At 39.1% G+C, this 72,089-nt stretch overlaps 1 protein-coding gene across 1 annotated transcript; it reads right to left on the bottom strand.

The window, feature by feature from the left end:
- Positions 1-19,519: 19,519 nt before the first annotated feature.
- COL9A2 (collagen type IX alpha 2 chain) lies at positions 19,520-70,753 on the bottom strand. The gene is made up of 32 exons (XM_075850494.1): positions 70,553-70,753; positions 67,389-67,463; positions 61,821-61,853; positions 59,958-60,020; positions 54,105-54,158; positions 52,548-52,583; positions 52,432-52,455; positions 52,300-52,353; positions 50,962-51,015; positions 49,244-49,291; positions 47,431-47,487; positions 46,481-46,534; positions 45,882-45,935; positions 45,004-45,057; positions 43,907-43,960; positions 43,509-43,562; positions 38,051-38,104; positions 37,895-37,948; positions 37,743-37,796; positions 36,699-36,743; positions 31,352-31,405; positions 31,017-31,070; positions 30,389-30,442; positions 26,198-26,269; positions 25,932-25,967; positions 25,726-25,770; positions 24,308-24,340; positions 24,074-24,220; positions 23,840-23,894; positions 21,725-21,913; positions 21,231-21,308; positions 19,520-21,144 (listed from the first exon to the last, which is right to left on the bottom strand). The coding sequence occupies exons 1-32, from the start codon at positions 70,622-70,624 to the stop codon at positions 20,948-20,950; spliced, it is 2,061 nt and encodes a 686-aa protein (XP_075706609.1). The 5' UTR covers positions 70,625-70,753; the 3' UTR covers positions 19,520-20,947.
- Between the last annotated feature and the right edge of the window lie 1,336 nt (positions 70,754-72,089).

Below are 72,089 nucleotides of genomic sequence, written 5' to 3'. Positions count from 1 at the left end.
AGGACACTTTCCTGTCAGGTGGACACTTGACACCTCATTTGCATATGGCATGTGAGCGATTAAAAATAACTTTTCTTAAATAGGCTTGGAGTATGATCAGCATCTTGTAGGTGGTAGGTTTGGGGGGAATGTGGTTAACAAAACTTTAATAAGTATGTAAGACAAATAAGAAATTAGGGCGTTATTGTGAAGATCAGTAAGTAACAGAAAATAACACTTGTATTAGATTCGTTTAGTAACATGCATTACAAAATTTTAAAATGATGAGAAAACACAAAAAAAAAGAGAACGTTTATGCTGAAGGTAATCCTACAGATCCTGCATTCTATACATAGAGTAAACTCCTAAGTTTTGGTGGGGTCAGTTGTCACAAAGATGCTTTGCCTATGACAGGTGATCCCAGCTGCCTCTCCAATCTTCTAAAAGTGACGTCCCATGAGATGGCCCCACAGACTCCCTCTGTGTCAGGCTCTATAAACCTTAGTGCCTGTCATATAGAGGACACTTCATTACTGGGAGCTGACCAGTCATTACTCTTAATTAAAGAGGCGATGAGGCGAGGTGCCAGCTGGGAAAAGGTCTCAGATGTCCTGAAGAAAAAAATACCTGTGTTAAGGGATTAGTACAGAGTTAACCTTTCCATTTCTGAAAAATATAAATGATTCCTGCACATATTTAAAAAACAAATTTGCTTTCTAGAAGTGATCCATTCCTCTACTGCTGCTAATTAAAAAATGTTCACGTAGTTCTACAACTCTATGGCAACTGCAATATCAATGTCAAGGATGGTGTAGTCATAATGCTTTTGGAAATCTGAACTTTTCAAAAAGTCTAAAAATACGAAACTCTAATTTGGGTAAAACTAGAAATATATAATCTATGACAATTGGCGCTGTAGACAGACAAAAAGGTGAGAGTTTAGGATTATAGTGAATCAATTTCAATCTCACTATTCCAAGGTTCACATCCTTCATGTGATGAGAAGCTATTTGTACCTCCAAGCATGTAAAATGGTATCCAATGTCACCACTAATAAACAGTCATATGCCATTAACCCAGAGCTGTGAACCTGAACATCAGTAAAATGAGGACACTTATAATGGGAATATAAGCTTCTGTAGAATTTTCTAGTGACTTTACCGTTTTGCTTTAGATAGGGCTACATTCTAATCTAAGAAACATGCTATAATCCACAGTCCACGTTTTAAACATTGGTCTATCTTGCTTATCTTTCCACATACTGTATGCAGCCAGTCATAATACTCACTTGTAGCACTGCATAACTAAGCACATTTGCCTTTTTGAACCCTAGTAAAGCTGAGTTACTACAAATATGGTCTACATTACATTCCCCAAATATTTGTCTACTAGCTTTTCCAGATTTCTAAATTCATAATTTGCTTTGTTATACAGCAGTATGGGAGCTGGAAAAGTAATTTCCTAATTAACTGCTAAACTGAGCAATCAAGCAGCCAAATGTCAGGTGCCCAGCAGTCCGAGACTGACGGGGAACCTGGAGAGAAGATGGAAGCAGTTTTCTGCCCTAACACAACAATAGTCGCTATAACAAGGATGATGTCCTATGTAACTGAAGCTGCTGTATAGTGTTAAAATGAAATAATAAAATCCCCCAATGGCCTTTTCTGACCTTTTAGGAACCGACCATAAAAATAGTAATAGTAATAAAAGTTAAAAAAACAAAAATTAATGAAATTAATGGTACACATAAAATAACCCAACCCCCCAAAAAATGCTTCACCCACCAATCGCTGTCGTATCGCTAGTCAAGACCTAATTACCCTAAATTGGACATGTAATGCTTCTAAATTTATGTTAGACATGATAAACACTAATAAAAAGTCTATTTTAGAGTAACACTATATTATTACCAAAAAAAAATGCGTAAAAAGTAAAAAGGTATATTTTTTTTACGATTGTTTTCAAACTAAAAGACAAAAAATTCTAAAAAATTACATGTATAAAAGTAAGAAGAAAGGAAAACTGAATTTTTCATGAAAAAAATGCCACAAAAATCACATTGCAAGCCCAACAAATAAAAATGTTATAGCTGTTAACGAATGCAAAATATGGCTAAACGGTATCTGGTCTTGAAGACTCAAAAAAGCCTGGGCCTGAAGCAGTTAACTAAGTACTCTCACAAACTGTGGGAGTTTCAATGGAGGTTATATTGGTTGTCCTCTACTCTTTCAAGACTTTTTTAGAAAGTGGGGCGCAAGAAATTTATATTTACTCCTGTTATTTTTTGTTTGTTATTTGGCTGCGCTTATGAGTGGCCAAGATTTTTCAGAAAATTCCTAACAAAGTATGGTACAATACATGCGATAGACATTTTACAAAACCACATTCACAAGTTGTAGAAAAAATATCAGTGCAGATTTTAGGATATGTTGTGTATTTTCAAATCTGGAGCATGCCCTATACAGATTTCTTCGGAGTATTTCCATTTTCCACCCCACATGAACCTTGTCTTTTCGGGGAAATGCTCTGTGAGTTTATCAGTGCCTGATCCCAGTTCATTTTGTACTTGGAGAATGTCTTGGGGCCTTCACAGTACATATTTCCAGTAACAGTCTTTGCATCTGCTGTAAATTGAGTGTTAAATAAAGTACACCATAAAAAAAAGTGCAGCTGTACAACAGAAAAAATTACTCATAAAGACAATCTGTAGTTGTTCCGCCCAACGCTTCTTTCCAAACTATAAAAAAGAAAAAAATATATCTGGCTATCTTATTCGCAAGCAATTGTAGAGGACTACAATATATTCCCAATTGCTGTGGCCTTCATTAAACATTTCCTGTTGTTCAAAAAGAGACATCTACTTACTCTTTGGAAATATCTTCATTCCTCCTCCATCATCTCCTACTAATTAAGATCATAAAGCATCTTGCAAGCAGAGGTCTAGGCAGGCAGACAGTGCTCTTAATCATGTGCTAATGGCGTGCTCCTGGCGATAATTACAAGATAACAGTGTTTGCAGTCTGTAATCAGAACAATTCTGCTAATTAAATCAGGCAAACCATATATTTTCACAATCCATATACAGTCAGTCTATGGACATTAGAGTCCAAAAAGTTCCACTAATGTCATATACAGAAAATTCGAAACTATTGCAGAGAGTGCTATAGTTGTGACTTGTGATGTCAGCACAAGTTACAGTACAGACAATCATTTTTCTAGCTCGTTTTATATGACAATCAATATTTGTTCCACCAGTTATTTTAGACGGGTGAATTTGTAAGTGACAAGCTTTTAATGAAGAGAGGCATTGTATTGGGTTAATTGGCACAAAAACATGGAGCTCTTTGGATACTTTCAACAATTGGGATATCGGTAAACTTTGCATACACTGCTCACTTCTGTAAGAAATTGCAAAATGCCTTAAATGCAACACAATTGGACTTCAACTAATGATATTAGAGGTTTACTTATGTCAAAAAAGACCATGCCAGTTCATTAAATATTAAACCTGCATAACTGAAGATTACAGTGAGTCTAAAAAAACACTTTTCTACTTAAGAAATATCTACATATCTGACTTCAAGATACACATGGCACATAGTACAGTTTACCATATTGTCTATTATATTATCTATCAGTGATTATAGGCTATTTTCGAAATAACCCAAAAAATGGATAAGTCCCTACAACAATTGAGCTCCTCTACTGTTGGCCCTGCTTAGTTGTTTTATGTCAAGACCCTATTATCATATCAGTGCCAGGACCCACTCTTTTTTGGACAGTCTCCGACTCTGACCATTAAGAGTTGCTGGATCAATAATTATTAGCTTGCTTCTTAGTATCATTCTCTTGTTGACTTTTTGTATTCGTTCAGCTCCTGGTCCATAACGATTTCTCTTGGTCATGTTTCCTCCAGTTATTCTGTTTGCCAAAGTGTTTATCCAGTGCTACCTATAGATGGCTACCCTGTAAGTCAATGTCCGAACCTCTAAATAGTGTTGTAACATGACTCCGTTATCAGACAAACCCTCTGCATGGAGAATCAGTACTTTCCAAGAAACATTGTGAGAGGTGATCCTTCACTGCTCCTATCAGGAATATCAGTAGTCAGTTTAAGACTTTGGCCGTAGTTAATGTACCAAGGGTTTTGGTTTCATCAGGATCATGAGATTGACCTGTACTACTTTTTTCAGGATTCCAAAACCATTTTGCTAAATATTAAAAATTCCATAAAACATAAATCTGTCCCTCAGTAATTATTTAAGAAAAATCATTTCAAGCGTTAGCAACTCCATGAGCAAAGAAAACTTTGATATAATACAATTACTTATTGCTGAATATTGCAGAAAACTGCGTTCATATGTTTATATCGTGGGCAGGAGACTGTAGAATGGTGCACTTAATTAACAGAAGTTTAGTAATTATCAAGCTGTCCTAAGGAGAGGAGGATTATATGCTTAATATTCTGCGCCCCCACTCATTCAGCTATAAAATTTCTATGACTGGAGATAAAATGAATGCAGAGGAATGATGTACATTTTATTGTTAATAAAATGTTATGTATCAATTTACATTACACTAGCAAATTATACAATAATAGTAGTAATATTCTTAATGGACGAAAATTCAATACACAAAATGTTGTTACGTTTTTAAAGAAGATGGAAATAGAAAGTTGTGTGAAACACAAATGAGTATATTCCGGAAATAGCTTCCAGTATAACTTCAAGTAAGAAAAGTGTAGGATGGGTATAGTATAGAACTTGGTTTGAGTTAATAAAATGCATTTGTGGTAAAAGAAAAGCATTTCTTTTTCTACAGGCTCTGCACTTAAACATTAAAAAAATGCTTTAACTGGGGCCTAGGGCACTGTCCTAATTCTTGAATGGTCAGTCGATGGCACTACCTTTCTTCTTTATTTTTAAGTATTATTAATAATAGCAACAATTTAGCAATTGATAATTGTTTAATATTTTGATTTTATACAATTATTTTGATATTTGTGGTTCCTGTTACATATGTATATTCTTATACAAAAATGTAACCAGTCGATATCACAGGGAAGTAGGAAAATCTTTTCTGATGGAATTTGCTCCCTTTCTTTTACATATAGAAAAAGACAAATTTAACACGGTCTCAAAATAGGATTGTTTGACCATTGTGACTGCTGCATGCACCAATATGGAACTTGATTACAATAGGACTTAATCTACAACATTACGACCACCTTGTAACACAATTTTATAGTTACATTTAGAATGATTCTACAAATAAAAATTGAATAACTTTTTTAATACATTGCATTATTTATCTTATACAGATCATAAGCTCTGTTCACAACACTGTTTTTACCTATGCTCCCCATACACATCGGAAAAAGTCGAATGTAAAGCGCCAACATAGGAAACTGTACAGTTGGATACTTTGCCCATAGACTTCAGTGTTAAAAAAAAACAAAAACATGACCATAGAGCATGCTCTATAATGAGCTTTTGGAGAGCAAGGGGGCCCATGTGCTGTTCTTGCACAAGGGCTAACTGCTGTCTGTGTCCACCCATGCCCGGTATATGTTTCTTTGCTAGATGCCTCTGTAGTTAAAAGCGAAGTCAACTACACTTGCATGCAGAAAGATAAGTCTGGTACTGTACAATAATCTGATAATTCTCTACTGCATTATAGAATGATGTCTTCAGGATTGTCAACTGTCTACAATTGCAATGTATATATATATATATATATATATATATATATATATATATAGATAGATATATAGATATATATATATATATATATATATATATATATATATATATACACTACTGTTCAAAAGTTTGGGGTCACCCAGACAATTTTGTGTTTTCCATGAAAACTCACACTTATATTTATCAAATGAGTTGCAAAATGACTAGAAAATATAGTCAAGACATTGACAAGGTTAGAAATAATGATTTTCATTTGAAATAATAATTTTCTCCTTCAAACTTTGCTTTTGTCAAAGAATGCTCCATTTGCAGCAATTACAGCATTGCAGACCTTTGGCATTCTAGCTGTTAATTTGCTGGGGTAATCGGGAGAAATTTCACCCCATGCTTCCAGAAGCCCCTCCCACAAGTTGGATTGGCTTGATGGACACTTCTTGCGTACCATACGGTCAAGCTGCTCCCACAACAGCGCTATGGGGTTGAGATCTGGTGACTGCACTGGCCACTCCATTACAGATAGAATACCAGCTGCCTGCTTCTTCCCTAAATAGTTCTTGCATAATTTGGAGGTGTGCTTTGGGTCATTGTCCTGTTGTAGGAGGAAATTGGCTCAAATCAAGAGCTGTCCACAGGGTATGGCATGGCGTTGCAAAATAGTGTGATAGCCTTCCTTATTCAAAATCCCTTTTACCTTGTACAAATCTCCCACTTTACCAGCACAAAGAAACCCCAGACCATCACATTACCTCCACCATGCTTGACAGATGGCGTCAGGCACTCTTCCAGCATCTTTTCAGTTGTTCTGCGTTTCACAAATGTTCTTCTGTGTGATCCAAACACCTCAAACTTCGATTCGTCTGTCCATAACACTTTTTTCCAATCTTCCTCTGTCCAATGTCTGTGTGCTTTTGCCCATATTAATCTTTTCCTTTTATTAGCCAGTCTCAGATATGGCTTTTTCTTTGCTACTCTGCACTGAAGGCCAGCATCCCGGAGTCGCCTCTTCACTGTAGATGTTGACACTGGCGTTTTGCGGGTACTATTTAATGAAGCTGCCAGTTGAGGACCTGTGAGGCGTCTATTTCTCAAATTACTTAATGTACTTATCTTGTTGCTCAGTTGTGCAGCGGGGCCTCCCACTTCTCTTTCTACTCTGGTTAGAGCCTGTGTGTGCTGTCCTCTGAAGGGAGTAGTACACACCGTTGTAGGAAATCTTCAGTTTCTTGGAAATTTCTCGCATGGAATAGCCTTCATTTCTAAGAACAAGAATAGACTGTCGAGTTTCACATGAAAGCTCTCCTTTTCTAGCCATTTTGAGAGTTTAATCAAACCCACAAATGTAATGCTCCAGATTCTCAACTAGCTCAAAGGAAGGTCAGTTTTATAGCTCCTCTAAACAGCAAAACTGTTTACAGCGGTGCTAACATAATTGCACAAGAGTTTTCAAGTGTTTTCTAATCATCCATTAGCCTTCTAACACAGTTAGCAAACACAATGTACCATTAGAACACTGGAGTGATGGTTTCTGGAAATGGGCCTCTATACACCTATGTAGATATTGCATTAACCCCTTAACGCTCAGTGACGTACTATTACGTCATGGAATGCGCCCTGTTCGCGCTCCATGACGGAATAGTACGTCACGGGAGTAACGGCCGTTTCGGCCGTCCTCCCGACACATACAGGAGCTGTGACAGCTGCTGTCTCGTACAGCAGCTGTCACAGATCCTACAGCGGGGACCGATCACTGTGTCCCCGCTGATTAACCCCTGAAAAGCCGTGTTCAATAGCGATCACGGCTTTTTAGGGGTTAAGCTGCCATCGCCGGCCTGCTACACGATAGCGGCCGGCGATGGTAACTATGGCAACCGGACACCATACAATGGCGTCCGGCTATGACCACTATGCTTGCTGTCAGTGAGTAGCTGACAGCTCTAATACACTGCACTACGCATGTAGTGCAGTGTATTAGAATAGCGATCAGGGCCTCCTGCCCTCAAGTCCCCTAGTGGGACAAAGTAAAAAAGTTAAAAAAAAGTTAAAAAAAAGATGTGTAAAAATAAGAAAATAAAAGATTTAAAAGGAATAAAAGTAAAAATCCCCCCTTTTCCCTTATCAGTCCTTTATTATTAATAAAAATATATAAACAAACAAATAAACTATACATAATTGGTATCGCCGCGTCCGTAACAGCCTGAACTACAAAATTATTTTATTATTTATCCCGCGCGGTGAACGCCGTAAAAGAAAATAATAATAAACCGTACCACAATCACAATTCTTTGGTCACTTCACCTCGCAAAAAATAGAATAAAAAGAGATCAAAAAGTCGCATGTACCTAAAAATGGTATTGATGGAAACTACAGTTCGTTACGCAAAAAATAAGTCCTCGCACGGCTTTATTGATGGAAAAATAAAAACGTTATAGCTCTTAGAATATGGTAACACAAAAAGTAAATGATTTTTTACAAAACGTATTTTATTGTGCAAACGCCATAAGACATAAAAAAAAACTATAAACATCTGGTATCGCCGTTATCGTATCGCCCCGCAGAAAAAAGTGAATGTCATTTATAGCGCACGGTGAACGCTGTAAAAAAAATAGAATAAAAAAACAATAGTAGAATTGCTGTTTTTTAGTCACCGCGCCACCTAAAAATAGAATAAAAACTGATCATAAAGCCGCATGCACCCCAAGAAAACTACAATGGATTCCTCAAGGGGTCTAGTTTCCAAAATGCTGTCACTTTTGGGGGGTTTCCACTGTTTTGGCACCACAAGACCTCTTCAAACCGGACATGGTGCCTAATAAAAAGGTGGGCTCAAAATCCGCTAGGTGCTCCTTTGCTTCGGAGGCCGGTGCTTCAGTCCATTACCGCACTAGGGCCACATGTGGGATATTTCTCAAAACTGCAGAATCTGGGCAATAAATATAGAGTTGCGTGTCTCTGGTAAAACCTTTTGTGTTATAAAAAAAAAGTGGTATAAAAAGGATTTTCTGACAAAAAAAAAAGTAGATTTCACCTCTACTTTGCTCTAAATTCCTGCGAAACACCTAATGGGTTCATAAACTTTCTAAATGCTGTTGTGAATACTTTGAGGGGTCTAGTTTCTAAAATGGGGTGTTTGATAGGGGTTTCTAATATATGGGCCCCTCAAAGCAACTTCATAACTGAAGTGGAACCTAAAAAAATAAATAAATGAGGCAATACTTCGCTTCTTACATTATACTGATAATGAGCCGTGCCCACCCCGAGATGACCCCAGTTTTGACCGTTTGTATAAACGGAGACCCCTATTAGGCCATTTCAGTGACCGATTTGCCCAAGCATACACCCCCGAGAAGTGTATTTCTATTGATGAGTCCTTGGTACATTTTAAAGGGAGGGTTCAATTCCGCCAGTACCTGCCGGGTAAGAGGGCAAGGTATGGTGTGAAGATGTATAAGCTGTGCGAGAGTGCATCAGGGTAAACCTACAAATGTAGGATATATGAAGGGAAGGACAGCAGTATTCAGCCCCCAGAATGCCCCCCCCCCCTTACTGGGCGTTAATACCAAAAATTGTGTGGGATTTGGTGCACCCACTGCTGGACCAGGGTTACCACCTCTACCTGGATAATTTTTATACCAGCGTCCCACTCTTCAACTGCCTCACTCCCAGAAGTCCTGCGGCATGCAGCACTGCTAGAAGAAATCTGAGAGACCTCCCTAAGACTCTGGCAAACACTCAGAAGGGGTGAGAGCAGGGCACAATCTAGCAGCAACATATTGTGTGTCAAGTACAAGGACAAGAGAGATGCCACACCAGTACCCATGAACCTGTACGAGGTACCAGTACAGAGACCCCCAAACCAGACTGCATCCTGGGCTACAATAGGTACATGGGAGGGGTGCACTTGTCAGATCAAGTCCTGAAACCCTACAGCGCCATGCGGTGTGGTATAAGAAGCTGGCCGGGCACATCATACAGATGGCATTGTACAACGCGTACGTGCTACGACGATGTACAGGCCAGACGGGAACTTTCCTGGAATTTCAAGAGGTGGTTATCAAGAAACTAATTTTTATGGACCAAGAAGGGGGGGGGGGCACCCAGTACTTCTGGAGGCGAGGCCACACGCATCGTACCAGGGCAACACTTTCCAGGAGAAGTTCCCCAAACTGGCAAGAAAGGAAAAAGTCAAAAGAGGTACAAAGTCTGCTATAAGAGGGGGATAAGGGAGGACACAATATACCAATGTGACACGTGTCCCGAAAAACTAAGGCTCCGTATGAAAGAGTGCTTCAAAATTTATCATAGATCCCTTGATTTTTAATCTACCCCAGTTTTACTTATCCTGATGCACTCCGCACAGCTTATCCCCCCTCGTCTTTCCCCTCTGAGCCCTGCTGCGTTCCCAGGCAGCTGATAACAGCCACATGTAGGGTATTGACGTACCCGTGAGAACCCACATTACAGTTTATGGGGTGTATGTCTCCGGTCAAAATGCTCACTACACCTCTAGATGAATGCCTCAAGGGTGTAGTTTTTAAAACGAGGTCACTTCTTGGGGGTTTCAACTGTACTGGTACCTCAGGGGCTTCTGCATACATGACTTCGCACTAGAAAATCCCCAGTAGGCCAAATGGTGGTCCTTTCCTTCTGAGCCCTCCCATGGGCCCAAACGGCAGTTTATCACCACAAATGGGGTATTGCGGCACTCAGAACAAATTCCTCAACAGAATGGGGTATTTTATTTCTTGTGAAAATTAGAAATTTTCAGCCAAAACTACATATTATTGGAAAAAATAATTTTGTTTTAATTCCCAGCCCAATTCAAATAAGGTCTGTGAAAAAACTATGGGGTCAAAATGGTCACAATACCCATAAATGAATTCCTTGAGGGGTGTAGTTTCCAAAATGGGGTCACTTCTGGTGGGTTTCCATTGCTTTGATACCTCTGGGGCTCTGCAAATGCGACATGGCACCCGAAAACCAATCCAGCAAAATCTGGACTCCAACAAACACATAGCACTCCTTTGCTTCTGAGCCCTCCCATGGGCCCAAATGGCAGTTTATCACCACAAATGGGGTATTGCCGCACTAAGGACAAATTGGGCAACAAAATGGGGTATTTTGTTCCCTGTGAGAATAAGACATTTTGATAAAAAATTACATCTTATTGGAATAAATTTCATTTTTTTTATTTCACAGACCAATTAAAATAGGTGCTGTGGAAAAACTGTGTTGTCAAAATGATAACCACAACCATAAATGAATTCCTTGAGGGGTGTAGTTTCCAAAATGGGGTCACTTCTGGTGGGTTTCCATTGCTTTGATACCTCTGGGACACTGCATTTTTATTTTTTTTTGGCGAAAATTTAGCTACGCTTTAATAGTTTTTTTTATCAATTAACAAAATACAAAGTGAATGAACAGTAGAGAAATCTAAATCAAATCAATATTTGTAGTGACCAGTGACCACCATTTGCCTTCAAAACAGCATAATTTCTTCTAAGTAAGCTTGCACACAGTTTTTGAAGGAACTCGGCAGGGAGGTTGTTCCAAACATCTTGGAGAACTAACCAAAGATCTTCTGTGGATGTAGGCTTCATCAAATCCTTCTGTCTAATCCAAGACAGACTTGATAATGTTGTGATCAGGGTTCTGTGGGGGGCATATCATCACTTCCAGGGCTCCTTGTTCTTCTTTACGCTGAAGATAGTTCTTAACGACATTGGATGTATGTTTGGGGTCGTTGTCCTGCTGCAGAATAAATTTGGAGCCAATAAGATACCTCCCTGATGGTATTGCATGATGGATACGTTTTTGATGTATTTCTCAGCATTGAGGACATTAATCCTGACCAATTCCCCAACTCCATTTGCTGAAATGCAGCCCCAAACTTGCAAGGAACCCCCACCATGCTTCAATGTTGCCTACATACACTCATTATTGTACAGCTTTCCAGCCCTCCGGCAAACAAACTTCTTTCTGTTACAGCCAAATGGTCATGGCTGTGGGGAATGTGGATCCACTGGGCTGCTCTGCCATAGTGGAGTAGCAGCTGGTAAAACAAAAGTCAATAATAGTCTCTTAGGATGAGAGTACCGTACTTGCTGGGTAGATGACTGGTGCCGGATTATCAGAAGCTGGCTTGTGCTGGACAAGGAAGTTGGCTTGTCTCAGATACAGGACACAGATACTGAAGTTGTCTCAACACTGGACTTGGTACGAACACCGGACAATGGACTTGGCACTGACACCGGACACAGGACTTGGCATCAACACCAGACACTGGACATGGCACCGACACCGGACTTGGCACCAACACAGGACACTGGCCTTGGCACCGACACCAGACGCTGGACTTGGCACCAACACCGGACAGGAGTAGAACAGTCGCCCCGGACACTCAACTTCGCTAGGACACCAGGCAGGAGTAGTGCACAGGCACCTGACACAGATGGTGAAGTCATGATGGATACTCGACTTGGCACAGGCACTGGACACAGATACTGGATTCAGGATGCGGGATACAGGATACAGCTAGGAACCATTTGTAAGACAAACACTGGGAAGACACAACATTGCTCAGGCACAGGGGTAGAGGGCAGGTCAGACTATATAGCACAGAATGTACAGGGATAGGCTGGGGAAACTTTTAGTGGTGCATTCTCTGGCCCTTTAAGAGACCACCAGAGCACATCCTACTGGAGCTGGAGCCAGGAGGTAGTACGTGCCAGCGCCCCCGGGGAAGAGGAGGGAGAAGCCGGCATTGAGAAATGGTAAGCTGAGGCCGCTGGGGGAGGGGAGATGGTGGTGGTCTGCGGCCGTCAGTGCTACACAAATATTTCAAATTTTACTATAAAAAAATACTGGAAGCGGGCTTGTGCTGGATAGCTGGAAGCAGGCTTGTGCCGGATAGCTGGAAGCAGGCTGGTGCCGGACTACTGAAAGCAGGCTGGTGCCGGATTACTGGAAGCAAGCTGGTGCTGGATTGCTGGAAGCAGGCTTGTGCTGGATTACTGGAAGCAGGCTGGTGCTGGATAGCTGGAAGCAGGCTTGTGCCGGATAGCTGGAAGCAGGCTTGTGCCGGGTTGCTTGAAGCAGACAGGTGGCAGATTACTGGAAGCAGGCTTGAGCTAGATAGCTGGAAGCAGGTTGGTGTCAGATTACTGGACTCAAGATAAAATACTGGACACAGATACAGGACTGGTCACGAACACTGGACTCAGGATACAGGACTGGACACGGATAAAGGATAGTCACAGACACAGGTTTCAGGGAACAGGCTATGGAGCCTTCGCAGACTAACACTGGATTAGAAATAACATTGCTCATGTACTGAGGAAGTGGGCAGAGTTCTTTAAGTAGTCCAGGGTGTGCTGGGATAGGCTAGGAGCAATATTCCTGGTGCGCGTGCTGGAACTTTAAGAACTGGGACGAACGCACGTACCCTACGGGCACAGGCCGGGGAGAAGAGAGCAGAGCGCGATGGTGTCTCTGGTCAGGGAGACGCCAGCGATGTGGATAAGCAAGATGGTGGTCGCTAGGGTGAGTGAGACCCGCGTCGGCACTACACTCTGGACACCATTCACAGTTCTACTACTAGCAGCAGCGTAGGGGCTGAAAGCCATACTGGCTGAGCCATCCCTTTGACATGATTGTAAATAGGAGGAGGTAATTGCCCCATTATAACATGGGATGTCAAATTGACTTCTACATTTTGCTTGCAAATACACTATATAGACAAAATTATTGGGACACACCTCTTAATCATTGAATTCAGGTGTTTCATTCAGTTCCATTGCCACAGGTGTATAAAATCCAGCACCTAGCCATGTAGTCTGTCTTTACTAACATTTGTGAAAGAATGAGTCGTTCTAAAGAGCTCACTGAAGTTCCAGCGTGGCACTGTAATAGGATGCCACCATTGTAACAAGTCAGCTCCTGAAATTTCTTCTTTCCTAGTTATTCCACGATCAAACAGAGCATATAGGAATCCTGTTCCCCTAATAGGATGGTGGGTCCCAGAGGTTTCAGACATTTATGGCATAGAGAATGAAAATTCCTATTGGAGGCTATAGATAGGGTACAATGGGGGGGAGATTTATTAAGACCGGCATTTCAGACGCCAGTCTTAAACTAATGTGTATTGAAGTAAAATTTGGCAAACGTATTAAGAGGAGCACGCTTAATAAATTTGCCCATCTTGGCCTGTTCTAACGACAGAAACTGAAATATAGGCCTTCTCTGAGCAGGCGTAGATTTGTGCTATAATTTCTGTAAATTTATGGCGCAATTAATAATAAGTGGCTGTGTAGATCAAAAAAGCTTGTTGCTTCTAAAGTCCCAGAGCATGTCATGTGATCTTCTTCGAAGCTGCTGATTGGCCAAAAGGGTTTGGATGTGAGCACATATGCACATTAACTATGGGTGAAACATACCTGCCAACAGTTCTGTATTTCCCAGGACTGTTCAGTGAACCGGACTTAGCAAGAGGTGGGACTTATGCAAATCTAGGGGTGTCCTTGACAGAGCAAGGGTGAGTCTTGCTATTCGAGAGGTATAGGTGACATGTCTCATCCTTCTCAATGTGATTTTGTGGGCCCATAGAGTGAATGTCAACTGCAAATGCATCCACAGTCGTGGTGATAGATTTTCTTTTAAACTTTTTTAACCTTGAGAAACTATTCATTTGTTTCTTACTTTTAGAATGAGATGTATTAAAGGTAATAATTCAAAAACTGTTTGCCTTTGATTTAATGAGTATATTAATGACATTACATCAGAGTTCACTTTGCCTCCTCCTTAACAAAATATCAAAAACTTTATAGTTCAGATAATAAATCTCTAAATCACATCACACAATGTAATGTTGGGAAGTGATCCAGATTTCATATATCACAAGAACTGAATATAGTTGGACCATGCTTTTGCTTGTACTGCGTACTTTTTATTTGTGCCACGGATATTAGGGAAAGTGTTTAACACAAGCTCTCCATGCAGATGACTGGGTCAGAGCATCTCCAAAACCGCAGGTCTTGTGGGGTGTATATACACACTAATGAAAATTCTGACTTCAACACAGTGTATGGGTATGTTCACACAGGTCGTATACGCTGCGTAAAAGTATACAGCATGTCCGACCTAGAACCAAAGGAAATTACAGCCAAAAAAATACACCAAATTGTGGTGCAAATTTTCGGCAGGAATTGCAACTGCGGAAAGAAGAAGTTCAGGAAAAAAAAAACAATACTGACCTTCACTGGCATTGCCGTAGCGATGAGTCACTCTGTTCTCCGTGCTACCTGGCCTCCTGTGATGACATTGCAGCCCATGTGACCGCTACAGCCTGTGATTGGCTGCAGCGGTCACATAGGATGAAGCATCATTCCAGCAGGCCAGATGCATGGAGAACAGCCAGGGAAACAAGTAGCCGTCGCTATTACAACTCCAGGTGTTAAGTATAGACTGTTTTTTGTTAAATTTAAAGTATTAACAGTTTTTTTTTTATTGCAGATTTGCAATTCTTGCGGTGGACGTGCATCCTTTACGCTATTTGTTGTGGCATTTACCTCTTTGAATTCAATGGGGGAGGGGGAAATGCAAAAGCGCATTTCAATTTATGCTGCAGATTAGAAAACGCACCACAGGCTAATTTCCAACAGATTTTTTTCTGCAGCGTGTGGATGGGATTTGTTCAAATCTCATCAACTTTGCTGATACAGTACTTTGAGGTGGACTTTCCGCAATTAAATCTGCTGTGGAAAATCCACAGCTAATCCACCCAGTGTGAACATACCCTTAGGCCCATGCACACAAACGTGCTTTTGCGGCCGCAATTCCCCCGAAAATCCATGGGAGAATTGCAGCCCCATTCATTTCTGTGTGGCCATGCACACGACCGTGTTGTCCAAACTCATAGAAAATAATGGACGCAGCCATGTGCACAGCCCGCGATTTGCGGGCGGCTCACGGGCGACGCTCCGCCGCCATCCGCCCTGAGAATCACGGCCATGCACATGGCTACGGTCGTGTGTATGAGGCCTTAGGTTTAAAACTGGCCGCAATCAGCTTTATTATCTTCAAAAACAGCTAAATAGTTTTGAAACAAAGTGCAAAATAAACAATTGGCCGTCCAGCCTCTATGCATAGTGTCCCTCATTATGAGACCCTGAGCCTACTACCCAGTACCTCAAAATAAACACAGTTCATATCATCGTTTTGACTCCCAAATTATTTATTGAGCTCACCCAGATGACACCTAAACAGAAAGCCCAAAGCATGGACAGTGTTCTGCATGGAGTGGGAGCCCACCCATCTCTACCTCAATTCCAGCAAACCAGGTTTCTTCTGGGTTTCGGAATTAACAGGGTTTTCCCATCAGAGACATTTATGACATATCCACAGCATATCTTCAGAAAAAGCGTGGTAAACAGCAGCACACGTCTCCCAAGTTTCAATCAATATGTTCTTTTATTGGTCAAACATCCAGTAAAAAAATGGCAACGTTTCGACCCGTGCCAAGTGGAGGGTCTTTCTCAAGCCTAACAATAATCACGGGTCGAAACGTTGCCATTTTTTTACTGGATGTTTTACCAATAAAAGAACATATTGATTGAAACTTGGGAGACGTGTGCTGCTGTTCGCCATGCTTTTTCTGAAGATTACATTACGTCAGACTGGGTTTGTCTGATTTTACAGCGTGACACCGCTCCTGATAACGGGATTTGTGCTGCTTCAAATATTGTATTTTTTGGATTATATCCACAACATATATCATACATATCAGATAGATACGGGTCTCACCTCTGGGACCCGCACCTATCTCTAGAACGGGGCCCGCTAAACCCCGTTCTACTGCTTTGTGTTGTGGCTGAGGCGTGTGATTTCCAACCATGAATTACGGAAACATCGTAGCCTGTAACTCCCATAGTAGTGAATGGCATTTATGGAAGCACCGGAGAATTCTTTGAACGCTCGTTTGCCCGATAATTGGCCAGTGTAAAAGGGCCTTTACAGTCAGTTCACTGATTCTTCTGCCATTCTTGAATTCAAAGCAGATCTCCAGGATTCCTTATTGATTCTCATTTGGCTCAGTATATGTATCTGTTACATGATAAATCTTCTTTTAGACGTTTAGTTGTTTTTAAATCTTGATGATTCAGTTTTTGCTGTAACGTAAATTAGCTTAACATGCAGGGGGTTCCAGGCGAGCCTGTGTGGGCTCGTCCTTACACACAGCAGCCAATCTGAACAAGAAGAGCTGCAGAATAAAGCATAAGGGAGCAATATCGCAGAAAAATTTGCTCCCATTACACAATGCAGCTAAGCTCTTCATGGATGTGTCCTAATGAAGCATCCACTTGAAATATTCAAATATTAACTAGTTATACACTGAAAAACGCAACTCACAGCAATCGCAGAAAAAACTACACCCCAAATTGCTTTATTTTTTGTTTACGCAAAAATTATTCTTTCAGTTATTTATAAAATAATCATTTACATAGATTTACATTTAGAGGAACATTAAAATAAGACCTTGGTGGAATAGCATAGCACAACCAGCTACGGATAGTTTTTAAGTATTGTGTATTGGAAATAAAACACGAACACACTTAAATTACAGTTTAACAAACATGAACTTTGTCAGAAGGGCCTTACCTACAATTTCATTGGGCAAACTAGTAAAGGAATGGGTGAGGTAAATTTGCAGAAAGTGCAAAGTGTAGAAGAAAAACAGACATTATATTAAAATAGGTTTCAATGACAATGTGGCCTAATTTATCTTTGACCTCCTAAAACACAGACTTCAGTATACTAACCTCCTAATACACACTTAAGGACATATCGTTTTCATCTATTTCTAATACACAGACACCAGGTCACTGAGCAACTCTCTCTCGTCTACAGAATGGCATCCCTCCCCATTTGGGTTTTCCAATAAATGAGTGATATCTACTACTTATCTTTTTATGGCTTGCACTGTATATAGAAAAATTAATTCCTAGGCCTGAGCATAGCGATTGTTATAATATAAAATGTGAAACATAAGCGGGGGGCCATATATTTCACAATGACAGTATGAATTTGCCTACATTAGTATTATGCCATAAGTACAACACAAAGATACAAGATGGACATTTAACAAAACAATGGACAGGTAGTGTACTAACAAAGGAAAGATAACAAGCAGAATGTATAAAGACATAAGCGCCCTACGTAGCCTAGTACAGAAAAACTGCAAGACAAAAAGTGAAGAGCGGCAGAAGATTTCAAGCACCTTTATATACTAAATACAGTACATGCTCAATGTTTCCCACATGGCATACAAACAACAAAGACATGTAATTGTGACAAATACGCATAAACACATTAAACATATGAAGACAAAAAGCAAAAGGTACATTGATTGTTTGGCTTAGAAGAAGCAGGAACAACACCTAGAAGCAAACTGAAGCCCATGAAATTCACCAAGACATGGCCTACAGATCGGAAGCAGATCCAATAGGTTACACACATGGACAACATACACACAATAACAAAAACAGTTGCAAACAGAGGCGTCACTTGAAGATCATGGCCCCGATGAAAATTCTCTAACAGTGGCCCCCACCTACCATGTTCCATTAATAATATTGGTAACGTCTTATGTGGCCTTTGAGCCTCCACAGGCACCAAGGCCCCGGGCTCTTGCAAGAAACATGTAGCACAGGAAACATGTAGCCACTGTAACACATAGCTCTACATACACAAAGACAAGACAAGAATGACGTCACAAGGATACAAGATGAACACATGGTACTTTCTTGATCCCGCAGCACTCCGTGTTTCAAGGGTTGCGTGAGTAGGCTTCCACGCCAACATACAAAAAATGGGAACTCAGAACTCCAAGGTATTATGCAATAAGTGATATTTTATTTCACATATAGCGAAAAGTAGTAATCCTAGTTCCCATTTTTTAAGATGAACACATACCATTGACAACAGATATTGACATATCACACATAACACAAACAGTAAAGATAGATACGCAGCAAACACAACAAAACAGAACATAACAAAAGTCAGGCTACATTCACACGAGCGTATCAGATTCACGTGCGTAAAAAACGTGTGTGAATCTGGTCCGTGTGTGTTGCGTTATGCATCAGTGTGCTTTGCGAGTGGCATGCATTATTCACGCACTCGCAAAGCACATCTTGTTTTTTAATTATTATTTTCAATTGAATTGATGTGCAAATCACGCACCACACACAGATGTGCATCCGTGTGCGGTGCGTGGTTTTCACGCACCCATTGACTTCAATGGGCGCGTAGGTGCGTGAAAACGCACCAATATAGGACATGTAGTGAGTTTCACGCAACGGACTCTCGCTGCGTGAAAACTCCTGCATGTGTGAACAGACCCATTGAAATCAATGGGCCCGTGTGCTGCGCGTGATTTCCATTCACAGCACACGAACATTATTCACGTTCGTCTGAATGAGCCCTAACAGACACTCGTAAGGCTTCATTTACATCTGCGTCAGGGCTCCGTTCTGGCATTCCATCGGAGCTTTCCGTCAGAACGGAACCCTGACTGAAACAAACGGTAACCATAGGTTTCCGTTTGCATCACCAATGATTTCAATGGTCATGGTTCCGATGCAAATGGTTTCCATTTGTCTCCATTGTGCTAGGGTTCCTACGGTATTGCTTCCATCAAAACGACGGAACCTTTGCACAACGGAGATAAACGGACACCATTTGCACCGGATCCGTCACCATTGAAATCAATGGTGATGCAAATGGAAACCTATGGTTTCCGTTTGTTTCAGTCAGGGTTCCGTTCTGACGTAAAGCTCAAACAGAACGCCAGAACGGAGCCCTGACACCGATGTGAACGAAACCTAAGAAACACACACACAAGGGACAACATGGTGACAGACATGACAAATCATACACAAATGCAATCTACACACTACCAAGAGATTGAAGAAAGATGCTGTTGTTTCAGAACTGATTTATATAGTAAGAGAAAAGCACAAAAGAACATATATTCCACAATACACATGACACAATCATGAAGGAAGGGCGAACCTCACCAAAAGTCACATAAGATCTATTACATTCAGGCAATGCGCAATTCACAGTTCAGCAAATATAAAGCTTCTTTACAACGCTTCCTCTCCACAACTGGTGCACAGATGGTGTGGTTAGCCACAGTAACCAATAAAACTTCACGTGATAGAATGTAACCACTGTGGGTATAGCACCATTTTCTTTTGCAGCAGTTTTCATAAATGCTTCACTGTGGGTTATATATTAATTTTAGGATTTTCTCAATCACTTGTATATTAGACGGAATAAGTACTAAGTTTGTGCAGATGATGTCCAATACTGTCGATTTAAGTCCTGCAATGTGTATTTACTCATAGTTTACACTTTCAATTCTGGTTGGGCCTGAATGTTGTCCAGAGTCTAATACTAGAACACTTTGTGGATATGTGTATATATTTACCTCAGAGCTGATCTCTACCATAACCGGTTTCTAGACTTTGAAGGCAGCTGTAATCCCTTCTGGAATAGACCTTATTTTACTCTATTAAAATACTCTGTTAAGTCTATTAAGCCCCTGATTAAATGGGGGTGCCTGTGACCTGTCTGTCTGTGTCAAATCATTTACATTGCATACGACAAAATGAAAACCATAGAAATAAAGTAAAACTAATCATGACACTGTATTTAAATAATTTTTTTTCAAAACAGAATTGAAACCCCATAACCATTTGCAACACAGACAATTGGCATTTTTAATCTCCCCTTTGCTTTAGAACAGTGGGCAAATATGTGAGTGCACTATGGCTTCATTGAGGTCTGCCGTATCAGACACAAATATACATTGCTTTATATGTCCGGAGGTGGGTATGATTTGGAGACTAGACATCCTCAAAAGCCATCTTTGAAGTCAGAAACATTCTCAATTATCCAAAGAATTTGGAAAAGAAAGGATAGTGTTGAGGTCAGTGTTTAGGAGGAAAGTGGTTGATAGTACATGTTCACTGATTTAAGAAAATACAATGAATTCTTGAATTCTAGAAATTCTCTCTTGTTCCTCCCAAAGTTAATGGTTCTGCTGCTGACAATAACCTCCTCTCTGCTGTAAGGACCCATTGGGATGGTTTATTTGGGGTGTGGGTCCATCCATCAGGAAATTGGCTCCATTTGATGTTACTCTGAAATTTTCAGTTCATCTCTTTTGTCCTGGGGAATATTTGACAAGAACAGTATGATCATTAACCTTTGATGGTGCCAGGTTCAGTCAGAGAGGCTGGGGCATATGCAGATGCTGCCAAACATGCTGCTGCTTCACAAAATCCTGGCAGACCTGCTGGTCCAGGCAAGCCAGGTCTACCAGGTTGTCCTGCAGCACCCTCTGGGCCTCTTTCCCCATCTTTTCCTTCAATGGCCTGACCAGGAATGCCAGGGATACCTGAGGAAGAGAAAATTCTCAATTAATATCTAATGCAACCTTTACCGTGTCTTTGTTCCAAAGAATTGTTGTTGTACCAGTCTCACCTGGAATTCCAGCCGGTCCAGGAAGACCTTGGTGTCCACGTCCCTGTTCTCCCCGGTCTCCCTTCTCTCCATGTTTGCCTGGTAGTATCCAATAAAGTTTAGAACTTTAAGCAAATATTGAAACGTATCCTGTCTATAGTACATAGCAGTATAGTATTTTCTGAACTGTAACTGATGAGGTTTTCCTGTGTGATTTCCTATTAGTAGCTCTGATACAAATGCACATGAAAGAAGTAAAAGTGGAAAACTGTCTTTTTATCATGCCAAACTAATCATACTATGAAAATAACGTATGTAGCTTCTCTGGGATGCATCTGCTCACTCAGCTTTCTCCTGTACTCCTATCTGTTAGCATCAGGGACATAGATAGAAATTCAGGCAGATTTATTAATTTCTATCAATTTACTGCAATTCATTTAATTATTATACTTATGATAAAAATGTATTTTATATTAATTGTTCATTTCTAATTCTATGTACACAACTTTACAAACCTTTAGGTCCTGTATTTCCAATTTGGCCCATAACCCCCACAATGCCAGGGATCCCCCGAGGCCCATGTGTTCCATGTTGTCCCTGTTCACCAGGTGAGCCTGGTGGTCCCGGAGGTCCAGGTGGTCCCATGACGCCAGCTCCGCCAAGGGCTGCTCTCTTAGCACTGACAGCTACAGCTGATAGTTGCTCTGTGAACAATAAAAGTTTTTTAAAACTTACACAAAAAAATATTTGGTTCCCTGGGTCGACTCCATCCTTGACATTTTAACATTAAACTACTAGATATTAATACTACATACAAGACAAAATCTATACAGATGAATGTAAATGTATAGGTGACCATGGATAAATACTATCAAAGAGTGATGAGGTCATTAAGAATTCTGAAGGGCCCATCAGTAGATAGGGAATTCTAGACAAACATTATTTGCATAGTTGCCAGGAGTCAAAAATGACAAGTCATATTGCGATAATAAACTAAATTACAACGTACATCCAAAAATGTGGTCATAATCTCTGGATTTGCTTTGTTGAAAGTGGCGAGTTGGCAATATAGACGTTCAAGCATATTTATTCGTATAAGGCAGCTTTATAACTGGGGTAGAAGAGGCCTGAAAACTGTTGCAGGTGGCATGTACACATTTATACAACTTTTGGGAAGTTGTCTAAAAAGAATTTGGGAGGGCTTGACTTGTTAGTCACTATTGGTGCCACAATTTTATGAATTTCACAATTATATCTTACAAACATAAACCAGATTTACTCCAGATTTACACTCGTTGAACAGCTTGTGCCTGTTTTATAGCAAATCTGTGGTACTAAAGACATTTATCATGAGTTATTTTAAACAAGTGCATAATACAGCGCCAAATCATCAACATTATTGATAAATCTGCCTTAGGCTGGGTTCACACGTGGCGGAATTTCACTTAAATTCCGCTGCGGACACTCCGCAGCGTTAATCCGCAGCGGAGCCGTTTCTGCATTGACTTCCACTTCTATTTAGAAGTGTTAGTTTAGACGATGCGTAACATTCCGCTGCGGAGCATAGGCTGCGGAGCGGAATTTGGTGTCCGCAGCATGCTCTGTCTGTTGCGGAGCAGTGGCGGACTCATGGCGGAATTTCTCCATTGACTTCAATGGAGATTCTAAGTTCCGCAATGAAGTCCGCAGCTGTCATGCACATGTTATGTGTGCTGCGGATGCGTCTTGCTTTTTTGCCATGACATTTCTTCATTCTGGCTGGACCTATGTATTTCTAGGTCTACAGCCAGACTGAGGAAGTCAATGGGGCTCCCGTAATGACGGGAGCGTTGCTAGGAGACGTCTGTAAATAGTCACTGTCCAGGGTGCTGAAAGAGTTAAGCGATCGGCAGTAACTGTTTCTGCACCCTGGACAGTGACTACCGATCACAATATACAGCAACCTGTAAAAAAATATAAGTTCATACTTACCGAGAACTCCCTGCTTCTGTCTCCAGTCCGGCCTCCCAGGATGACGTTTCAGTCTAAGTGACGGCTGCAGCCAATCACAGGCCAAGCACAGGCTGCAGCGGTCACATGGACTGGCGCGTCATCCAGGGAGGTCGGGCTGGATGCCGAAAGAGGGACGCGTCACCAAGACAACGGCCGGTAAGTATGAAATTCGTTTACTTTCACTAGGGAAAGTGCTGTCCCTTCTCTCTATCCTGCACTGATAGGGAGAAGGGAAGCACTTTTCCCGCAGTCCGCAGCAGCTAGTCCGCATCAATTTTCTGCACATTTTGTGCAGATCCGCAGCCGTAATCCGCAACCCGGATTAGGTGCGGCATTGATGCGGACAGTTGCGGAGGAAATCCGCCACGTGTGGTCATGCCCTTATAACGTGTTCTAGGAATTAAGGGCATGGGTGACCTTTGCTATAATGCAGATACATTTTTACTGTATTACATTGATCAGGATGGCCACATATGTTTTTTTCCTGTATGGTAAATCATATGACACCAGAATTTGTGCAGAAAAGTCACTTGCGGCGGGTCTTTCAATAGTAGATCTGACAATGGTAACAGTGGCCTTTTTACCATCTGAACAGTCTTAATTGTCTCTTTGGTATCTGGCTTATCTTCTAGACTTACCTTGCAACATTTTTAGAACAACTTCAATTATGTGTTGATCTCCTGCATCTCTTCCCTGAAAGACAAAATATTACTGAAACCTTATCAAGCAGAATCATGTGAAATTCAAGATGTCACTTAGGGATTTGCTTGTCCTAGACATGAATGTTTGGCTTCCTAACAGTCCAATTATTATGAATAATCACTTTGATTGATGTTGTCCTAATCATTTAAGAATATTTTGATATTACTCACTGGAACTCCTGGTCGTCCAGGCATCCCAGGGACACCCCTCTCTCCATTAAGTCCTCTTGGCCCTGGTAGCCCTGCAAGACCTTGTATTCCAGGCTGGCCAGGATCTCCAGTGGGACCTGTGTAGCCCAGTTCTCCATGTACACCTTGCTGTAAGGAGGCATAAGAAAGCATTGAACCCACAAGCTTTTAGCAACTGTCAATAAAACAAATAATTACATATCTAGACAAACTTACCTGCCCTTTGGGACCTGGTTCGCCAGAGTCACCCTGAAAAACAGATAAATACTTTAGCCATTCTTGTGAACATTGAACATAATTGGCTATGTATTATATACTGTGCATTATGCAAGTTGGAAAAGTTGATCTGGCCCCTCCACCTAAAACATATACATAATACGGGATACATTGTAAACCAATAAACATTAAACAGATATAAAAATATTAATTTATTTAGTGAGATAACCCTATATAGCATGATTTGTCAACAAATCTACACCTACTTATGTGGATAGGGAAACTTTTGACCCCTTATTGCACTTGCTAAAAAAAAATAACATTCTCTAAAATTAAAATGTACATCCACAAATTATTAAAATTATTAGAATCATTGTGTACTCTTATCACATGAGAAAAAACTATACATAGTTATTATTGACTATTATTGTACTGTATATTCTCCTGCTTTGACAGTAGGAGGACTAGGTAGTTTGTATACTGAATGGGATACTGAACTGATCTCATGGATATAGATATATAGTTTAGGATATTGTAATCTACTTACAGTTTTTGTTAAGCTACACATGTTTGTACAATGTATACTCTCAAAAACAGCTCTGTGAATGGTTGCTCAATCTAAGATATGGCCTACACAGCTTTCGTTGTCATGGGGCAATATTTATATCATATACATTGTCCATAAGGTGATAGATTAGCCTAAACATATATATTTTTCTTTTTTTTTTTATCATCTGAATGTTGTGTATTGTCAGTCAGTCAAAGATGTTATTTCCACCTAAACACTTTCTCTATTGCTTGGTAGTTTATCCAAAGTTCATAGGTTAACCATTGCATTTATTATTTATTTTGATTAAACATTCAGGACATCTACCAAGCCGACACATAAATTATATTGAGTTGTGCTGTTTAGTATCTCATCTTTATGACAAGGACTGAGAGTCTGTCAGCTATACTGGCAAGACTGAATAGTGATACATGTTGTATACAGTATACAACATAGCAGAGCTGAATTTGTCAGATTTCACAGAGCTAAGATAGATGAATGCAGTAGACTTGACTTTGTCGCAAACACATAGTATTATCGCAATGAATTGTCTGTGGTCTTACACAAGGCTGCAGTTAAAACTACTGAGCTGTCTTATATAGCAATTTCCAAATATATTATTATTACCTTGTGGCCCCCTTCCTGTTACCAAAAATGGCCTCAGCTTAAGAAAGGTAACAGGTAATAGGAGTATTTTAGGAAAGGCTGCTTACGCAGTTATGTAACCAAAGTCGAATCTATACTTATAACTAGAGATTTATCAGGATACACAAATCATGCAAAAAAATAATAGAGCTCTGCTGCACCCACAAGTTAAAAGAAAAACTAAATGTAAAAGTTTCTCTAACCACTATGCAGTAAGTTAACTCACCTTTTCTCCATTCTCCCCAGCTAAACCTTCAACTCCTGGATCACCCTAAAAGCAGAGTACATTTTAGCATTATGTACGACAACCGTACAAACTATTAACAGAAGAAAATAATGCTTGACTGCAGTGTGTATGTTCCTCAAATTTTCCTTTATACAGATCACCAAGCTTATGGTTACTTATTTTTAAAAAAATCTGAAAATACAAACCTCTTCGCCCTTTGCTCCAACCTTTCCTGGAAAACCCTGTGGAATTAAAGAAGCCATAAGTGGGTTTGTGGAAACCTGACATTAGTAGGTAAAATATATGCACATATTGGGTATTTAATACTATAAACGATTAACCCTCCTCAATTTTGCATCTGTTAAAATCCTGGAATCAGGCTACAATGATTTGGATTTAATGAGTAGAGGAGTAAATTAAATAAAATAAGATTGTTTGTATTCCGAATAATCCCAAATTACCATGTGTTTACCTTGTCTGCTTTTACTCCAGGAATACCCTGTGGTCCTGGTATGCCGGGAGGACCCTGTTCACCCTTTGCTCCCTAAGAAAATAAGAAAAACAAACAATTTGACTCTAAATTGTTGAATTCACTGCAAAACTAACATTTTACTAATACTCTTACCCACTGTAATGCTGGACACATATGGAGATATAAAAAAATATACTACATATTAGCCCAAATTAAAAGATCCTTTTCCAGTCTGATTTAAGCGGACATTAACATTTCAAACAATTTATGCTAATCTAATATTATACCATATATAGATCAACTTTGTAATTTACTGTTAAAATTCAGTTGTTTTATCTATGCAAATTCTGTGTGAAGTTACTGCCACTAGATGTCTCCCTTCCTGTAATCTGCTGTTCTTCCCCTGTTGTCAAGAAAAATCCGTCCCTTGTTACAGAGCAGAATTGATAGGCTGCAGAAGGTGGGGGTACGTCTCTTCACTTCCTGCCTATAAAAGTTTATGGAGAAGGGAGGGGGAGCAAAAGGAAGGACCAATAGAATGGAGCAGAGAGAGAGCGTGAGTCACACAAACAAGATGCAAACAAGTCTATGGAGTAGGGAGGGATGAGCAGGGGGAGGAAACAGGAGCAGAGTGAGATAGAAATCTTACCAGCAGCCTATGTCTATGTCACCCCAGTTCTGGATTCTAAACTACACTACGCAGTACTGCTGTATAATGTCCTCCATGCTGCTGTAGCTTTTATATAAGAGATAAGGGGGCGAGATTCTTATACACCCCTGGTATCCTCACTCTTTGGAATATTCTTAAATTATACTGGAAAACATGGATCTTCAGCTTTTGTACAAACATATGGAATGGAGTCAATGCCAGCTCTATGTTTTGTTTCATTGTTTTATTCGATCTAAATAAACTGTCAAATTTCTTTAATTCATCATTAATAATGGGGCTGAATTATGAGATAATCTGTGTTATTAGACAGACATTGAAAAGTCTGTGACATGTATTTGTTAGGGTAAAGAACTTCCAGCAAAACAGTCCAAATAGACTTATACAACTAATGCTACTATCACTTTGCTTCTTATTCAAAGTAGTCTCCTAATCTCTCTGCTCTATCTTCCGTTCCTAGATTTGTTAAAATTCAACATTATAATCCAGTTTTCTGTTGGAAACAGGTGCCAGAGTATAGAAATTTCGGGATTATTGGAAACTGAATTACAATAACGTATATTTATTTCCATCCTAGATGACCACTAAAACAGATGTGTAATTGTATGTCTCCTACCTCTTTTTTTTTTTTTTTTTTTTTATTGACTTACATTCACTTTCTGTACCCTGTGTAACTACAACTAGAATGGCATTGCTAGGGCAGAAATCAACTTCCTCCATCATCTACATCATCCATAAAATAGTGACAGTCTCCTGCATTGCTAGGGGCCCATGTGTTTCTTATCAATGCAGGTGCTCTTATGAACACTAGGTTTTGCAGGTACAGGTAGTGAGCTACCTTTAATAGTTGACAGCCAATACAGTTCCCTATAGGAATGTAAACTGTCATCATACTCTGGAAGACAATACCCCATATTCCAAAAACAGTCCTCATTAATATCAACCAGGTAAAGTTTCCTCTTTTAAGGAAATGTTTAAATGAATTCTAACTTCATCTGTACATACGTGTACCTAATACGTAAGGGCCATTGTATTTGACAATTATTCATAGACTGTGTAGAAACTACACTGCCTGTTTTATAGCTCCTGCGACATGGTGCTTCATTTGCTCTCCTAGGTGTAATAATCTTGTATTTGACATTAGAGGTGATCTAGTCTATAAATTCTTATCATACCAAGTTGTCAAAAGATTTTGCCAAGAGTCCTGTATACAGATGAAATCAAAATATATTATCCTGCTCTGTGGTCGAATGAGTATGTGTTGTGCCTTAGGTCCATAAGAAAAGATCCTTACAATTTATAAATTTTCATGTACTAAAACGCAGGACGACACTGGAAATGCATTGCTTTAGTTGCTGACTATGATATTAGTAGATAGCAGAGATAGAGCTTTTTGAACAATTGGATTGTTTTTTTTATCTAGTATTTATATTATGTCAGGTTAATGAACATATTTTGCCATGTCCATACATCTTATGTGTTGTGTAGTTTTAATCTAATGCTTCTATTCATCCTGACTTTCTTCATAGAGGAAGAGGTACTCCAGTTTATTGTTCATAACAGATATTGCAATATATTTACTCAGTCGTCTTTACACTTAAGTTTTCTTTTGCTATTTTCCATAATCACTAAAAAATAAATTAGTAACAAAAAATAGGTAACATTGTAGCTTTTCAGTGTACATAGAAAATATATAGGCTAAAGTAGATAATCTTAGATATGTTAAAATCATAGATATATTAAAATCGACTAAGTTGCGCCCCCTAGTGGGAAGCAGTACTGCAGCATATAACAAGCATCAACAGCTAAAGAAAAACTATTTCTAACTACACTGCAGTGTAACTACTGTGAGAATTATTAAATGTCAATTGGATGTATTGCAAAATTCTTCTTCTGTCTGTCTGTCTATCTCTCTCTATCTACCCCCCTCCCTCTCTCTCTCTCTCTCTCTCTCTCTCTCTCTCTCTCTCTCTCTCTCTCTCTCTCTCTCTCTCTCTATATCCATCTATCTATCTATCTCATATCTATCTATCTATCTATCTATCTATCTATCTAGGAAGCAAGGAGAGACTATCTATCTATCTATCTATCTATCTAGGAAGCAAAGAGAGACTAACTATCTATCTATCTATCTATCTATCTATCTATCTATCTATCTATCTATCTATCTAGGAAGCAAGGAGAGACTATCTATCTATCTAGCTATCTAATATCTCTATTATCTATCCATCCATCTATCTATCTATCTATCTATCTATCTATCTATCTATCTATCTATCTATCTATCTATCTATCTATCTATCTATCTATCTATCTATCATATCTATCTATCTATCTATCACATATCTATCTATCTATCTATCTATCTATCTATCTATCTATCTATCTATCTATCTATCTATCTATCTATCACATATCGATCTATCTATCTATCTATCTATCTATCTATCTATCTATCTATCTATCTATCTATCTATCTATCTATCTATCTATCTATCTATCTATCTATCTATCTATCTATCTATCTAGGAAGAAAGGAGAGACAGGAACGGGAGGTTTAACCCTAAGATAGCCATAGCTGCATTCCTCATGATCTGTAGATCGAAGTGGCTAGGTTTATTCATAAAAATAAATGGAAATGTATCACCAGCAAAGAGAATAATAAGGGAGACCAGACATTATGAGAGTGGCCACCAGGTCACTAGCTAAATTGCAGGAGTCATCAGGTAAGATAGGTCTACTATTATGAGCGCATCTCCATGGCATGAAAAAACTCAATAGGCAGTATAAGCGCAGCACCCAACAGGAGTTCACTGTCTACTCTCCCATCAATTAGAGGGGACAGTCTACAGCGTATAGGACAACAGATGCACATTGATCACATATATGATGCAATCAAGTGACAAATCTGTTGTCTATTAGTCCTATATAATGGGTATACCGCAAACGCCAATTTATCTATCTTATGGAAAGCCTGTATATAATGATAATATCTATCCATGTGTTTGTCTATCTAACTATATTATGGAAAGCCTGTAATAAATAATATCTATCCATCTATCTATCTATCTATCTATCTATCTATCTATCTATCTATCTATCTATCTATCTATCTATCTATCTATCTATCTATCTATTTAGCAAAGGGTAAAGAAGCAGCACAGTTCTTCCAAAATCGAGAAGTTAGGGTGCAATATTCTCGTTAGGGCACGTGACCAGTGTCCCTAGAAATTAATCCAATCCTCCAAAACACGAGACAGCACTCCTTGGTTAGTGAAAATTGAGGTTTATTCACCACATGCAACAAGTCAGGCCTACTCCATGGGGCCTTTCTCAAGCTTGTGCTGTCTTGTGTTTTGGAGGATTGTATCTATCTATCTATCTATCTATCTATCTATTCCTCTCTACTGGACAATACAATTTAATGCTTCTTAATCATGCACAAGACTCTCAGATTCTTTTTCAACAATCTTTATATTTTTTCCAAAAAGTTACAAGTATTCTTCATTTAGACAAATACTTACTACTTTCCCATCTACCCCGACAGGCCCAACTGGTCCCCTTTCACCACGGTCACCCTACAAAGAAAAAAATAGCTTGCAATAACATTTATAACAATTTTTTTCTAACTATATGAATACATAGAAAATCCATTGTATAATTTCAGTGTTTAAGGTCATGAAATAGTAAAAGGAAATAAATAATATTGTACTTATCAGAAGAGTAGTGTATTAGGCTATGTTCACATGGAGTATTTTGGGGGAGGAATATCTGCCTCAAAATTCCGTTTGGAACTTTGAGGCAGATATTCCTCTCCCTGCACGCCGATTTTCGCAGCAATTATCGCGCCGTTTTTCGCCCGCGGCCATTGAGCGCCGCGGGCATAAAACAGCGAGAAATACGCTTTCTCCTGCCTCCCATTGAAGTCAATGGGAGGTCGGAGGCGGAAGCGCCCGAAGATAGGGCATGTCGCTTCTTTTTCCCGCGAGGCAGTTTTACTGCTCGCGGGAAAAAGACGCCGACGCCTCCCATTGAAATCAATGGGAGGCGTTCTCGGGCCGTTTCTGCCGAGTTTTGCGACGCGGTTTCCGCGTAAAAAAACTCGGCAAAATACCCCGTGTGAACATAGCCTTAAATGTAATATTTACTTACTTTTAAACCAACAATGCCTCTGGGACCAATTTCTCCAGGTGGACCTCTTTCTCCCTAGTAATAACAGAAAAACTAAAATGAATTTTCTGTTTTTTAATTTCATAAGAAATAGTGTTATATTTTTGTAAAAAAAAAAAAAAAAGGTTTCATGATAATCTGATCACTAGATGTCAATGTTTAACTTCATTCTACAGGTAGAATTTTAATTGTTTTAAACAGGTAATCTCGGTCTATGTATTTTTGTGAAATTGTTAGAAAATAAGCTGTGTATGTAAAATAAAAGAGTTATAGACAATCTAGTTTTCTGGAATACATCACCACATATCTTTACTTACCTGTTTCCCTGGTGCTCCACTGAATCCTGGTTCTCCACGAGAGCCTGGCTCTCCCTGTGAGGAACAAGCATATAGCTGGTTAAAGTTCATAGATTTTAGATTATGCATGGAATGTATCATATTATTAACAAGCTCCGCAATGTCAATGAGCGTTTCAATAATTAGCTAAAACCTTTAAGATTTATTTTTACAATTTTGTCAGGTCCCTATAAGTTAGTACATTGACAAAGACTTTTATGTTTCTTCTGCTAATCCTACTACTAAACATAAAATGATCATATTATTATTACATTTACTACATGCCACTATCTACAGGGGGCACTGTGTGTATCGTTCTTTACTTTACAGTGCTTGTCACAATTATATTCAGAGGCACAGTGTTAGGTACTATTTTATTCAAGGGAGCAGTGTATCATGCTATTATATTTAGGGGCACAGTGTGTGGCACCATGAGAATGTTATCTTCGTTTATAGGTGTGAAAATGTTGGAAAAGTGAGGAGCCTAAGACGTCTGAGTGGCAAATTCTGCAGAAATGGGTCATGGCCAGGAGAAGTCGTCATGAGGTCTGGACCGGATGGAGAAGAAAAGAGGGGAAAAACTACTAGAATATAAGAAGATGTCACCAGTGAGTCACTGGATTTATAGAGAATCTGTCACCTATTCAGACATGTTTATTATAGGAAATCCTTGTATTTCACAAAAAGCGTTTGTGCAGTCCAGGACTGATGAACAAATGGGTGTTACCATTCCCCTTGTCAGGAGGATGTGTCCCTGCACAGTGTGATACTGTCAAAGATGGTTGGAGACTGTCAGTATGTAGGGACACAGCTCTTTGACAAGGGGAATCATAACATACCCATTTGTTAATGCTCGCCCAAAAAGGTAGTGTTAACAATAGTTACGTCGCGGCCGGGTAGCGGTGGAGAAGGCGGGCCCAAGTTTGGGTAACAGCCCAGGACCTATGGTCTACTTAATCTGCCATTGTTGATAACCTACCCTAAGGATAGGTCATCAATAGCAAAGACCTGTAAAACACTTTAAGCTCAGAAACTCAGATATATATATATATAGAATCATAGTATAGTCGTTTTTAAAATAATCAATATAATCTAAATTTATATTTAAAGAGAACCTGTCCGTTCTCCTAATTTTGGTTTTAGTGAATACTTCTATTCACCATGAAATGTTTACAAAAATCAACAACTGGGTGTTACCAATAAGTCGATAAGGTGTGTTCCTACACACTCCAACACGGTTAGCACTGAGTGCAGGGACATGCCAATTGACAAGAGGAATGGAAACACTTAGTTGTCAGTGTATCCATACATTTACAGGTGGAATAACAGAGGAGGAGCACATAGCAGAGTTCTTAGAAAAGATGCTCCAGGTCCTTTTAAGTGTAGCTTCTTTGTGAAGAAGTTTTTAGAATTTGTAAGAAAATTGCTTAAAGAGGTTGTCTGGTTTAGACCACGTAACTCAAACAGAAGCACACAAGTTGATCATAGGATGACTTTGTTGGGAACCCCAATAACATAATATAATGCTAAGCATTATGGATTATTGTTACAAAGCACTCATTGCAATCAATGGGCCCACATTGTTTTCCTGCGTTGGAGCCAGTTATGGTCGCTCCCTTATGAATTGACCAAAGCAGACAAACTTTTATTATCAATTCAATAATATAATATTAGTTCCTGTTATCTGAGGAATAAATCTGTATCCACTGCAGTGCTGTACATTTCCTGTCACCCTCTGCCTAATCGTCAACAAGCTATGGACTAATTACATCGATCTGGAGCCCATTTAGTCTGTAGGCTAATAATGTATACTAGTCCCGCTAGACGATTGGCCAGAAACCTAATAACGCTGCCTTAGTGGCAGACCAACTTAACATTTTTTCTTCCTTCAAATATTTGGGGACACAGATAAGTGAACGACTATTAGATTACGAAACGTTAAATATTGTGGCACTTTTGGCCTGGTTTTAACAGAAGACAGCAGAATGGTGCCCTCTTCCCCTCACTGTAATTGGTAGGGTCAAACTAGCTAAAATGATCTTTATGGCCCAGGCTTTCTAACTTTTGCATAATGCCCCTTTGTGGCTACCACTACGTATTTCTTACAAAATTAATGGCATTTTCAGAGACTTAATATGGAAGAAGGAAAACTCTAAGATAAAATTAGAAACACTACAAAGACCAAAGGAAGAAAAGGAATTTGCTATCCCAGACGCCTGGCTTTACTACAACATATTTTGAAAGGGGTTTGGGGGAGGTGTCACTTGCTTCCTCCTAGGCACATATCACAACATATGTTTTGCAGACTGGCTACCTGCTGATGGTCCGGAAGCTGGAAAATTCGCCGGCATTCCTAACCCTTTTCCTACACTGTGTGGCATAAATAAATAAATCAAGAAAACAATTCACTAATTTCATCAATTCTGTCATCTGACTGTTGATCCTATCATCTGTCTACATGGGTACACTTTTACACTTGCTGCAAAGGCTGGTCATTTTACAATTACTGTATCAGGCTCGTAAACTCATTGCATACTATTGGAAAGCCCCGGACCCGCCTACAGTTGAGGAATATGTAGCCAAAGTTTTTATGTAGCCGTATTGCGACTAGAACAATATGTTCTCATGAAAAGGTGTACTATTAAGAAATTTGAGCATTAATTGTCACCACGGCTAGATCTGCACCCCCTTAACACTTACACAAACCAGATTGCGGGTGAGGTAAGAGTAGGATATTACTGGCCTGCACATCTTCTTTTAATACGGATATATTATCACGCATAATGTTTTTTTGTTAATCCCTTAATTGCTGATGTATATGGATATCCATGCTCTGTTGAGATTTTCACTGTACACAGTACTTCTTTTATGTGTTCTAAAGGATGCAGACTGTATTTGAGTTAGGTGAATAATGATGCCATCAGATATGGAACTGACTTTTGTGTCTCCAAGGTTCTACTATTTTTTTTGGCTGCAAAACGTTGGCTGGAATAACAATGCTGGACTAAGAATAAAAACGGAAGTTATTTATTTAAGAACTTTCAGTACAAATGGTGTGTAAGGGGATGTAAGGGAAAAACCTTTTTCTTTCTCTTTGAATGTTCCTACTATTGTAAACATTTTCAATAAAAATGTATTTGATTTAAAAAAAATTATGTATACTAGTATATTCAGTGGTAAAGTAATTAGTAATTTATTTGTAGGCTTACATAAGTCTGAATAACATTTATATGTTCATGTTTCGAGACTTTTGGAGAAAGGATTTGCAGGACTACATTGTATGATTAGAATATATACCATTCAGCCATATCATTAAAACCACCTTCCTAATATTGTGTAGATACCCCTCATGCCGCCAAAGCAGCACTGGCTGTCGAAGCATAGACTCCACAAGACCTTTAGAAGGTGTCCTATGGTATCTGGCACCAAGAAGTTAACAGCAGATCGTTAGTCCTGTAAGTTCAAGGTAAGGCTTCCATGAATTGGACTTGTTTTTCCAGCACATTCCACAGATGCTTGGTCAGAATGAGAACTGGTGAATTTGGAGGCCAAGTTAACTTCTTCAACTCTTAATCATGTTCTTCAAACCATTCCTGAACTATTTTAGCAGTGTGGCTGGGCGTATTATCCTGCTGAAAGAGGATAATGAAGGGGTGTACTTGGTCTGCAACAATCATTAGGTAGGTGGTACGTGTCAAAGTAACATCCATATGAATGGCAGAACCATGGGTTTCCCAGCTGAACATTGCCCAGAACATCACACTGCCTCTGCAGGCCGGCTCTCTTTCGATAGTTCATCCTGGTGCCATCTCTTCCCCATGTAAGCAACGCACACACACAAGGTCATCAAAACATGTCTTCTTTCATTGCTCCATTGTCCAGATCTGATGCTCATATGCCCATTGGGCACTCTAACCGGACCACTACGCAGCTCCAAATGCAGCAAGCAGCGATGAACTGTGTGTTCAGACATCTTTCTATCACAGCCAGCATTAACTTTTTCCGTAATTTGTGCTACAGTGGCTCTTCTGTGGAATCAGACCAGATGGTCTAGCCTTCGCTGCCTAAGCGCATCTACGCAGCTTGGGCACCCATGACACTGCCACCGCTTCCCCAGTTGTCCTTCCTTGGACTACTTATGGTAGATACCAACCACTACACATCGGGAACAATCCAAAAGACCTGCCTTTTCGGAGATGCTGTGACCCAGTCGTCTAGCCATCACAATTTGGCCCTTATCAAAGTCGCACAGATGCTTACGCTTGCCTATTTTCCCTGCTTCAAACACATCAACTTCAAGAACTGACTAATAATGTATCCCAACCATTGACAGGTACCATGGTACCGAGATAGTCAATATTATTCACTTTACCTCTCATTGGTTTTAATGTTATGGCTGAAAGTTGTATGCATTATATATATATGAAATATGTAAAAACAATAATATTCCTTTTGTCACTTTTTGGACAAATCCTTAAAAAAACTAAAATAAAACCAAAAAAATAATCTTAAATAGTACCTATTAAGTACAGCTTGTGGCTTAAAAAGGGCACTTTCTTCTGTTACACAAGACATTTTTCTTATGGCAAATCTTAAAAGGATTGTCCAACAAATTCAATACTGCATTTCTCTGTTAGATCACACATAAAACAACACAATTTTTCAATTGTATTCCTTAAAAAACAAATAAAAAAAAGATGCTCCTGTGTCTAGATGTTGCTGTTAGATACTAATTATGGCACACCCTTAGTATTCTTTTGATTCCTTCTCAGAACGTCCAACCTAATGTGTTCAGTGTCGGTGGACACGAATGCCCAGTAACACAGTCCAAGCATCCGCATCCTCCAGTGAGTGCTGCTATTGTGCTTGTCTGCCGAACAGAATCGGCTAGAAGCATTTTATTCTCCCCACAGGGCTTAATAGGAGTACAAAGATGGCAGACCAGGGGACCGCACAATCACACCACGTGAGGCCCGCTGGAGTGACAGATGCATTTAAGCGGTTAAACTGCCTGTATCAGAGTTACCTCCAATCTCAGCCATTAGAAATGGATGTCAGCAGCGATAAACAGCTGACACCCGCAGAGTATGTAGGAGTTTTAGGAGTATTATCCAGTAACAGGGCAGAAGACCAGGGTTATAGTAATTGTATGACTTCTCCTTCCCTGCATAGCGGTCTCTAGAATGACTTACACCTAATAACAGGTAGACATACAATAGTAATAACACATAATACATCTCAGTCTATGAAGACATGCCATGTCTAAATGACTACTCCTCACTCTAGAATGCGGACATGAAAAATAACGTTCAATTTGTCAAAAACAAACCTTTTGTCCAATTCCTCCTTTAGCACCAGGCTGCCCAGGTAAACCCTAGAAAGTATACAGAAGGAAATTTATGTTGTGAAAAGATCTCCAAGGTGGAACTTATAAACTTTGTATAAAACAAAGGGTACTTAGCAAATATACTGTATTTGTAAATGTATGGAATTTTATTAGTATACACAGGGGCGGACAATGACAGCAAAAATTACACCACAAACAACTAGGACACATATGGTTCACACATCGTATACACATCATTGACAAGTCGCACACACATTGGACACATGCCATAGACACAACGTACAGATGTCACTCACACAGTATATTTGTCATACATAGAAAAAAAACACTTCAATCCCACTGAAATGAATACTAACCATTTTTTTTTTGTACTGCTGACCCCTGGCAGGCAGAATTTCAGTGAGGCAAAGCCACACTGATAGCAGCTAAGCCATGCCCACTGGCACTGCTAATCCATGCCTCACAACACCTTCCGAAACGCACCTCCTTGTAGCTTACTACTGATGCCTAGGCCCCATGTTGCATTCTACACCCTCCAAAATTACACGACTTGGAAAGCCCCCTCCCCTCCCCCTCCAGCCTCTGTGCAGCTGAAATGGCAGCGCAAGCAATATATTAGTTCCTGAGTATGCAGATTTTAGGTAACACCATAAACTATTTACTACATTTGAATAACTTTACAACATTGTACATACAGTAAATAATGTAGTTACTTATAAATATTGTAATTATTAAATATCTTGACACATCCAAAAGTTTAAATATTATGTTCTTATTTATTTCAGTGGGTTTTTATTAATTCCCTTTTTGTCCAATCAAGTTTGGAGTTCTGTTCTAAAAAATGTATGTTTATTTCTAATACAAAAGTACTTGCTTTAACAAAAGAAAAACCCTGCATCGTAATCTTCAACCATGTGTTAATAAATATTTTAACAGATATAGCGTCTTTTTTTTTTTATACATAGCTGTTGCCAAATAAATGCCACAAATACTTTCTTTACTAAGCAGGTTATACAGGATACTTACAGATAGCCCTTGATGACCGGGAGAACCAGGAATGCCATTTTGGCCAGGGCTGCCCTAGACATGAGAGAAAGAACAATTAAAAAAAAAAAATACATGAGGGCAAAAATTTAATGTGTTATAACCAAGAAAAGAAAGATCACATTGGTACCCACCTTTATTCCAGGAACGCCTGGAGTACCATCCTTGCCATCAATACCGGGTAGGCCCTGTAGGTGGGAGATAGAGTAAATTTTTAGATAGTCGAAAGTCGAACCCCAATCCATGTCACGTGCATCTTATAGTTTGAAAAACACGGTATATGAACTTACATTGTTGCCCTTTGGGCCCATCGCTCCAAACTGTCCAGTAATTCCCCGAGCACCCTACAATAGAAATGTGTTGGGGGACATAATAAAGTAACATATCAATAAAAACACATAATACAAGTATAGAACTAGGCATTGTATCATACTGCATATATGTGTGAATGACCCCTTAACCCCTTCCCGCTTTGGCCAGTTTTGACCCTCCTGACAGAACCTCATTTTTCAAATCTGACATGTTTCACTTTATGTGGTAATAACTTCACACATTGGACTTTATGTTACTGGCAAAATTTGTTCAATACATTCAGTATTTAATTGTGAAAAACAAAAATTTTGCGAAAAATTGCAAAAATTTTCATTTTTCTAAATTTAAATGTATCTGCTTGTAAGACAGCCAGTTATACCACACAAAATTGTTGCTAGTTGCTAATTAGCATCCCCCATATGTCTACATAGTTTTTTTTTAACATCCTCTTGTTTTTCAAGGACGTTACAAGGCTTAGAACTTTAGCAGCAATTTTTCACATTTTCAGGAAAATTTCAAAAGGCTATTTTTACAGGGACCAGTTGAGTTGTGAAGTGGCTTTGAGGGCCTTATATATATTAGAAACCACCAATAAATCATCACATTTTAAAAACTTCACCCCTCAAAGCATTCAAAACAGCATTTAGAACGTTTTTTTAACCCTTTAGACATTTCACAGGATATAAAGCAGAGGTGAAATTTACAAATGAAAATTTTTTGTTGTTGCAGAAATTCATTTCTAATCCATTTTGTTTGTAACACAGAAAGTTTTACCAGAGAAATGCAACTCAATATTTATTGCCCAGGTTCTGCAGTTTTAGGAAATATCCCACATGTGGCCCTAGCCTGCCAATGGATTGAAGCAACGGCCTCTGAAGCAAAGGAGCACCTAGTGGATTTTGGGGCCTTATTTTTATTAGAATATATTTAGGCACCATGTTAGGTATGAAGGGCTCTTGAGGTGCCAAAACAGTAGAAATCCCACAAAATTGACCCCATTTGGTAAACTATACCCCTCAAGGAAATTATCTAGGGGTATAGTGAGCATTTTGACCCCACAGGTTTATTGCAGAAATTATTGGAATTAGGCCGTGAAAATTAAAATCTAAATTTCTTCAAAGAAATTGTAGGTTTAGCTAATTTTTTTCTCATTTTCACAAGGACTAAAGAGGAAAAAGCACTGCAAAAATTGTAAAGCAATTTCTTCCGAGTAAAACAATACCCCATATGTGGTCATAAACGGCTGTTTGGACACACGACAGGGTTAAGAAGGGAAAGAGCGCAATTTGGCTTTGGTGCTAAAATTTAGCAAGAATGGTTTGCGGAGGTCATGTCGCATTTGCAATGCCCCTGAGGGGACAAAATAGTGGAAACCCCCCACAAGTGACACCATTTAGGAAACTACACCCCTTGAAAAATTCATCTAGTGGTGTAGTGAGCATTTTTACCCCACAGGTGTTTCATAGAATTTATTAGAATTGGGCAGTGAAAATAAAAACAATCCCTTTTCTTCAGATGTAGGTTTAGCTCAAAATTTTTCATTTTCTCAACAAATAAAGGAAAAAAGAACCACAACATTTGTAAAGCTAGTTCTCCCGAGTATGGCAATACCCCATATGTGGTCATAAACTGCAGTTTGGGCACACGGCAGGGCTGAGAATGGAAGGAGCGGCATTTGGCTTTTGGACTGCAGATTTTGCTGGATTGGTTTCTGGGCGCTATGTTGCATTTGCAAAGCCCCTGTGGGACCAAAACAGTGGAAACCCCCCAGAATTGACCCCATTTTGGAAACTACACCCCTGAAGGTATTCACCTAGGCGTGTAGTAAGCATGTTAACCCTGCAAGTGTTTTGCAGAAAGTAGTGTGCACTTGATGTTGCAGAGTGAAAATGGGATTTTTTTACCATAGATATGCCAATATGTGGTGCACAGCTTGTGACACAATAACAGGACAGCTCTCTAATTATTATGCTGTGTTTCCCGGTTTTAGAAACACCCTGTGACCCTAATTTTTTGCCTGCACATTTGACAGGGCTCAGGAGGGAAATAGTACCATGTAAAATTAAGGCCTAATTTGGCGATTTACAAAGTATTGGTTCACAATTGCAGGTCTGATGTGAAGTAATAAAAGAAACCCCTCAGAAGTGACCCCACTTTGGAAACTGCACCCCTCAAGGCATTTATTAAGGGGTGTAGTGAGCATTTTTCCTCCACAGGTCTTTTCCATAAATAATTGTGATGCGGATGGTGCAAAAATTTTAATTTTTGCCTAGATATGCCATTTCAGTGGCAAATATGTTGTGCCCAGCTTGTTTAGCTGGAGACACACACCCGAAAAATTGTATGGTGATGCCATACCCGGGTATGGTGATGCCATACCCGGGTATGGTGATGCCATATATGTGGAAGTAAACTGCTGTGTGGGCACGCTGTAGGGTTCAGAAGGGAGGGAGCACCATTTGACTTTTGGTGCATGAATTTTGCTTGGTAGTAGTATTGTTTGGAGTATTATTGGTATTTCAGTCTACAATGTGGGGGTCATATAGGGGAGAGTACATCAGGGGCATAGTCAGCTAGTATAATAATGGGGTAAAAAAAACAATAAAATAAACCATAGATATTTGTTACGCTGTGAAGCAATCCATTCTGCACAGGCCGGTGTCGCACTGATAAATGTCCTTCCTTATCCCCCTTTTGGCCCACACTCTGCGTGTTTTTTTGCAGGACGAGTTGTAGTTATTTGTGGTACATGCGACTTTTTGATCACATTTTATCCAATTTTTTGGGAGGCCAAGTGATCAAAAAACTTCAATTCTGGCATAGTTTTTTCATTTTTTTTTATATAGAGTTCACCATGCGTTATAAATTACAATTAACTTTATTCTCGGGCCAGTCCGATTTTGGCGATACCAAATTTATAGCGCTTTTTTATGCTTTACAAGTTTTTGCACAATAAAATTACTTTTGTAAAAAGTAGGTATTTTTTCTGTTTCCAAGTTGTGAGAACCATAAAGTATTAATTGTTTTGTCGACGGAGCTGTATGAGGGCTTGTTTTTTGCGAGACGAGCTATAGTTTTTATAGGTACCATTTTTGTATACATGCGACTTTTTGGTCAGTTTTTATACCAATATTTGTAGGGCACAGTGACCAAAAAACAGAAATTCTGATATAGTTTTTTATGGGTTTTTTTTTACGCCGTTCACCGTGTGCAATAAATAACATAATATTTTTATAGTTCAGGCTGTTATGGTCTCGGCGATATCAAATATGTATGGTTTATTTTATTTTTTTCAATAATAAAGCACTTGATAAGTGAAAAGGGCGATTGTATTTTAATTTATTACTTGAAACTTTTATTATATGTTTTAAAACTTTTTTTTCACATTTTTTACACTTTTTTTTTAAGTCCCACTAGGGGACTTGAAGGTCCAACTGTCTGATTTTTTTTTTTCTAATACATTGCACTACCTATGTAGTGCAATGTATTAGATCTGTCGGTCATTGACTTACAGCAAGCCAATTAGGCTTCGCTTCCCGGCAGGGCTTACTCGGCTTCCGTAATGGCAGAGCAGGAGGCCATTGTTAGGCCTCCTCTTGCCATAGCAGCAGTTGGCAGCCCTGCTATCGCATGGCAGGGCTACCGATCTGCTAGCAACCTCTAAGATGCAGCGATCGCATTCGATCACTGAATCTAAGAGGTTAATGGCAGGGATCAGAGCTAGCTCCGGTTCCTGCCGTTATAGGTGGATGTCAGCTGTAACATACAGCTGACATCCACCGCTAATGACGACGGCTCAGCTACTGAGCCGGCACCTTCTTGCCGGCGGCTGTGGAAACCTTTCAGGCCTCTGGGCGGGGCCTGAACGGCTTCCGTGCTAGGCAGACCGGGAGGCCAGTATTAGGCCTCCGGTTGCCATTCCAGCTAATGGAACCCTAGTCATTCCATTGCTGGGGTGCCGATGAGCTGTAAACTCCTTAAATGCAGCGATGGGTTTTAACTGCTGCATTTAAGGGGTTAATGGCCGGGCTCTAAGCTAATTTTGGTCCCCGCCATTACAGCTATAATACACCTCTGACATCCGGTGATGATGGCACTGACTCAGCTTCTGACCCGGTGCCATCCATTTGTCGTATGGATACGGCAAAATGCGGGAAGCAATAGCTTTCCATGACCTATCCATACGACAAATGTCGGGAAGGGGTTAAAAGTATCCATTGAGATAAATTAGTTTCCCTTCTACCCTTTCAAGCTTGTATAATTAACAAAAAGAACGTTTAGGTCAAATTTAAGTATAAAATTAATTAAAAATGAATATGGAAAAAGTTCAGAAATTATTATAATGCAAAGTAGGAAAAAAAACATGCCACTTGATCCTTCAATATGGAACTATTATAGATATTTCACTTTTAGGCTGGGTTCCTATGTAGCGTAAACGCTGCAGAATTTCCACAACAGAATTCTGTGTGGAAATTCTGCAGCATTTACTGTAGCAGTAAAGTAGATGAGATTTGAACAAATCTCATGCACACGCTGCAGAAAAAATCTGCAGCAGAAACATTCATAATATGACCTGGCATGTCAATTTATGCTGTGGAATCGCTGTTCTTCTGTTGCGGGTTTTCCCCTTTGAATTCAATGTGGAGGTAAAACCTGCAACACATAACAAGTGTTGCAACTTTTGCGGTGGAAACTCAGTGATTGTGCCGCAGTAAATTGCACATACACAACAAAAACTTTTTTTTTTACAATGACTAAAAAGGTTAATAACCCCCCCCCCCCCCACCCCCCGGCCATTGTCATAGCGACTCATTCATCTGTTCTTCTCCTGGGACAACGTTTCATCTCATGTGACTGCTGCAGCCAATCACAGGCTGCAGCTGTCACATGAGCTGAAGTGTCATTCCAGAAGGCCGGGGTGCACAGAGAACATAGGGATGCGTCACTTTTTTTAACCACTGCTTTCTGTAGTGGAGATTGCACCTGAAAATGTGCACAATTTGGTGCGGTTTTTCAGGAGGAATTCTCTGCAAGTTTTTGGTCGGATACGCTGCGTACTTTTATGCCTGTGTGAACCCAGCCTTATACAATTTTTTTACAAGATTGCCACGGAGTAAAAATATTTCTGTACAAACACTATAGCTCAGGGGTTACTGTATAATATACTTAAAGAACAACTCCAACAGCATTATGACTTTGACACTAACTTCCCCGGACCTAACACCAAACTAATTTCTTTCCTACTAAAGGCTATTGTGCATGAAAGTGAAACTCATGAATATGTTTGAATAAAAATACTGCTGTCCCAAATATATAGTGGAAACAGTGAACATGTTCAGAGAATTTCCCTTTAAATATACACCATTGAATTCTACCAGAAACAGTGTATAATCATATTTTAATAGTAAATGAAAAAATGATAAAAGTTTGACTCACCCTGTCTCCTTTCTCACCCGGCTCTCCTGGAGGCCCCTTTGGACCCTCCTCACCCTGAAACCAACATAGAAAAGTAAAGACTTTGTAGGCCAGACTCATTACTGATAATAACCACCATAAGTGCAGTTTAATTAAACACTCATTTTCTCCAGGGAATGCTGTAATGAGGACTGAGAAATCTGCACTCAGGATGTGGGATTTCACCTCTGTGCCCCCTGATGGAATGAAATGTAATGTTCTGCGTATGTAGAGAAACCTGGAAAGATCACAGCATAAAGTATACACTCCTGTTTAATACAGGATCCATTATTTGTATACTATACCATACACACAAATATAACACTGCCATATATAGAGGAGGGGGAGTGAAGAAAGAATGCTACTTGATGTCAACTTACAGGCTTTCCTGCTGCACCCACTGATCCGATCATCCCCTTATATCCGGAAGGACCCTGACAAATATACAGAAAAGAGTTTTCTGTTAGAATCAATCTCAGTACTGTATAACAATCCTTGCACGTGTCTCCACAGAGTCCAATTTTATTGCTATCTTTGGGATGATGAGCATCCGTCATGTTACAGAAACATAATTTTTTTGTGACGTTTCATAACACACTATTTTTAAATATGTTTAACAGCTAAATATTGTAGGTGCTGACAGTGGATGTCATTTTAGAAGCAATAATGCAATGAAAACATGACCGTTTTGTTTGCCGGAATACAAATGCATCTCATATAGACTGCTTTATACTATCAGAATTCTACTCTAGAATCGCTAGTCTAAAAACTGATACTCCTAAGCCTTGCTAAAACAATATAGGTATACTCTCAAATATCTCTCATCGAAATGACTTCTGCATGGTTTTCATGGCTTTACAAATTTTTATTAAAATAAGGAGCTGATGTACGGTAAATAATATTATGGTAATTTATAAAACTCCCTCAACTTTATATTAAATATTTTTTATTGTGGTGGTTGAAGATAAACTTTACTATGGTGATATTAATAAGATAAAATGTTAATGTTGTATCATAGAGATATTGGCCCATATCTTCTGCACTATTTCAAGTCAGCTGGTGGAAGATCTCTAAATTTAAATGTACTACCTCATTCCCATGATCGTTGGATTCACTGACATATAAAAAAAAATAATGGGCATGGAAGAAGTGAATTCTTTGCCATATTTCTGTTTAAAGTTACGGGCATGATGTAGCATAAAAGGTATGGCCTAAAATGTGACGCCGTGTTGCACCAAAAGTTTGGCACAAAAACTGGCATTACCTTAGCTAACCAAGAGGTGGTATAAGAAAGAGAAAAGCGTCTAACATGTCTAGCTAGATGCACAAATTTATCACACACTGTGCGCCACTTTGATAAATTTAGCGCATCTTCTGACTGCTTGGTCTAAGTTTACACTGTTTAAAACTTAGAAAGTATTAGTAAATCTGCTCCACTGTGCTCACCTAAACAGTTCTGATCATATGAATGACTTACCATCTCTCCTTTGGGTCCACTCATTCCTGGAAAACCACGTATACCCTGTGGGCCCTGTAATAACAAAAAAAAGGGTAATTAAAAATAATAATTAAAAACGGTTATTATAAATATATATTTAGGCATGATGGTCCATATTTATGAAGCTGAGGATGCCCATGATAGTGTGATCACAAGAAAAAGTTATGATTAATAGGCTCTATTCCCAATGGCGAAATGGCTTTCATTTTTACGGGATCCGTCATGATATGTCATGATCTGTTCTATTATGATTTCTTTACAGAAAAGTTATGAACTTCTTATTCTTACTAACTCATAATGAGTTTTAGTTATTTTTACAGGATAGAATTCACCAGCATGCTATGCAGCTTTGACTGTCAAAAAGCAACAGAAACCTGTACAGGCCGCTTTCTCGCTTCACCAATATCTGATATAGCAAGATAACTGACTCCTTTTGGACTTATTTTTATGTTATGCTGGGTTTAATAGATTAATTTTGATACATTTAAAATGTTGTGTTCAGGCTGGTGAGGCCTCACTAGAAAAAGGTTAAGAATCCATGGTCTACACCAATAAAAAAATAGAATTTTATTATGAAAGAATAAACACAACATTAAACACATGGACGCCAGTGCTATGTACCCCACTGGAATATTTTTAATTAGGAAAAACTTTGAATAATGGTGGAAGTATCTACTTTTACAGTACATTATATCTTAACCAAACTGTGTGTAAATTTTATGATGTGTCCACAATATGTTATTGTCGGCATATGTTCATAGTATTCAGACTATGAAGATATATGTTTGGAAAAGAGATTGGTTTTTATACTATTTTTTATTTACGCAAATTATTTACAGAACATTTCCAGAAATTACCGGGGGTCCTGGGATTCCTTGTTCTCCAGAAATGCCAACATCTCCCTTTGGGCCCTGTAATTAAAGATACAAAAATTATTTTTAGTTACTTGGATGTACACAAAGATTTTTTGCTTCTAGTTACATTTACAACAATAGTACAAACTACAAAATCCAGAATGGCAGATAGGTAAATCACTCAGTAAGGGGGTCACAGAGACTCAGGGTTGTTACTATTGGCAATGAATAATATACTCCCCAACCACATGACAAAGACAGTTGCCTAAAGATCAATTCTTGTCAAGTAATTTACCAATATATCCGTCATAACACGTAGGAAAGTTAACAGACCTGCGACATTGCAGATTTATGCCCTCTATTTGGGGTGTCAACCTTTACAAGGCAATATATCAGATAACAATACACATATATATATATATATATATATATATATCGTTATATATCTATCTATATATATATATATATATATATATGTATATATACATATATAGATATATATATATATATATATATATATATATAGATATTATGTTATTGTTTGCAGGTATGTATTAATAATACCAGTGTTTTGTCCATAAATAATTGTTTGAAATACTTACAGATTTTCCTTGTTGTCCTGGCTCTCCAAGGGGACCTGGACGCCCTTTGTGACCCTTAAAAGAAAGAAATCTGGTTATTAAAAATTGTGCCATTCTCTTTTGTCATATTAACAGAAGTCTGGTATCTATTTGCTAGAGATAAAATGGCAAACAAATAAAATATAAAATGGTAAAGTACCATGATATAAATTAGAATAACTAGTTCGAGCATGCTTTAATGTGTGCTATATTGCTGTAAAAGAGATACTTGATTGAATAGTAAGAATACTTCGTTGCATGTTACTTCTCGACTACTTTGGGTTTAAAACTATAATATATGCACCCATGAAAGCGCGTCAATTTCTCTAAATTAGGGTTAATGAGTAAAACTCTGTTTATGATTAATCAGGAAATTGAACTGCATCAACCAGGGCAAATTCAGCAAGATGTTGGTATGTTCTCCGAATGTTGGCTTTCGTGTGGGCATTCAGAACACTAACGGGTAAACTGAGTTTTATTTTTTATATATATATATATATATATATATATATATATATATAGATATATATATATATATATATATATATATGTAGATATATATATATATATCTATGTATATATATATATATATATATATATATATATATATATATATATATATACATATATACATATATATGCTTGAGAAAGGCTCTATTGTAAAGCTGAAATGTTGCACCTGACTGATGGATTAATAAAGCACCTTCAAGTTTTTGCTACATATCTCTGGAGTGCTATATATATATCTATATATATATATATATATATATATATATATATACAGTGAGCTATAAATATTATTACTCTATTGTAGTTACAACTTGATGTCATTGCTATGCTTATGGAGAACGTTTAGGCTCTAAAACTTCAATAAATTGTAGTGTTTAAAAAGTTGTAAATGACAAGAAAGAATATGTAACAGATGATCTCACCTTAACTCCCTGAAGACCTTGAGGACCCTTTGGACCACCTGGGCAGTTTGATGGGCACTAGAAAACATAATCACATAGTACAGACGACATTTTTGTCTTTATTAATTATACAGTGTTAAAAATGATAAATTTTACAATAAATGTAAATCAATTAGCCCTGTAAAATAGAATAAATATGACACCAATGGGTACAAACCCAATAATATGGAGGATAGTTTTCATTAAAACTCCATGGGCGTACCAGAAGGACCTAGCTGGCCTTAGCATCCATCTTTACAGAAACAAAGAGGTTTTTTGTGAATCCTTAAGAAATAGACCCTAGTGGCAAGTGTTTGTCTGAAAAATCAGTTCATAATGGATCAATTCTACTGGAGCTTTGGGGCCCCTTAATGTGTCCGAGCCTGGGCCCACTAGAGGAACCTCTGGTACTTTGGTGGGACGGTTGTGTACTGTCCAACAGTAAGAGTGACCCAAATTTCAAGAACTGTGAGTACAGCAAATGGACACTCTATTCAAAAATGGAGTTATTAGTTGTAATTATTCTCTGATATTTCAACTGCTTTATTATATAATCAGCCACCTGAAAATGTTTGGGCCTTTGCTTCCTTACAGGGAATATCTCAAGCAGTGATACTCAGATTAGGTAGGAGGGCTGGTGGTGCATATTTACAACTGCAATAAAGTTGGCGGCTGGTATTTCGCAGTTGATCCTGTATTTTTGGGACTTTATTTTCTGAATGCTTTCATTTTAGACCTTTTGTCTCCATACCAGAGTTGGTCACTGAAGTGTTTTTATTTCAAGATCTTAAATTACAGTAATTGAGTACAGAAGTCGAGGACAAATGATAATGAAAATGCTCCAACCTATTTAGATTAGCATTCTTCCTTGTAGGATGCAGTATTACCAGAGCTATATTTAACTAAAGGCATAGACATATGCCCATAGGCAGCCAAGGGGGAGGGGAGGCTGCTAGAGGTGGGCAAAGTCTAAGGACACAGACATTCAGTGACTATATGATCCTGAGATGTAAATCTGATAATATTACCGTTTTAATTGGTGAAGTAGTTTAGATATTCAACAAACTTTGACAGAACAACAGTTGAATTAATGTAAAAAAAATTACAACCAGACATCTCTGCTAAAAATGTCCTTGAAGTAGTTGGGACCCCCCCCCCCCCCATTTCCTCCATGCCCTTTTTTTTTAGCAGAGACCACGGTTTAAAGTTTGTACTTCATCCTGATACATTCAGAGTTTAGAACAGTGTTATTTTAATCTCAATTTACATAAATATAGTGACATTAGATTTGAATTATATATATACTTTGGAGATATATACTTTTTAAAAAACACATTGGATATAATGACAGTGCTACAGTATTTCTCATAACAAATAATCAAGTCTTAGTTCTCAGTTTGGAATATGAAAGTAACTTCTGATTGGCTGCCATAAGAAACAAAGTAACTTTTGCTTTTTATTGTTTTCCATTATTGACCCCAATTATTCTCAGTTAATTGTTATTTCTGTCTTTTTGTTTAACTAACACTAACAAGTCTACCCATTGTTAAACTATGAATGTTTCCAATCTCAGACCCTCAGCAGTGACTACGCAATTCTTAATACTGTACTGTGTATATATTTCCTCTTTGATCACTAGGTTGCCAGAATTCATTTACTTTGCTTCAAAGGAAATTTCTCTGCGTAGTAAGTTCAGAATAAAGAAACCTCAACGACAAAGGGAGATATTTTTGGAATGAAATATAAACAGAGGTTCCAGCGCATTACCTGGATTACCCCCAAAAAGGGCACTCACCAGGAAATCAGCACTGCCTTCCAAGCCTTGGATACTTCCTGAAGGACCCTGAAACATAAAGGAAATGTGGGGCCTCATATTACATTTCATTTACTAAATCTGCAGGACTAATCCATTGTCTTATTAGCCATTTTTGCTCTGTACTCGTAAATTCCTATAATTTCAGACTCAGCATTTACTGTGCATTCTGCAATTTAGGAACTGTGCAGGGACAATGTGTTACACAGATAGTACTGAGTCTTACAGCTCAGAGGAGAGAAAAGTGAAAACACATAATAAGTTTCACATAATGAATGTCAATGCAAATAGCAAAATACAGAAATATAAGACTATAGAAAGAAGAATACACTCTCAGGAAGAACAGATCATAGCCTAGAGGTAAATGGTGAAACGTGACAGTTTCATAGAAAATCCTCCTAATATATGTGAACAATATGCTAAAATAAGTCTCTATGGAGGTCAGTTATTAATGGAAAATTCGAAAGCAAAGTTGCACAAGTGACTATTTGTGTTGCCAGTGCAGTCAGACGAATACACACTGGGGGACATTTATAAAACAGCAATGAAGAAAAGACCCATAATGAAAATGTTGCAAAATTGTAAAACATAAAAGTAACAATACTTGCAAATAATAAAAATGGCACAAATGGAGACATACTTTATTTCAGCAATGGCAAATGCATTTGAATTTTACAAACAGGAGTACAAAGTCTTGCTTATAACCACCCTAATATCCCATTCACACCACGTTCATTCACTATATATAGCGTGTACTTCGGGAAAGCTCTCTGCGTACATGGCAAATGTGTACATAGGTCTCCTTTAGTCCAACAGAGGACAAAAGAGGGTCCTTCTGGCCTCCATTGAGCTAGTATACGTCAGTATATATATATTTTTTTTTGAGGTATGGAATAGTGTAGTAGGCTACGCTATTTCATCCCACGCGATCATGCAAAAAAAGTATACGTATTTTAACATGGGAGCCTATGGGTGACGTATGCCACTGTATGGAATGCATCACAGGCATACATTTAACGTCTACTTCATGGGCTGTATAATAACTCTCATGACCCCAGTTCATGACATATCTGTTTAACAGATACTACTATAATCTCTGGTGACGGATGCCACTGTTAGGGCATCTTTCACACCCTATGTTTAATGTATACATCAGGAGATTTTCGTGGCTTATAGGTCAAACATAGTGCAATAACCTGATGTGAAGGGGGCCTAAGGTGTCTAATTTTATGACTGTTCTTAGCCATCCATATCGACAGCAGCATCTATGGGTGTACACAAAGGGAGAGGGGTCTCGATCAATTTTTACATTAGCAACAGTGATTAAGATCCCAGCCAATGAACCCTAAACTAAACTTCTCTATTAATAAAAATGTATGGGTATGAGATTGCTATTGTTCCTTTTTAAGTCATATTAAACATATATTTATATCAACTGTGTGTAGAAACTTTTAGCATTTAGCTAGCAGAACCCAAGTGCCATTTTGATAAATTTGGCACAATTTACACCATTTTCGTCATCGTATAAAATTCGGGATTCTAATATATATATATATATATATATATATATATATATATATACACATGTGTACGAATGAGCAAAACCAAGAAGCATTTGCCACTTAACATGATGGGACATTCTAATTTGGCACATTACTTTACCATTTCCCTTTAATATAGAGAAAAATCTATGTACATACTGGCTTTCCAGGGGGTCCAGGTGGTCCCGAAGGCCCAAGAGGTCCTTTTATACCCTAAAAATCAAAACATGATCAAAACAATTTATATTGCAAAAGACTATAGATTTTCTCAACAGAAAATAGCTACAACGTGATCACTCTCCAGTAAATCAATAGGGAAAATACCGTTGGAATAGGGATGTAAATGAGTTTAAATAAAAGCCTTAAAAAGTAGCAAAATGACGGGATGAGATATATTTGGTTAAACTGCAGTAGATGTACCAGAGTATTGATTAGATTACTTTCAGATGTCATGTACACATTACATAATATATAACACTAAATGGACAAAAGTATCGGGACACACCTCTTAATCATTGAATTCAGGTGTTTCATTCAGTCCCATTGCCACAGATGTATAAAACCAAGCACTTGGCCATGCAGTCTGCCTTTACAAACATTTGTGAAAGAATACCCCATCAAACACCTTTGGGATGAACTAAAACGTAGATTGGGAGCCACATATTCTCTTCTGGATGAATGAGCAAAAATTCCCATAGACACACTGCAAAATCTTGTGGAAAGCATTCCCAGATGAGTGGAAGTTATTTTAGCTATTATTTTATTATTGTTATTTTAGTTATTGTTATTATCTAGTAGGAATATTCATTGATTTTCCAGTAGATAAAATTCTGTCCATGGTCATGCGATGTACACACAGGTGCTGGGATCATTAGAAGACACCACTCTAATGAACATACTGTAATGAGCTGTGCACCTGTGTGTCCATCACATGACCATGGCTGAATTTTATCCACTGGAAGTAAACAATGAATGTTCCTACTGTATAACAACAAGCAGAGATCTTGAAAAACATGAGGAATTAATACTAAAAGTATTTTGGAAAATTGAAAACTTTTAATTATACAAAAAATAACATTAATTTGCTGAAACCAGAGACCCACTTTAATCCACAGCTGCAAGATTGTGCAAAGAGTGAGGGCCTTTTCACATCTGCATTGGTTTTCCTGTTATTCTGCTCCGTCAGAGGAGCAGAACAACAAAAATTCTGGAAGCGCGGGATCCATTGTATGATGGACACCACTGGCGGCAGACAGGACCAATTAACTTTAATGGCTTCTGTCGTGGTGTCTGTGATTTTACTGGGCATTTTCAGCCGGATCTATGACAGAGCTCTCTAACGGAGCCTCCAATACAGATGTGAGTGGGCCCTAACACATTTTCTGGGATCAAAAATGCACACTCACAGTACCATCTTTGTACATTATTTGTAGATAGAAAGGTAATCGTCAATTATTTCTGCTGACAAGGACAATAACTGTATCACAAATATCCTACCTTTTGTCCTGTGGCTCCAATTTCTCCAGGAAGACCAACTGGTCCTGGACTACCCTACAAAAAAGACAGACTGTCACCTTTTTTGCCATTAAAATTACTAATAAAAGTAATAAAGATGCAGGTTACACTTACAGGAAGTCCAGCAATGCCAGGGCCCTTATATGAAGGGGAAAGAAAAATAAATAGTTAATACTGTTACTTTTAGCAGACAAATGGAAAATAATAATCAAATACACATTCATACTCACTGGTTTTCCAGGTGGCCCAGAGAGTCCAAACTGACCCTATGTGACACAGTATTAAAAAAATAAATGTTAGTAACAGAAACAATAGAACTATATTGGAGCAGATTGCATGTGACTAATAAAGCAATGTACTACTGTATTTATCAACCACTATTTACTATACATCATCCAAAATATCCATTCCTTCTCTTCAACCTTCATTCCCCCTTTCTACCTCTCATCAACCCACCATCCCTTTATTTTTTTCCCTTCCTCTCCTTCCTAACCTAAGCCCTCTTTCCTTCCCTCCATCCCTGTGCTAACAATACAATACTTTAATGTAAGTCAACTAAAAAGGTGTTAGTATAACGATATGTAACAGTAAAAAACTATACCCAAGACAACCTACAGTAGCTAACTGTAGCTAACAGCAACTTGTCATTCTCCAATGACGGGTTTATATCACTGGGTTGTGCTGGAAGTCACGGGTTAACCTCGTGACAAACAAGGTTTTACCAAGATCTTTCTTTACTCAAATGAGGTGCCTGGTTCTATAAGCTTTATTTTAAATACAAACACAACTATCTCCCAAACCTAGACACTGAGGTAGAAAAAATAAAATACAATTTAAAAAAACAAAAAAAGGCGTCCAAAGACCAGAACTATTTCTAAACACATCATCATATATTTTTTTACCCTCGACAATAGCTGCAATTTTTATACTGAATAGTTTCAGCCGCCATTTGTTTCCAGCATATAACCGAGGGGATACATCTAGAAATCCACAATTTTAGAATTAATAATCTCCCCAAGAAGAGAGCTCTAGAAATTGCTAATCTATCATTGAAAAGCATTCTCATTGATAAAGTGTCTCAAGATACAAATCCCAGGGTCAAAAGGGATATAAATTGTATACACTTCAAAGATATGTACAATTACTTTGTTCCAAAACTTAACCACAACTGAGCAGATCCAAAACATATGTAGGGTATCTGCATCAAACTCTTGTTCATTATGGGGGGAATTTATTAGTACTGGCCTTTCATACACCATTCTTAATACACTCCTTAACATTGAAATTGCAGCACCAAGAAGAAAAAGTTGTACTTTTGCAAGCCTCATTTGCATAAATACGAAAATGGTCATAACTTGGCCAAAAATGCTCGTTTTTTAAAAATAAAAACGTTACTGTAATCTACATTGCAGCGCCGATCTGCTGCAATAGCAGATAGGGGTTGCAAAATCTGGTGACAGAGCCTCTTTAATCATTTGCAGATCTTTTACATTCTTAGTGTTAACCTTTTTTAAACAATCCAAACCCTGCGTAGAAAGTAGAAAAGGATGGAGTTTCTCAAAACGTTATAATGACCAACACTGGATTGATATAAAATCAGTTCTCTATTGTATCCTTGTAATATCAGCAAACCATCACAGCAAAAAAACAAAAAACAAGTATGGCTCATGAGACATGGTCTTTACTCATAGGCAGGAGTAGCCATTTGTGACACAGTTTGGAAATATTCATTAGAGTCCCACTGTAGTAGAGAAGCAGAAGAACAAAGAGGTTTAAAAGTTACTTACTTTTGGTCCAGGGCGGCCTGCTGGTCCAGGATCTCCTTTAGCTCCAATTAGTCCCTGTAGGGAAAGTGCATTTATGATCAGGACAAAATAAGGGATTGTGGAAACTTAAAATCTAGACCTTCTAGCTGTAATAAGGTAAATGACTGATAAACTTTTGGCATTAATCTTTTTGGTATTCTGTATTTATTCTTCAAGGCAGCAGAATACATTGGTTTGAAATGTAGGTCTCATATGATGAGATTTTCCTTAAAATGCATGTCCGCCCTGGAGTACCATTTATTTTTTTTTAAACCAAATAAATAAAAAATTCTGTGCTAATTAAATTCTAAATATATTTCTTAATATAGCTTTACAGCGGTCAGGGCTCAAAATGTAAAAAAAATGATGAGCTTCAACTCTCCTGATTAGACTTAGATTAAAAAGATAAAAGGCTGGCTGCCTATAGCCACCACTAGAGGGAGTAACTTACTTCCATGCTCTATTTAGTGACAGCTTCAGGTAGTCATTTTATCTTTTAAAGGGAACCTGTTACCAGCAATTCACCTATTGAACTTTACTTATCCCTCACTGGCCGCTGCTATCAAAAGTTAATTGCCGTTATCCCCTCTCCTAATCTCCTCCTCCAACTGTACATAACGGTCTGCAAACATTTTGTGCCTTTTATTGTAATAATCCGGTGTCCCTTTGTGCGCACACCCCAGAAGAGGACATCAATGCACAAGCGCAGGATTTTGTGTGCGGTGGGAAGGCGAGGAGTAGTCAATCAAAAGTAAGGAGGCGGGGTAAACTCAGAAAGACTTGAGGAATGAAGATTTTACTCTTTTCAAATGAAGATTTGACTCTTTTATGCTCATTAGCATACGGTGTGGAAAAACGAAAAAACTGAATACTAAAGCTACAGAGCCTACTAAGAAGACAATTATAGGTTATATAGAAATGATTTTTCACCCACTACCACCAGGTATTGCTGGTTTAATAGGTGAAATGCTGGTGACAGGTTCCCCTATAATCAATGTTTATGGAGGAAATAATCAATCAGCAAAAAAACTATCATCAAATGATGATAAATGCATACCTCCCAACTTTCAAGTAATGCAAAGAGGGGCAAGTTTTTTACCTTTTAAGCCTTGCCTCTAATCCCACCCAATCGCCGCCCATGCACACCCAGTTCAGCCCATATGGTATCATGCTCCCATAGTACCTCCCACACAGTATAATTCCAAATAGCTGCCCCATGCAGTATAATGCCCACACAGATACCCCCAGGTAGTATAATACCCAAACAAATTCTCCCATACAGCATAATGCCCACAGAGATGCCCCTCATACAGTATAAAGCCCCCATAGCTGCTCTTTTACAGTATAGCACCCCATAGCTGTCCTCATACAGTATAATGCCCCCATAGCTGCCCCCATACAGTATAATGCCCCCTTAGCTGCCACCATACAATATAATGCCCCCACAGCTGCCACCATACACTATAATGCCCCTATACCTTCCCCCACACATTATAATGCCCCCTTAGCTGCAACCATACAGTATAATGCCCCACAGCTGCCACCATACACTATAATACCCCCATAGCTGCCTCCATACAGTATAATGCCTCTTTAGCTACCACCATACAGTATAATGCCCCATAGCTGCCCCATACAGTATAATGCCACCTTAGCTGTCCCCATACAGTATAATACCCCTAGTGCCAGTGCCCACATATAAAGTGCCAGTGCCCACTTAGATAGTGCGACAGTGCCCATGTAAAAAGTGCCACACCCTCGTAAAGATAGTGTAACCCCCCCCCCTGTAGATAGCGCTACCCCCACCCTTTAGCCATTGGGACTCCCTCTAGGGGTGGAATCCCCAGCCAGAGCATCGGCCATGCCACGGCCGGGAATTCTGCTCCAGGAGGAGCCCCTGACATCACTGTCCATATATGGACAGTGATGTCAGTGGCTCCTCCTGGAGCGGTATTCCCAGCCAGAGTGTTGCTGACACAGGATGTAACCTGCGGAAAATCCGCTGCAAAATCTGCCATGTCAGGATGCACATATGTGGAATTTGCAGAAGATTAATTGAGTAATTGCAGAAAATGTGTGGCAAAATCTGCAGCGGAGATTGTCCGCCCCGTCTGAAGATACCCTTTGGCTGGGTTTACACTGTGCGTTTTGTTGCATTTTTAACATGCGTTTTTTTATTTTGATAGATAAACTCCCATGTCACTCATGTTTGTCAACCAAAACAAAAAAAATTTATGCTAAAAAAGCAACAAAAACGCACATTGTGAACCCAGCCTGAAGCTAAGGGTAAGGCCACACGGTACGGCCACGTTGCGTTTATGTTGCGTTTTTAAACTGCAGCAAGTCATTTTTCAATAGAAGTCAAAGGTGAAATTTTTGTTATGGACAGACTGCTGCTATTATATTACAATGTGATTTTTGTGCGGTTGACCGCATCTTCATAATGTCCGACCGTATGCAGTTAATGACCGCACTGCCAATGTTGTTGCTGAACTTCTTGGGTTTTTGCTAACAGTTCTGCAATACATTGTAATGAACTATATACAGGAAGCACCTAACAAACTTCAACACAAGGGAAAACTAGGTCTATAAACTATTTCCTTTAAAAAACGCAACAGAACTGCAGCATTACAGAGACAAAAAATGCATGCAGTTGACCGCATGCGGTTTTCAAACGCAACAAAACTGCAACAAAACAACGTCATCGACGCACCGTGTGGCTTTACCCTACGTCTAAACAAGACAGAAATGCTGCGGATTTTAGCTGCGGATTTGTGCAGGTAAAATCCACAGCAGATCACAGTAGCAAGCAAGTGGATAAGGAAGTGGATGGAAATTGACATCCAATGTGGAATTTTCCCCGTTGACTTCAATGGGGAAGAAAAAAACAAACGGCAACCAAATTTGCAATTAATGTAGTGTTGCGTATTTTGCTCCAGAATACCTGCGGATCCACAGCAAAATCCGCAAGTGTGGATTTCAAATGAAATCTTTATTTGCTTCTACGCAGGAAATTTGCAGTAGCAAATCTGAACTACAATCTGCACGATTCAGTGGAGACTTGCCTTAGGGCACGTTCAGACGTGGCGGAATTGCTGTGGAATTCCGCTGCGGACAGTCAGCAGTGGAATTCTCCAGCGGCCGTTTTTTACATTTGTTTCAATACATTTTTAGGCAAGTTAGTTCAGACGTTGCGGAAAACTCAGCTGCGGGCCATAGGCTGCAGTGTGCAATTTTCCCTCCGCAGCATGCACTGTCTATTGCGGAGAAGAAGCGGAATTTCACTGCGGATTTCAGCCTTTGCAATGCTAAAACTGAAATCTGTGGCAAGTCCGCTGTGTTTTCTGCAACGTCTGAATTACCTGTCAAATATGCAAATGTTGGTACAGATTCGTTGCGTAATTGCCCCAAATCTGCACCAACATTTGCAGCGGAAAATTCCGCCACGTCTGATCGTGCCCTTAGTGGATTTCCCTGCGGATTCACAGCGGAAATAACCCACAGCAAATCTGACAATCCAGCAAAAATAAGACATAACGTTTGTTAAACCAAAGATAAAACGTTTCACTTATTTTTAATAAAGTTATTCTGTCTAATGAGAATGGATTTGGCTGAGGTGGCTCTCTAAAAGGAATGCAGGTTCTACTCTCTGCCTGTCTTTTCGAGTTGTAGATTTCCTCTATAATTTACGCAAATTTCTGGTGTCTGTGGCGTATACCTGTTAGGGCATGACCACACATGGCGGAATTCCTCCGCAACTGTCCGCATCAATGCCGCACAGAATCTGCGTTGCAGATTCTGCAGCGGATCTGCACAAAATGTGCAGAAAATTGATGCGGACTGGCCGCTGCGGACTGCAGGAAAAGTGCTTCTCTTCTCCCTATTCAGTGCAGGATAGAGAGAAGGGACAGCACTTTCCCTAGTGAAAGTCAAAGAAATTCATACTTACCGCCCGTTGTCTTGGTGACGCGTCCCTCTTTCGGCATCCGGCCCGACCTCCCTGGATGACGCTCCAGTCCATGTGACCGCTGCAGCCTGTGCTTGGCCTGTGATTGGCTGCAGCCGTCACTTACACTGAAACGTCATCCTGGGAGGCCGGACTGGAGACAGACGCAGGGAGTTCTCGGTAAGTATGAACTTATATTTTTTTTTACAGATACATGTATATTGAGATCGGTAGTCACTGTCCCGGGTGCAGAAACAGTTACTGCCGATCGCGTAACTCTTTCAGCACCCTGGACAGTGACTATTTACAGACGTCTCCTAGCAACGCTCCCGTCATTACGGGAGCCCCATTGACTTCCTCAGTCTGGCTGTAGACCTAGAAATACATAGGTCCAGCCAGAATGAAGAAATGTCATGGTAGTAAAAACAATACGCTCCGCAGCACACATAAGATCTGCGGACTTCATTGCGGAATTTTGACTCTCCATTGAAGTCAATGGAGAAATTCCGCCATGAGTCCGCAACCAGTCCGCCACTGCTCCGCAACAGACAGAGCATGCTGCGGACACCAAATTCCGCTCCGCAGCCTATGCTCCGCAGCGGAATTGTACGCATCGTGTAAACGAACACTGCTAAATTAAAGTGAAAGTCAATGGAGAAACGGCTCCGCTGCGGATTAACGCTGCGGAGTGTCCGCAGCGGAATTTAAGTGAAATTCCGCTATGTGTGAACCCGCCCTTAAGAAATTCCTCCCATGGTGTGAAACAGTGGACAGTCACTTTAAGGTCTACAAGTCCTCTAAGGAATGTGTAAAATCCTGACTTTTCCATTTGAGTATATATGGAGAATAAAAAAAGTGCTATATATGCTTATTTCTATAATGTGATGATATTAGATAACATTATAGTTCAACAAACAATGTAACAAAATACTAGCTGCATTATGATTATTCCTCAGTTATACTCCATTCACACTATGCAGCAACAACCAGAAAAATTACAAGTAAATATATTTTGCCATTGTTGCATTGTTTTCTTAAATTGTTGTTTTTAATTTGCTTTTCAATTTAGTTTAAGAAAAGTACATTTTTATCCTGCTATCATTTCTGCAGTGATATTTATAAACAGTTCATTCCTAAATATAAAACAAAAGTAATGCATTTAACCTAGTGTAACAGTGTAATGTTCATACAAATGAATCTCGCAAATGTATAGCATTTTCTTTTGCAGATTTGTTGCCTTTTTTGCATGGTTTCTTTTTTAGCCAAAACCAGGAGTGGATTTATAACATAAGAAAAGTAGAAGCCTAGGGTCTTTTCCTGGTTTTGGTTAAAAGAAAAATGCGAAAGCAGCTTCATTTTCCATGTATTGACACAATGACTATATATAGTGGTGTCAAAGATACCACAGTAATCCCAAATTTGACATTATATGTCCTTTGCGACAAGTACACAGTAAGGGTATGTTCACACGCACTGTTTTCAGACGTAATTCAGGCATTTTACGCCTCGAATTATGCCTGAAAAAACTTCTCCATTACGCCTACAAACATCTGCCCATTGCTTTCCATGGGTTTTACGATGTTCTGTTCCCACGAGGTGTAATTTTACGCGTCACTGTCAAAAGACGGCGCGTAAAAAGACGCCGGCGTCAAAGAAGTGCATGTCACTTCTTGGGACGTTTTTGGAGCCGTTTTTCATTGACTCCATTGAAAAACAGCTCCAATAACGTCCATAAAAGACGCCGCAAAAAACGCGAGTAGTTACAAAACGTCTGAAAATCAGGAGCTGTTTTCAGGCGAAAACAGCTCTGTAATTTCAGACGTATTTTGCTACTGCGTGTGAACATAACCTAAGTCTGAATGCCGTCTTCTTATTTGTTGCCTACTTACATCAATTCCAGCTTCACCAGTAGGTCCATCTGGCCCAGGGAGGCCTGGTTCTCCTTTTGCACCCTGAAAAGATAAAGTATGACAGTTATCAGAGCCAACACAGAGATTTGATATAGTTCTTTTTGTGGAAAGGCCTAATGAACTTGAATCTAATCTACTTTAAAAATAGATCACTTTAATAATAAAAACACCAGGTCGATTTATGCAAAATAATCAGATTCCACCTTTTATTTTTCATTTGTATTGAAAAGTACAGTCGACTTTCCAAAAAACTTATGGCTGCAGGATTCCGACGTATCCTGGCCAAACGCATGCCAAAAAGACAAAATTTTGGTATACATTTGCCCACTAAAATCTATGGGCACATCGGCAGATTTTTCCTGCATATACTCTGACAGTACAGTGGTGTGAACGTAGCCTAAGAATGTCAAACTTAGAAGAGCAGTTAACAGACATTGGTTGTACGTTGAGTGACTACAGGATACTACAAATGGCAGCCTTCAATCAACTGACAGGCCTGCAAATTTAGAAAAAAAAATTGCTACCTTTAATTGTGGAAGTGTTCCAATATAAACATTATACTAGGGACTTAAAATGTAGGAAATTCTTTAAATTGTCCAGTACATCATTTTTTTTCTTAAAGAGGTTGTCCACCTTCTGACAACTGATGACCTATCCACGGGACCCCGCATCGATAAGCCGCTCCGGTGGCCTGCGGGCACCAGATGTCGTGGCACATAATGCTATGTACGGAGCCCGGAAGCAATTGGCTCCGTACATAGCATAGCGGCCGTGCTGCAGAACTGCAGGTCTGCTCCTATTCACTTGAATAGGAGCAGAGCTGCAGTACTGCAGATCGGCCGCTATTCCGTGGCCGGAGCTAACTGCTTCCGGCTTGTACACTGGTGTGGGACCCCCACAGATGATATCCGGTGGACAAATGATATCTGGTGGATAGGTCATCAGTTGTCAGAAGCTGGAAAACCCCTTTAAGCCATAAACAGTCCCACGTCAGTTTCTACTTTCTGCAGTAGCGATGACGTGTCAACACAGGGACATGTGACCACTGCAGTCAATCATCGAGATCGGTGAAGTGATTATGGCTTTTATATCATTATACAGCATTGTGAGCTGTTTAAAAAATTATATTTGTGCACTGGACAATCTCTTTAATATATTATTTAAAGAGACTCCAATGGTGAAACTGGACTTTACGTCTTCTTGAATGTCAATGATAGGTAGAGTGCAATTATTTTCAATGGGGTTACAGTATTTTATAACTAACAGTCTAGAGCTAAAATGATACCTACAGAAAAATATAATGTTAGGGTTAGTTCACACAGAGTTTTTTTGCCGCTAATCGTGACGCGGAAACCACTTAGGAATCAGCACAAAAAATGGCCGAAATCGCCCCCAATGATTTCAATGGGAGGCTGAGCCGTTTTTTGACCATGAAAAAAAGGCGGCATGTCCTTTCTTGCCATGTTTTCCGCCTCTGACCTCCCTTTGAATCAATGGGAGGCAGAAAAAACCTGCGGCACTTGTTTCTGAACGTTTTTCACTGCGATTTTTGCCCGCAGTACTTGCATTGGCTTCAATGGCCACGGACGAAAAATGCGGGAAAGAAAGGGCAGGCAGCGTAAAATCTGCCTTGAAATTCCTGAAGGAATTCTGAAGCAGATTTTTTTCTGCCTGGAAAAAAAAACTCAGCGTGAACAGGGCCTTATGCTTTTTTTGTTTATGCCTTCAATTAAATTTTTGGAATAAGTTCACTAGGCAAGAAACATCAGTTTAAGTAGGATAAAATATCAAAAGACTTTTTGTGTTCTGAAGGATTAAATCCCTTGACTAATTGGTACTCACCGCAGGTCCATTTCCCAGAGGCCCTCTATCACCCTGTAGAGAAGCAAAGGTCAATTTTACAAACCACTTCTTAATTCATCCTGACTGCTCCAAGGCTAACAGTGCAGAGTCTTTATCCAAAAGTAGTTTAAACTTATTGTAGCAAAAATTGGTGGTTAATTAAGAAACATTTACTGCAATTTAATTGCAATTCCGTAATATCTTTGTATTCTATTGTTGCATCTTACAAACAGCTCCTTTTAGTATATTGGAGTAATAGCCATAAAATAGATTTGGCTTTATAAGACTTTCTTCTCCATCAGTCATATCATTACATTTATTTTTTTACCCAAAGTATTGGGTATTTAGATAGTGGAAGCATCAGAATAGTATAGAATGTTCTGAAGTCTCGGTTTAATGACAATATGGGAGATTTATCATAACTAGTGCAAGGAAAAATAAAGTAGCAACTGATTGGTTGCTCCATTTTTCCCTTGAGATGTTTTGATACATTTCCCAACTAGGGCATTTGCTTTCATGGTTGCAAATATTCTATCTGAAACAATGATAAAATAAATTTCTACTTTCAATGGGAACTCTAGTGCCCCGGTGTTGCCATGACGGTTTATCGTTTAGTTAATGTCCTCTTCTGTAAACTATTGGAATTAATTTTCCCAATTCTCTGTTCCAGGTCTTAACCACCCACACACCATGATTCAGCATTGATGGATTTATAATACAAGTTCAATGATGTAAGCAATGTACCCAACATCTCTAAGATTAAAGAAACTAAATTATGCTCCTTTAAAACTCATTAGCTGAGAAAAAGCAAAGCCATCTGTTCGATTTTTGAATATCTCTATAATATATACAGTATTATTATCAAAGCATATCAAGTGGTTAAAAATTTTTTTTATTATGATTAGCATTGCCAATAAGCCATTCATTAGTGAGGCCTATTCACATGGAAGGTAAACTATATAAGGCCCACATGAGGAGCATTATGTTTAATTATCACACCAAAAACCTATGCGGAAAACGCACATGTTAATTGTAATGTCCATGCTTTATGTGTTTTGTGTCTTTATTGTGCAGTTTGTGTTTTTTAGGCTGTTTATTTTTAATATGGCATATAGATACCATAAGGTGGGGAGCTCCCTTGGGACTCTCCTTTATGAACCAGAACAGAGAGCTAATATGTAAAAGGACTTTTTGTCTATGTATTACATGGATGGCCATTTATTTAAATGGCAGCCATGTAATGATACAATTCCCCTGCATCGGACGCTATCTGGCTGGTTGCGGCTTCCTCTGCAATATTAGCTGTGGCTCACATATGAAAGCGGCTGTGTGATAATCACTGTATAAATTAGAAGCTTTCTAATATTCTTTGTGTTTCAATTTCTCAGATCTCTCGTAGCTGTCAGTGAATGGAAACATTCTTGTTTACATGCAGAAGCTGAAAACCCCTACAAACTTCATAGCTGAACGTTTTCCACAATGATATCATGCCAAGCTAAATACATCAGCAGCAGCACAAATGTCTCATCTATATTTAGGGCAATTAGAAAGTAGTGAACAGGGGAAATATAGTTATAGACAAATTGGAAAACCAACAATAAATGTAAAATGGTGCTAATTACAGACGGCTGTTTAGTTCACAGGAGATTGTTTAAACTGAATTTAAGGAGTTTTCCCATAATAATCATTTATCACCTATCCACAATGATTTTGAAGGTTTTTATAAAAAATTTAAAAACTCCTTTGAAGGGAGTCTTTCACCAGTTTTGCCCACCCCCACCCCCGCTAACACCATAAGGTGAAGACATGGGTTGAGATAGTCATACCTATGTCTGCGATTATCCAGCAAGCCACGATAGGGAAATTAACTTTTCCTCTATGCGCCTTATGCTAATGAATGTGAAGTGTCCGGTTTCTCAGCTGTAACCCCTCCCCAACCCCTGACCCCTGATCTTGAGTGATGGCTCTACTGGTTCTTAGGCTACATTCAGACGAGCGTAGCTGCTGTTTTTCCCGTCCAAGGTGCAGCTGCGCGGGATGTGTTGTCACGGATCCCCCATAGACTAGAGTCTATGGAGGGATGCGTGACACGCAGGGAAATAGGACATGTTCTATTCTTTCACAGACCCTTCACATGCTCCGCTAAAACAATGGGCCATTGAAATACATCAGTCTGTGCGACGGCCGTTGTTTTAACGGCCGTCACACAAACTAGATACACGCTCGTCTGAACGAGCCCTTTGTGTCATACGCCATGCGATCCAAGAGCTCTGGAGGTGGTTGCACTATATTCCCTTTTCTAACCCTAATATAGGACTACAGAGAATAGGCTTTTTGTAATCTGCCTATAAGAGTTTCTCTAATTGGATTACATAACATATGGGAATGAATAGAGCTGGCTGAAGTGTATCTCATTGTATCTCGTGTATCTAATTTTCCCCCTGTTGCAAACGCTGGTGAGCGACATTGAATTATACTGACTTAACTGCTATTACTGTGTGTTGTAGCCTTGGAGGTATATTTACTTTTTGACTATGGATGCTACCTCTCATTTGTCTATAAACATTTGTTTCCTTTGGTTCATATATACCAGCCATGATGTGTTCTGCAGTTACCTTGTAACGGATGTATTTCAAATTATCCAGTGTATACAATGCAGCACAGACCTATGTGATTTCCCCTTAGGGTATGTGCACACACACTAATTACGTCCGTGATTGACGGACGTATTTCGGCCGCAAGTAGTGGACCGAACACAGTGCAGGGAGCCGGGCTCCTAGCATCATACTTATGTACGATGCTAGGAGTCCCTGCCTCGCTGCAGGACAACTGTCCCGTACTGTAATCATGTTTTCAGTACGGGACAGTCGTCCTGCAGAGAGGCAGGGACTCCTAGCATCGTACATAAGTATGATGCTAGGAGCCCGGCTCCCTGCACTGTGTTCGGTCCGGTACTTGCGGCCGAAATACGTCCGTCAATTACGGACGTAATTAGTGTGTGTGCACATACCCTTACATTTCCGTGCAGTTTCCTCTCAAAAAAATAATTTCCTAAAAGTGCTTCTTTTAAAAATTAGACAGCAATATGTTTGCAAACGTTTACAGATTTTTGACAAGATTATACATACTGCTAGATATACCACTTAGAATAAATGAATGTGTAATATTGAAAAATATTGAAAAACAAGAGAGTTGATTATTCACCTATTTTTTTTTTATTAATTCATTTTTATGAATTCATTAATTGAAGTCATGGCGTAATCCAATTATGGTAGGGGTAAATACAAATCAATATGAACGTTTTCATTAAATTACCAGAAAACAAAATGTCCGTGCTTCATATCTCTAATGGTTAACATTACTTAGGAGATGCAGACCAAAGTCTATGAATTTTGAAAGAGGGTCCTAAAAAGTTAAATGGTCGTTTCACACTGCCAGATTTTCTGCCTGTAACAAGCGCTAATTGACAATATAGCAAGTCAATGGGCGCTTGTTTAGCTCCATTTTTGTGGAGCAATCATCGGTACTATATGTGCTCAAATGAACGTTAGAGCAATCGTTAGGTCACATATAGTTTAATTATTGTCGGCAGTACATGCCTGTTTACGGGGGTAAATGTGCTGCTGACAACTGATGATTTTAATGCCAGCATAAAAGATATGATCAGATGACAAACAATCGTATGTTTACTTGCCGGCCGATCTCTAGATATGTAAAGAGATTTTGGACTCTGGACATTAAGGACATTATGCAGATGATTATGATCTTGTAAGATATTTGTACAGCTAATGGCCTACATCTGAAAAGAGTGAGGTAAGGGCCTGGTCACATCAGCATTGCTTTCTGTTGAGGGGTTCCGTAGGAGCTTTCCGTCGGGGGAACCCCTCAACGGAAAGGCAAACGCAAACCTTAGCTTCCATTTGCATCACTATTAATCTCAAAGGTGACGGATACTTTGCTAATGGTTTCCGTTTGTCACTGTTGTGAAAGGGTTCCTTTTTTTGACGGAATCAATAATGCAGTCGACCATTGATCAATGGTGATGCAAACGGCAGCTAAGGTCTCCGTTTGCCTTTTCATTGAGGGGTTCCCCCGACAGAAAGCTCCTACGGAACCCCTCAACGAGAAAAAAAAATGATGATAACCCAGCCTAAGGGTTTTACACAAATTCTCTGCCCGGTAATGAGCGCTGATCGATGATAACAGCACGTCATTCGGAACTTGTTCTCTTCATTTACATGGAGCAATAATCAGTGGTATAGGGACAAACGATCTTTAATATGATCTTTTGTCCGCATGCAGTTTGCATATTGTTGACAGCACATCCCCTGTTTACACAGGTAGATGTGCTGCCTAGAAACAATAATTTTTTCAGCACCATAAATCATGTGATCTGCTGACAACTGAGCGTTTGCTCGTTTGTCAGCTGACTGCTGTCCGGTTTACACAGGACAATGATTGGGAACAAGCGTTCATACAAGCGCTCCTTCAGCCCATCATCTGCCCATGCAAAAAGGCCCTGAAGTGAATAATTTGCAGACCACAAGGGCAAGGCTCCGGAGGTCTGAATCTCTGTACAAAGGCGTGTGAGAGCAGGCGTTCTAGAATCACAGCAGGGAAGTTCCCTGCAATGACAGTTCCACTTTAAAGGGTTTTTCCCATCTTCTACATTTATGGCATAGCACCGATCACTAGAACGGGGTCCCTTAAACTGGATCCTACCATGTCTGGAACCTGCTGCTCCCCATCAGTCTGATTAGGTAGTTCGGAAGCAGCCAAGCTCGCTGTGCTGCGCTGTTTCTGTAACTCCCATTCACATCTATGGGAGTTACGGAAACAGCGTGCCTCAGCAAGCCTGGCTGTTTCTATCCTCCGAATCAGCTCGTCAGACAGTGGCTGGGGAGCAACAGTAGCTGGACAAGGTAGGATGGGGGTCAGGGGACCACGTTCTAGATATGGGACCCGCATCCATAGGACATTTATGGCACCCTTCTCGTACTATGATATACTCAGTTACTGGAAATATTTTTCGTACTATAACATTAAAAACATTTTAAGCATTATCTTGTTTTTATCAGTAAGTACACCTTTTGTTCCTCTCTGAAGAGGGATAAGGGGGTGGTTAATATAAAAATTAAATACATTTCAGTGGATGCGGTTTCAAGTTAGCAAAACAGCATGGTGTTGTTAAGAGCATGTATAAATATGTGCATATATTTCTTCTAATTGTATTCATTTTCTTTTCCCATTACACAGTGCATATAAAGATGTCTTCATTAACATATCTTTAGGAAAAGATGGTAGAGACAACAGCTTATTATAGTAATAAAATAAAATAATTAGTTACTTATACTACAATGCTATTTGATTTTTACATTAATTTTGCACTAAAACACTTTACAGAACCTGATATTATTTATCCAGCACTTCTGCATGACTTGTATCTATCTCTGTATGAGTTTATATGTAGATTAACTGTCTACTCTCGCCATCTAGTGGTGTTTTTTAAGAAGTGTTCAGTTTCTGCCTGGTACACAGAGGTTCTTTGTTCCTAGTTGGTGTACTCACATCTATGCCATCTGATCCCGGGATCCCTGAGGGGCCAGGTGGACCGGGAGGCCCTGGTGGACCTGGCGGACCAGTCTGTAGGAAAAATAAGTTAGAGATTAATTAAATGTATTATATGTTTGCATAGATTAAATACAGCTCATTTACTGCAGTGTATTAGAGTGTACTATATATAAAATGGCAAAAGACAAAGAAGAACATATCAAACCCCACATTCATGAAGTATAAAACATTATCATGTTCACTGAGGTTTCAGTAAACCAGTAAAGAAGGACCTCAGAGATGCTTAACAGGGCAAAATAGCTTGTGCAATCCCTATTGTGTTGACATTTGTGCCTAGAGCCATGTGCAGACATTTGTTAATATCTAGGTATTAATGACTTCTATACACAGCACTGCAACAAAAGAATTGTTGAAAACAATGGTGCCCCCCTTGACCTCTATCTCTTCACAGTTCTGTCCCTACCAATCAAATTTGTTTATCACAAATTTCTGGATCCCTGTGACATGGGCAAAGAAGGATTAAGGGGTTAACTTGATTTTGAGTGGAGTTTTATTTCAAGATGGTATTCAGAATTCAGCATTAGTTATTCCTGTCACCCATTTCATCCCTATCCCAGAAGAGATAAACTCGTAGTATTGAAATAGTATTGGGGCTACAATAAGTTAGGCCCCATAATACACAGAGGCCTTCCAGATTCTATCCATGGTGGCGGACTGAGGGAGCACCTTTGAACACAGACAGACACACATACGTATACAATTCAGAACATCTTATCGTATGTCTATGTTCACACACATGAATCAAGTTGCTGACAAGTTAGAACAGTGCACCAATATTGCACATGAGTCAATAATTATTGGTTTATTAACTATAGTTTTCTGGGATAAAAATATATTGTGGGTCTATAGCATAGACTAGGGAATCTACGCTTTGGGATACTGGAAAAATGCTTTGTTTGCCATTTTAACATTTATGTTTTATGTTTAAAGAAATTCTATGAAGAAAGCACCCCATTTACAGCAATGAAACAGCACTTGAGAGGAAATCCTACTTAGAATAGTTTTGTGACAGCAATATAAGTGGCTTAATTATATAAAATGAGAAAGCAAGGCCGGCTTGACACATATTTGTTGTAAAAACAAAAAAAGTACAGTACTATGTAAGTGAATGGGGTTAACAAACCCATTCACTTACATGACCGCAACATGCCAGTGAAAAACAATGGTCACACATGGCAGCGTAGGAAACATAGGGTTAACAAGTACTGTACAATATGGCTGCTACTACTGTATTTGGCTGTCATTTATAAATACCTATGGTAGTGTGAATAGTCACCTGATAAGAAACAGTATGGAGAATATAGTGTTACCAAGCCATGTATAATATTGCTGCTACTACTGTAGTTGCCAGTCATCTATAAATATCTAAGACATGGTGCATCATTTACTGACTAGTTCCAAGAGAAATAAAACGACTTATATTGTACAGCAATATAATATGTAATATCGGCCTAGTCAGTTCTTACACTCAGACTATTCATTGTTCATTCATTTCTGGCATATATTTAAATTGGCAAAAAAAAAAAACGGCTAAAACCGTGAGGCCTTCCCTGTAGGATACTAAAAAAAAGACTACAAGCATTCATGTCGGCAAGCCGCAGTCGCTCAGTCCTTTTATTTGTTTGTGTTCAGGGGCTCTGTGAGTGTGTGGGGAACAGGATCTCAGACTCCTGACTACTGAATGGCAAACTTTGTTCTCACATATGAATGCCAAATGTCTCCGGATTCTGCATTCCTCCTGCCTCCTGACCTACAGTCACCTTCTTATAACCAGCTCACTCACTCTTTTTTCTCCTGCACATTGTGTACGCACTGTTACCTATAGTCAGTGTGTCTTCTCTGCACTCCTTCTGGATATAAGGAACCATTCTACAGTACCTAAAATAAAATGACACCTGTATATCGTGGACTTTATGCTGTCTCTTGCTATCAAGCGATCATGATTTTATGCAATTGTTTCTAAGTGACATTGTTTATTAAGAAAGCTTGGTGACTGGATCATTACAGCACCCACGGGGATTGTCACCCAGCTTTCCCAGATGCCTGAAAAGAACATTTGCTAAGTTATGCAGTGATGCAGGGGCAGACAATGTATCATATGAATAGGTTTTCTGTTAAGGAGTCTGGAAAAGCTGAGTGACAATCTCTACGGAGGCCTGTTCTGTTGGCCTTCTTGGTTGTCACGCAGCTTTCCTAAAAAACATATAGCTCAAATAACTAAAAACAACAACAACTGATCAACACATGAGAGAAGAGGATAACTCAAAATATATTAATTATTATATCTACAGGTATTTTTATTTTACGTGGAAATGCATTTTAATATTCCCCCATGTTAGATTGCTGAAACATCTTTACTTTTAATTCAATGACATTTATTTCTTCTAGAAATAACGATGATGTCTAATAACATATTAGCAAATAAACCTTTATAATCTCTCATCCTAAAATGCTTCACCATTGTGCCACAACACAATATTCCTGATGGCACACGTGCCCTTAATATTAATAACAGCACATTTATATGGGACCTCCGGGGTCACAGTAATCATTGATATAAAACATATGCAAATGTATGAGCCGTAACCTATCAGTTATACTGTCATGTATGACTTTTCTACCTACCATCCAAATATTTCAATTTAGAACAAAGAAATGTGCACATTTATTTTTTTTTACTCCATCCAAACTTTGTATTATTAAAGTATTCTATATAAAACTTTAGAAAATTTTGTTTAGTCTTATGTGTCGCTATGGGTTAGGCTACAACACACTATTGCACACAATAGCATTGTATTTAATAAACACCTTACGCAGCAAGGGGTTTATACCACTATAAGATTGCCACAGGCCTCCATTCTCATAGAGGGCCATTTACCTAATCAGGGTATATTGCTATTCATGTTCATTCTCAGATTTCTTCTCTCTATTACAATTAAGTGTATGAAAATGGTAAATCATGGATCTCTCGGGCTAATTCTAATCTAGCTTAATCCTAGGGTGGCACGCTTATATTTAGCCATAAAAAGTAATTATCAGAAACATTTCCTCTTGATACCATCCCCAAAAGATGTTTACAAAAAAATGTAAAATAAACTTACAAACTGTGCCAGGGAAAGGCAGACGAGATGAAGAATCAGAGAGAGCTGCAGGCTTCCCCATACACTGACCATGGTGATAACTTCTGGTTGCCAGAGGACCTACAGGGAGGGGAGGGGAAAGCCACACAGGCAAAATCCTACCAGCAAGGCTAGAGCTCCAGCTAGCCCTGTGTTGCCAGACCCCAAATACTGGAAGATATGGGATGCAGCCCTCTGACACACTGAGATGGGGTAAGGTTAGAGGGAGGAGGAGAATCTATGAATATGTTATAGGCTGCTAGGTGGGAAAAGTGGGCAATTGGCTGGTGGGAGAAGGGACCCTCCCTCATTCCGACTATTAAGTCAAGGGATCAGGTAAGATGTCTTATTTCCCACAAACCCATCTTGCGTTCCTAAAATACTCAGAAAACGAACTTTAGCTCAGTTTATTGCAAGACTGATATTGTACTGAAGATTGTGCAAGGTGCAAATTTAATTTAAGTATAAATTCGGATTTTATTCTGTAGAAATACAATTTACAAAGATAAGATTTCCGAATTTGTCTTAGAGCAGAATTTAATTTTCTATTTCACTGTCATAAAATGAGAACATGCAGTCTTTTCTAGGACCCATCACAAATGGCTGATGTATCCTACCTAGAGAAAACGTTTGTGGGGCACTGAATGGGTTGTTGTTCAGACCAGACAGTTGTTCCTCTATATACTTCAAGTGTTTCTTCTCTGCATACTCCTCAAAGATTTCCTGTTTAATTGACACTGGCGTGCTCTTATAATAAACCCCATTGTGCATACTCTCGCTACACATGAGAAGAACTGCGGGAAATACTATATAACCCTTAGTGTGCTGTCAAGGAATCTTGTGGAGCAGAACTATAAATATGTAGCTGGCGTTTATGTGTTTTTGATCTCACGGATGGATTGCTTCGCTAGAGGGCAGTCATGCTTTTAAAGAGATTTCACTTATTCTCGCCAGCTTGCTACATTGCCTCACTGTTTGGTCAAGAATGTAATTGTTTGGCGCAGTTTATGACAGGTCACTGACTGTATGTGTCACTAAAAATGATGGCAAACTACACTATGTCTGCACATTTCAACTTAAAAGATAATAATTTACTTTAATCATTTTTACTTTTTTTTCTCATGCGTTCCCATATATCGTTGTATCAGCATCAGTTTTTTTGTCTCTCAAGTGATTACAACTGATGCAAAAACTGATGAAAAAATGTATCAGTTGCCATCAGGCGCTTTTTCACTATTTTTACTACAAAACCATAAGTTGTCATCGGTTTTTAACATCAGTTTTTACCACAGTGGTCCACCAAAAAGGCAATCTAGGGTCTGAAAATATGACAATTTTATCAGAGTGGTGCATAGCTTGTGATAGATTGATACATGATAGATTAGATACTTGTGTACCATGTCAGGGCTCCCCCTTTTCTGCTACAGCCTCACCGCTACACTGAAGACTGACACACAAGTTGTAATGTCTCGTGTGTCATATTCAGTGCAGCGCCAAGGCCGGCGCCAAGAGAGAGAGA

This window comes from Rhinoderma darwinii, chromosome 2 (assembly GCF_050947455.1).
Source record: "Rhinoderma darwinii isolate aRhiDar2 chromosome 2, aRhiDar2.hap1, whole genome shotgun sequence".
Classification (NCBI taxonomy): domain Eukaryota; kingdom Metazoa; phylum Chordata; class Amphibia; order Anura; family Rhinodermatidae; genus Rhinoderma; species Rhinoderma darwinii.
The sequence above is the reverse complement of the archived record's forward strand: the minus strand, read 5'-3'. Positions and strand labels throughout refer to the sequence as shown.

Coding starts and splice junctions, on each gene's coding strand:
- COL9A2 (XM_075850494.1), bottom strand. CDS start 70,624: ATGGTCAGTGTATGGGGAAGCCTGCAGCTCTCTCTGATTCTTCATCTC. Junction 45,058..45,881: donor AAGGAATCCCAGGACCCCCG/GTAATTTCTGGA, acceptor TTGTTATTACAG/GGCCCACAGGGTATACGTGG. Junction 43,961..45,003: donor GTGGACCCAAAGGAGAGATG/GTAAGTCATTCA, acceptor TATATTTGTCAG/GGTCCTTCCGGATATAAGGG.